Source organism: Stegastes partitus, unplaced genomic scaffold, assembly GCF_000690725.1.
Source record: "Stegastes partitus isolate 25-593 unplaced genomic scaffold, Stegastes_partitus-1.0.2 Scaffold99, whole genome shotgun sequence".
Taxonomy (NCBI): domain Eukaryota; kingdom Metazoa; phylum Chordata; class Actinopteri; family Pomacentridae; genus Stegastes; species Stegastes partitus.
This window is the reverse complement of record NW_007577830.1, coordinates 32,014-103,059: the sequence shown is the minus strand read 5'-3', so window position 1 is coordinate 103,059 and position 71,046 is coordinate 32,014. Positions and strand designations below refer to the sequence as shown.

The 71,046-nt window shown below is 42.3% G+C and overlaps 3 protein-coding genes across 4 annotated transcripts in view; all 3 read left to right on the top strand.

Annotated features, from left to right (window-relative positions):
* Positions 1–4,650, top strand: part of map2k2a (mitogen-activated protein kinase kinase 2a) — a 9,026-nt gene extending 4,376 nt beyond the window's left edge. The window contains exons 6-11 of the mRNA XM_008277494.1: positions 1,713–1,837; positions 2,477–2,690; positions 2,841–2,905; positions 3,003–3,064; positions 3,964–4,009; positions 4,101–4,650. Of these exons, the coding sequence (XP_008275716.1) occupies positions 1,713–1,837; positions 2,477–2,690; positions 2,841–2,905; positions 3,003–3,064; positions 3,964–4,009; positions 4,101–4,211 (623 nt within the window). The 3' untranslated portion in view covers positions 4,212–4,650. The remainder of the gene's footprint in view (positions 1–1,712; positions 1,838–2,476; positions 2,691–2,840; positions 2,906–3,002; positions 3,065–3,963; positions 4,010–4,100) is intronic.
* Positions 4,651–10,937: 6,287 nt separating this feature from the next.
* Positions 10,938–30,862, top strand: zbtb7a (zinc finger and BTB domain containing 7a). The gene is made up of 4 exons (XM_008277493.1): positions 10,938–11,011; positions 20,726–21,289; positions 22,629–23,509; positions 25,610–30,862. Exons 2-4 carry the CDS (start codon positions 20,804–20,806, stop codon positions 26,043–26,045), a joined length of 1,803 nt encoding a protein of 600 aa, XP_008275715.1. The 5' UTR covers positions 10,938–11,011; positions 20,726–20,803; the 3' UTR covers positions 26,046–30,862.
* An 11,605-nt stretch (positions 30,863–42,467) lies between these two features.
* Positions 42,468–70,261, top strand: tcf3b (transcription factor 3b). 2 transcript variants are annotated; one of them, XM_008277492.1, is made up of 21 exons: positions 42,468–42,970; positions 45,940–46,036; positions 48,107–48,179; positions 53,270–53,343; positions 54,026–54,098; positions 54,630–54,670; positions 54,879–55,011; positions 55,570–55,616; positions 60,281–60,380; positions 60,508–60,608; positions 60,858–60,951; positions 61,086–61,144; positions 61,752–61,827; positions 62,351–62,412; positions 62,583–62,780; positions 63,505–63,613; positions 63,822–63,969; positions 64,265–64,318; positions 65,352–65,587; positions 66,392–66,543; positions 66,658–70,261. In XM_008277492.1, exons 2-20 carry the CDS (start codon positions 45,962–45,964, stop codon positions 66,535–66,537), a joined length of 1,899 nt encoding a protein of 632 aa, XP_008275714.1. In that variant the 5' UTR covers positions 42,468–42,970; positions 45,940–45,961; the 3' UTR covers positions 66,538–66,543; positions 66,658–70,261. The 2 variants fall into 2 exon arrangements, with proteins under 2 accessions (XP_008275714.1, XP_008275712.1); XM_008277490.1 differs by having other exon boundaries at positions 60,828–60,951; positions 61,083–61,144; positions 63,502–63,613.
* Positions 70,262–71,046: the final 785 nt, after the last annotated feature.

The window sequence follows — 71,046 nt, the reverse complement described above, 5'->3', positions numbered from 1 at the left end:
ACCTAATGATTCCCATCTATTCAGTATTAAATTCCATTTTTACTCATGTTTGTGTGACGACCAGCACAGATTCAGACCTTGTATTTTTTTTTTTTTAAATTCCCACACTGACATTGTCCTTGCTGGTCTGAAACAGGCTCAGACACAATAACTAAAACCATAAAGGTATGACTGCTATTTCCAAATGTCTGGACTTTTTTTTGTTTGGTCAGCGTAACCACTTGAAATCCGCCACATTAACTAAACCGGCTCCAGTCGTCTCTGCACTTTTTCATTCAGATTTGTATTAATTGTCTTCATGCCTTTTTCTCCCCCCCCCCTCCATATGCACTGCATCAACATCCTGAGAGCTTTGGCACGCTCACCACAAAGCAAGCTATTATTTGGGAGTGTCACAAGTTCCTGATCATAGAAATTTGTAGAAAAAGAAGGGCTCAGTGAATCCCATTATCTTTGCATTCAAACAACATCACAAGTCGCGAAGTCGGAAGTTTGTCACAGCGCGCCGGTGAAGGGACCATGGGTGTGCTGTGCTGTTGTGAAAAGTACTGGCGAAGGGAGCGGTCAGACGTGCAGAGCGCAGGGCAGCGAAGTTTCACAGTACTACAGGGTCGGTGGTACTCGAGGATGGAGTTGTCTGTGAGCTCAGGCGGTAATTACAGCCTCTCAGATGTGATTATACAGCAGCCGCGCCCTGTTAACCCCTCCCTCCGTGTCTTTCTCCATCGTTCTCCCGCTCTTTCATGCCATCTCTTTTTCAGTCACTCCCCACATGTCCTTGGTCGGTGGGAGGGGGTCACACACCGCAGAGGACAGATTGCAGGGCTCAGACGCACACCATTATTTTGCAGGATGTTTTTCGGTGATGAATTGGATCTGTGGAGGACTGGGCTTGTTTATAACAGGGGCTTAGCAAGAGCTGGGGGGTTGCTGCTCGTCCCACCCGCAGCCCTCATGGCAGACTGTAGTCCTGCTCAGAATATTTTTATGTTGCGTGGAGGATTTTTATGTGTAGGAGAAGATTAAAGTGCACATGTTGCTATCATACAGCAGACACAGTCATATGTACACAATCGTGTTCATGTCCCCCTACATATATCCCCATGTTTATACACAAACCCACGTATGCAGCCATGTGTAGATGTTTAGGTTCTTACCCAGCGCCATAAGGGAGGCATCTGATTTGTCCCGAGCTCATTGTATAGCATGACAACAACAGCCTACGCTGCTACAGCTATAGCACTATCTTGAAGAACAAGAAGTCCTGCAACAAATGCGCTCCAGATAACCCTTATCGCAACAATCATGGAGTCAGTCTGGGATTACCTCAAGAGACAGAAGGCACTCAGACAGCCTAAATCCATCGAAGAACTGTGGCAACTTCCGCAAATTATTGGCAGCAACGTACCTGCCAAGTACCTTGAAAAAAGTATGTGTCAGAGAATTGGTGTGGTTTTAAAGGCAAAGGGTGGTCACAAAACTATTCCTCGATTTGAGTTTTTTATAGCATTATTTTTGAAAACATTCTCACTTTCGCTAAACATTCTGCACAGAACACAACAGCATAGCAGTCCATTTTCATGTCGACAAAACTTGCACAGCTCAGACCGTCCATTGTAAGGTGTTGAGTACGGATGACGGATGAGATGCAGTGTGAAGGGAGTCTGTAATGTTTAATTTGTCTGTTTGCCCACGTCCCCTCTGCCATATAGACGTCAAGCCCTCCAACATCCTGGTCAACTCTCGCGGGGAGATCAAGCTGTGCGACTTTGGTGTGAGCGGCCAGCTCATAGATTCCATGGCCAACTCCTTTGTTGGAACGCGCTCCTACATGTCGGTGAGTCAGCTCTGCACGCCTGCGCCCCCACCCCTTTTCCTCTGGCCCTATCCCCACTTTCCTTCTCCACTTTTCTCACATGGCTCTTGTTCACTGGTCCCGCCCTCCGCCTTCCTCTGGCCCTCCCTAACTCCCCTGCCAAGAACAGAGGGCTGTGCCCAGGAAAGGGCTCTTTGGCAATGAGGGAGGCAACTGTGCTCGCTCTGTCTCGTCCTTCTTTCCCCTCACTCTTAGACGCCCGGTGGGTGCAGAGCCAAAATCTGCTTGTCCGTCCCATCCTATTTCTATCTTTTACCTACAAAGCACCACTGGAATAGGGACATTTGCCCTTTGATTGTAATTCCAAACACACACACACCTGTCCTTGCTCACCCTTCTAACTAAAACAGTTCAAAGCCGCTCTTCGCTTCCTGCCAAGCCTTTTCGCATCCTCTGTCCTCTTGCCCTAACCACACCCCACCATTCCTTGCCATAACACCCCCCCCCTCCTCCCCTTCCCCCCCCCCCCTCCTCCCCTTCCCTCCCGCTCTTCTCCTCCACTTCCTGTGCCTTCCCTGCCCAGCCCTCTGCCCAACCCTCTCTCCTGCCTGGCGTCTTGGCTCTACCTGCTCCCCGTGACGTAGTTGTGTTTCTCAACAGCCGGAGAGACTGCAGGGCACTCACTACTCGGTTCAGTCTGACGTGTGGAGCATGGGTCTGTCCCTGGTGGAGCTGGCGATTGGCCGCTACCCCATCCCCCCACCAGACGCCAAAGAGCTGGAGGCCATCTTCGGACGGGCCGTCATGGACGGGGCCGAAGGAGAGCCTCACACCAACATGCAGAGGCCCAGACCACCGGGCCGGCCCGTGAGCGGTATGAAAAACAAAAACATTTACCAGAAATGCACATGTGGATTTGTGCAGAGTTACCAGTGACACAAAAAGCCTGCTTAAGATTTGATTTAAACTCATGTGTTGTGGATAATGATTTCAGTTGTGTCCATGATTTGCAACTTTTCCACAGGACATGGAATGGACAGTAGACCTGCCATGGCTATCTTTGAACTTTTGGACTACATTGTGAATGAGGTCTGAGAAATAACTGATTTGCACAATATGTACACACACACGCACACACACTCCTGATTGTTCTACTTTTGATCTTTGATTCTTGCTCTCTCCTCAGCCTCCTCCTAAACTTCCGCTCGGTGTCTTCACCAGTGACTTCCAGGACTTTGTGACAAAATGGTGAGTACAGAAAATGACATTTTGTGAAGTGTTGTCATCTGTTCTATGGAAAAAAAGGATTTTGAGAATAGACCAAAAGCTAACATTGCTGCACTTGGCTTCTTGGTGTTATTTCATCAATCTTACATTAATTTTGTTTCGTACTTAGAGGTTGAAGCCGACGCGGTGCTAAGGTAGTTTGAAAACAATACACTGCAACTTAAACCGTAAACATCCTCAAAAATACAAAAATCCTCTTGAATGTAACCGTTTGCCTGATCTGGTTTTTCCATAATTCTTAAAAATTGCTTTTACTCCAACCCCATTGATGAAAAGTTTGGAAACTATGAATTATGCAGATATTTTTCATTTCAGAAGTTCAACTGCTGGATTTTAAATGTTATAAATTTCCACATTGCACATGTGTAAGTAGGGCTGAACGATGTGCATAAAGAATCATATTGCAATTAACTATGAGTCACATTTGGTTTTAAATGATAATTTTTTCAATTTTCTTTTCCGTCCAAACAAATGATGGGATTTTCTCTGCTGTCTGTACCAGACAAACATGTTCCCTTACGTCTGGAGAAAATGACTTTGGTGTTTCTCTGTACCACCACAATACTTCATGTGGATATTGTACTTCGCCATATTGGTAATATTTCAATTATTTATTCAGCCCTAAGTTGCATATTTGACTTCCAAACTTGTTTGGATGCCACAAAATCATCCTCTACATACATGTGTTAACTTCAGGTTTAAGGTGAGCTCAGAAAACTTTGAATGAAAACATTCTTTGAGTGTCTGCGCTTGCGTCATACTTTCCAGTGAACTGCAAACATCCGATGAGCGAAACCCATTTCTGAGAGGAGGGGCTGCTTCATTAACCTTTTTTTTTTGGTCTCATTTGTGTTTTGCAGTTTGATCAAAAACCCAGCTGAGAGAGCAGATCTGAAGATGCTGATGGTGAGTACCTACACTTTGTTTGGTCGACGAGTTCTTCGTTTTCCTGTGTCCGTAGTGCTACCAGTACAAACGGAAATCTGCCTTTTTTCAGAGTCACACGTTCATCAAGCGATCAGAAGTTGAGGAAGTGGACTTTGCCGGCTGGTTGTGCAAAACCATGGGCCTGAACCAGCCCAGTACTCCCACCCGCGGCACTGAGTGATCCAGCAACACCCCCGCCCCTCCTCCACACACTGCCCTGACACACCTCTGGGTCTCTCTGCATACTCATATACTGTACATACACGTACACAAGCCATCACACATATTGGCACTTTTTTCATCTTGCTCTTGGGTAAAACCGTTTTGGCTCCCACACCCCCCCTCCCCGTCCCCTCCCCCCGTTTATTTCTTCACCAGCAGCAGGGCCCATTGAGTCATTGTACTGTAAGACCACAGCTTCACCATGACAGTGTCAAGAGCAGCCACAGCTCACTTCTCCACACTGCTACAGAGGATGTAAAGCACTGAAGGGCTGCCAGTGTGTCAGCTGAATTTGCATTGACAAACTTCTTTTGTATTGTTGAATATTCTGTATTAATCTTTTCTATGGCAACGGTTGATGGCTTGTGGGACTGTGTTTTAATAAATAACCTGCTGTAGAGATTTGTTGGGCTGAAAGTGACAGGGAAATCCAGAAATTATTATCTACTTGCAAACTCCGATTTGGTTTTATTGAAGGTGAATGCAGCCGTTTTGATTTTCAAATCATTCTGTCTGACTTGTACATGCTAAAATGCTCTTCGCAGAGACCTTGCAATTACCTTCAATATAATAATCAAATTTGCGAGTAGTAGCGCAGGACAAAAGGGCGAGTTAGGAGTCATTTTCACTTTTTTGGCAAATGAGCGATCACTTTGTGAACAATGTCACAAACCAAAGAGGGTACTCATGACTACTAAAGTTTTTCAATTGCTGATCTGTTTTTTTTTTTGTTTTTTTTTTCTTGTATGCACATTCATGACAGTATATCAGTGTACTTTGAATGTTCTCATTTTGCATTCAGTGATCTACACGCTGATTGTGTTGACATTGTTTCCTCAACTTACATTTCAATTCACATCCCACACTGTATGTCTCACATGGGAGGAGGCATATAATGTGGAGGCCTGATATATGCCAGAATGTCTCTATTGACATTGAGAAAACAATGATCAAAATGTATTCATGGGATGATATAGCATGGTTTATTATCTTTCTAATACTGTATGTGTATTTTATTTCCCAAGATCATGATGGGGATGATTAGCTGGTGTTTTTATCAAAAGCCTGAATCTCTGCAATGTCGATATGAAATCTCAATCACTGATTTGATTTTTCTTTTTCTCTTTGTTGTTGGTCTGTACTTTCCCCTGAAGTGTATTTGGTTATGTTTTCACCGTACTGCTAAGTGTGGCGCTCCAAGCTTTTTTTATTGGGACACAACCAACCTAGAGGCTCACTTTTGGGAAAAGACTGGGGTTGAAATGCAGTTAAAACGCTTTTCCAAGCCGACTTCAAGTGGAACAGGCCTCTCGAGTAGTACAGAGGGTCTGATTGAACATTTTAACCCGGGTCAGTGTTGGTCACATGGTGGTGGTGTTACTTGCTAGCCTGCCGTCTTGCTAGAGCTCTTGTATTCTCTCTGCTTATGGCTGCCCTTTCTTATTCCCCCCCTCTCCCCCCCCAAAATGTGCATTCGTTAAGAGCAAAATGGATGCATTGTCACTTGTATGTGTACAAAGCTATATACAAAAATTACAGGAGTACTATTTTGCAGTCTTAATATACAAATTTTTGATTTATGTAAATGACAAGGAGAAGAGTCATTTTATTATAATATAAAAATGTGTTGGATATGGTTATAATGTATAAAAAGATTAAAATAAAACTTATTTGTGAATGTACTACAAGTTTCGTTCTCATTTATACCCACGTCATTACTTTGCATCTATATCTCAACTGGACAAAAGTCCGATTTAGCAGATTAGCAATTAAAATGTTCAACTCATTCAAGAATATGATCCTTTGATATGGTTGTCAGCACTGTAGCAGTCATTTTTATGACTGAGGTCCTCTCTTTTTACTGGGAATTGTGGTTTTTCAGTCACCCTGGCATGGGTTTGCATCAAACCACACATGGTGAGTACTGTGCAGGGACTTTTCCAGTATTTGAAGACAAGTTTTTACCTTGTTAAAATGTCCATATGGCGTTTTTAATATGCTAGAGTACACATTATCTGCCAACTTTGCAGTCAGCGCCATTACGAAGCATTTCTGCTTTAAAACGGTAGTTTTGATGACCACCTTAAACACATGGATTCAGACATCCGGGGTTTTATACGTAACAAACCTAAAGAACCAGTTCTGTCAACTTACAGGGTGGGACGTCCCATCTTATTCTTTAGAACTGGTTTTTAGTTTGAATGTGTGTAGCTTAATTACTGCAAAATTTCAACATGCCGTGGTATTGATAGTATTGAGCAGCAAGCGGGGAGAGGTGGGGAGCGAGGGGTGAGGAGTGAGGACATTGGGGTGAGATAGAGCATCACCGGACGGTGGAATATTTTGGCACTTTGGCAAATTTTGTTACTGTATCCAGTGTTATTATTATTATTGTTGCTATTGTTGTTGTTACTATTGTTGCTGATGTTGTGTTGGTGTTGTGTTGATGTTTCTGGTACAGCAGTTTCCCTGAGGTTTGCACCAAAGGGATCAATAAAGTTCTATTCTATTCTATTCTATTCTATTCTATTGCACATAGTCGCTGTACTGCACATATATAGACCAGAGTACCCCAAGTGGACTAGAAAGGTGGGTATTAACAACAGCTGTGTGTCCTCAATAATAATAATAATAATAATAATAATAATAATAATAATAATAATAATAATAAAAGTGACACTAAATAAGACTTTAAATATTTAAGACTGATCAGTGGTTGACTACATTGAATAAAAACATACCACAGGTTTTGTTTGTTTGTTTGTTTTTACAATGTTAAAGGCCTTTCACAGCACTTCAACCATGTGAGAATTCAAATGTTAATAAATTAAAATCACACTACTAGCAGTATTAGTCAAATGTTAACAATGAGATAATCTTAGACATTTTGTTTTATTTTGTCTCGTCAACGTGTTCCTGGGTGAGCGGTGGCTGCTGGGAGGGCCTCATGTTCTGGACAATTCTAGTTGTAATGTGTATTTACTATCGGGTTTTTTTTTTTTTTTTAAAGTTTCAGACTGGATGGATAAGCTTTTTTTGTTTTGTTTTGTTTTTCAGCTAAACGTCACACCGTCGCTGAGGAAGGGATTCTCGTTTCTGATTGGCTAATTGACCAACCTCGTTCCGGCCATCAGTGCAGGTAACCATAGCAACAGCACAAGGCCTGATAACGCAGGTCTTTGGCTAACTGTGGCTAGCTAACTTTGGATAAATGATGATGGATGATTGACACGGCTTTAGATATAAACTGCGAGTTGAATGCAGACTATTTCTAACTTGAAAGTGGTAAGTAGACTCCTAAATATGTTCATACGTAGATAATAAGTCCATTGCGGTTTTAACAAATGGGGTTTTTACTTTAGAGTCAGGTTAGCATTGAGCAGTAAACTAGCTGAGATTATATGAACCCTCAGGTACAGCTGCAAGGCAACAAAAGTGAGGGCACCCATGACCACTGCTACAAAAATTCAGTTTACCTGCGACCACTGATTAAAATAAATAAATAAATAAAATTAAATAAAATCAGTTTACCTGTGACCACTGATAAAACAAATCAGTTTACCTGTGACTGCTGCAACAATTGTGAGATATAATTTCCAACTGAGTTAAATAAGAATTTTTTTTTGTTTTTTTCTTGCGATAAGACAATGATTTTAGGTGTTACAATTTTAAAATACAATGTTATGTTTAAATATGCAGATGAGGTATTGCATCCCTGAAAAGCTGCCCTAATTTGCAGTGATTTCCTTAACAGAAATCTGAACATTGGATAAAGCAAGTTTCAAAATTTTTGTTTGATTTTATTGACATATTAGAATCAAAGGGGATTTGGATATCTCTGATTTTATAAATCAAAACTACTGACAAATGCCCCTTTTTCCATGTTCTTAGGAATCAAATATTGTATAAACCAGGCTGTGAATGACATTTATGTACAAAACGCGCCGTAAAACCTTCAGAACATAGTTAGGAATAACACTTAAAAGTCTTGTGTTTGTGTGCTACTGAAGTAGAGATTACTTGCTCAGACTATGAGAAGAAACAAACCAGCCTTTAAAAATCTGTTTTTTAAATTTCATACATTTTGATTGGAAATCACTATTTACAGTTAAAAATATAAAATTATAGATATCACTAATAAACTTAAAACCCCAGATGATTTTTTTTTGTATTAACATTTTTATGAAAAATATATATTTAAATATGCAAATATATGAGGTATCGTCTCATTAAATATGCTCTAATGTGCTAATGCGGTTGCATAAATATCCAGCAGAAAATGTAAACCTAACACCTAAATGTGTATTTTGGATGCTTTCTGTTCACTAGTCTGAAGATGACATGTTATGAAAACAAAATATTGACTAATGCATGAAGAAAAATGTTTTTGCTTGGAGTGTCTCGCCTAAAGCCCAATTGCATGAACAAGCTTATAAAGAACCTGCGAGCAACGCAGCTTTCTTAGTTTTGGCCTGGTTTGTGTCTAATACAACACGGCCTTACATGGTAAGGAATTGCCTCTGAATAAGTAAGTAAACAGATTAAACTTTGCCAAAAGAACATGAAAAGCAACCTGATGAATATATGGCAGCACACTCTTAAGACAGACGTTATAATTTTGCAAACAGGCACACAACAGTTTAGATGAAAACTGTGACTTGGTCAAGTGTGTCCCCTGACTTGAATCTTAATGAAAAAACCTTTGGTAATTTTAAAGTAGACGGCAGATGAACAGAACCTCTCCAGCAAAGAGTGGCTGAAAGAAATTAGCTGTAAACAATGACTGAAGTGAGGACTGAATGTGTCATCAAAAATAAAAGCAAACATAAAAAATATTTTAAAATAAATATAAGAAGGGCCTCTTACGAAATCACTGTGTATGTACATTTTTTTTTTTTTTACATTGAGGTTGTACATATGGCCGGTATATACATCCATACATAGGCAGAGAAGGTATGTTTACATAGTCCTGTCATAGAGTACTTGTGAACCTTAAGCTCAACATTATAACCTGCTTATGAAAGGAGTTTTACGTACGTACTGATCACAGCCACTACTACTACTACTACTACTACACTGCTCACAATTTTTACACTTTGACTAAATATATCAGCTGTTTGTTAGGAGGTCATGTGGCAAACTGTACGCAGGGATTCTTGTTAACCGCCTTCTTTTTTTGGCTAGTTGGCTAATCAAAACCATCATTCAGACAGTAATGACAAACGCAGATCTAATGTGTGGTGTCTGGCGTTGGAGAGCACCAGTTTATATTGGACTGAAAGGCGACATTGCCATAAAAATGTCTGACATCATCTCAGACTGCCATGGACTGAGAGCAACTCGTTCTGACTGTGGGTAATTAGGGCAAAACTGAATAGAAGGCATCTTGTGTAAATGTTATATATTTCGCGTGAACGTGTATATCCTGCTGTTTTCGTTGCACTTAGGCCACGACTTATCCACCTGCATCCTCTTCATTTAGCTTTGCAAATTACAGCAGGTGAAGACTTGAAATGTCCACATACTGCAATTCCTGTGTTTTTCTAAAGTTTGAAAGCTCTAACTCCTGTGTGCTTATGCAGAGACGGTGCTGAACAGTGCCCTCTAGGCAGACGGTGTGCCACTGCCTCTCCCTGCCAAATAGACCTTAATTCCCCTGCATGGTTATCTGTGCGGTGCCAAGCCAGTGTCAGGCTCTACTGCACTGTAGGAGCACTCTTGTGTGACTGAAGTCAAAGGACACATTTTTACATTCGGCAACACTGTGTAAGGTACGCCGTCTCAGGTGTACGCTCCAAATATATTGCTTAAAAGTGCATTCAGAGGTGTGTTGGGATGGGTTATGGTGCAACAAAATGATCAAATACATCTTGTGCTCCATCCCACTCCATGGCACAATGGCTGGATTGCGTTCACTGAGGGGGCGTGCGGGTGGGTGGTTGAAAGTGGCGCAACATCAAGTGCATGCACTGTAAATTTACACATGGGAACTTGCTGTTCCCACAGCGGATAAGACACTTTTCGACTTAGTAATGTCTTCTCTGATGCCTCACCTGTTGGAGCTTGGCAGGTATTATGTACAGAGACGGTGCCGAGCCAGAGTGTGCATCAAGGGGGTTGCTGGCAGCCCCTACTGTATGTGCTGGAATGTGCCAAGACTTGCTTTTGGGGTGGGACACCATGACCTCAGGCAATAGGATGGGTGGGTGCGACTCGACTCACATAGAAAAAGGAAAGGAGTAGCGAGAGATGAGGCGGGTGAGAACAGACAAGAGTTGCAACTCAGTTTAACATTAAACCACACATATGACTGTCTATATGGGGGGGAAATACAGCATGGCATTCATTGCGGGAAACCGCAGCGGGGGGAAGGCATGGGTTAATGATTTGTGTCATCTCTGATTGAGTTTATGACTCTGACAACTGTCCACTTTTTAGCGCAAAGAAAATTTCCACTTTACTTTTGCCTCGCGGAGAGGAGAGGGAGAGGAGGCTGAGGGGGAATGCTGTTTCTTTAAGAGAGGGAGAGAGTGAGTGCGAGAGAGAGAGAGACAGAGAGAGAGAGAGAGAGAGAGAAAGGGAGGGACCTCTTTGCCCTCCAGAAACCAGGAAGGGAATTGAGTTGATCTGCTGCTGCTTGGTTAGCGCATACGGGGCTTTAAGCTGCACAACAGTGAGAGGGAGAGAGAGAGAGCTCCGGAGAGGAGGAGAGGAGAGGGCTGAGCTAACCCACAACAAGCACCACCACGGCCATCGCAGGTGAGCTAAAGGCACCCTGCCATCCCCCCTCTGCCTGCCCTGGGCCTGTCGAACAGCGGGGAGCAGGGCAGAGGAGGAGAGCAGAGTGAGGGAGGAATGAGGGAGGGGGCCAGAAAGGAGAGCAGGGTGGGGGGGTTGGCCGGAGAGAGGAGAGGTGGGTCGCAGCAGTAGTCCCTAGTCAAGGTTCCTCTTTTTTTTTTTTTTTTTTTTTTTTTTAATCCTCCTAAAGTACTTCCTCTGTACTGCTCTTTACCTCTGGGGAATCTTGAGATAAAGTTTATAGGATGTGTTCAAGGCATTAACTTTTCAGGCAGGTGGAAGCACTTAGAGGAGGAGGGAGGAGGAGGAGGAGGAGGAGGAGGAGGAGGGGGTTCTCGAGAGAGAGGGTGGGGGGTACCGAACGAGGAGGAACCAAAAATAATTCTATTGGACAAGGTACAGGCAATGGCAACAACTTTTCGGGACAGTAGCGATTGAAACGCTCAGTGTGGGGTAAGTTGTGCGTTGTGTGCGCAGGGCATGTTGTTGTGGCATTGGGCTGTTTAGAATAGGAATAAGTGACAATTTAGGTCAGGAGTTTTAAGTGTGTCTGAAATGTCACTCGAGTGCGGGATGATGAAAGAATCCACCTCTAATGTTTCATTGCTGCTCTGACAGTTGAGGTTGAAATGCTTTTTTGAAATTTATTTTTTTCCTGCGAAGCTCTGCCCTGTTTGATGGCTGGTCTGTACTTTAATACCTGGCAGCCTGCTAGCAACATACTGTAGTGTATAATTCAGCCCTGAGTGCTTACGTTAGAGCAGGCTTGGAGATAGTGGGGGTGGTGGGGGCAGAGAGAGCTGGGACTCGTAGTCCATGGCGGGGGCTGCGAAGCAGGTCAAACGGGGTTTCGGAACTCTATATCCCAGAGTGCCTTGCCCTTGGCCATCCAGGAAAGGGAACAGCCGCCAGCCTATCCTAACAAGGAGGTGTGGTGAGTGAGCTGTTGTCAAGCCAATGAGCAGAGGGGATGCGGAGCTGAGTTGTGGGCTGAAAATAGAGGGGGGTGGGGTGGTGGTGGTGGTGATGGTGGTGGTTGGAGGGGGGTGTGGAGGGGTGGGTAGGTGTCTGTTTGTGTGGGATCAGGCAAGGGCTTGCCTGTATGACTAGGGCCACTCACAAGTTTCCTGTCTGGTAATGCTCTAGCCCTGCCCAGAGACGGAGGCAGCAGAGCTGGCCGGCAGGCAGGGGAGGCAGATAGGGCCCGGGAAACATTTTCAGCCTCTTTGGTAAGCTCTACAAAGACCTCCACATACACACACACACTGTGTCTTTGGACTGTGACTGAGTGAAGAAGAGAGGCAAGCAGAGGAAATAAATACCATAGCGTGTTGTGGGTGAAGGAGAGCGAGAGAGAAAGGGCTTGATAGAGTTCAGAGTTCTTGACCCACTTGCAGATAAAGGAGGGAATGGCAAATAGGTCAGCGCTGAGTGTAAGGTGCTGCACAGAATACAGCTCGGAGAACTAGCCGCTGTAATTAAAGTTATCTTATTCACATCAGGCTAACTTTTTAAGTCTGGGCATTTGAGGTCATTGTGCATCGTGCTGTTTTGATCCTGTGAATGCGCACCATTCTTTTAATGTTTTCATCCACTGCTGTGATTAAATAGCACTGCTGCTATAATTAGTAGAGTGAAAAGATGAAGACAGTTGCACATCCTGTACTGCTGCTTCTTTTGGGGTGTTAAAGTAACTCCACAAAAACCCACCGCATCAGATGTTTGCTAGACTGTGGCAGAGCGACCATGCTGATAGCTGACAGGGTACAGGTGGAGTGTTGAGGAGTAGTTTATTTGAGAATCCTCCGTAAGTGACATGTCTTCTTGCTGAAGGGGAGAATATGTGACACATCTCGTGACAGCTGAATTTCACTGCTGGGGTAAGCTGCCTCGGCTAAGTCCATGCAATATTAAAATAAAACTTAAGCTCTTGTAACTTTGTGCACTATCCTGGAGAATTTATGGGCTTGCTGATTGATTTCAGTTTTTCCTCAGCTACTCATACCATGGTCAATCTCATGACATCTTTTTCTCCCAGTTCACTCTCCCCCTTCCTCACCAGCATCTCGTTAAAAGCAGATTCTAATCTCGCCTTCCATGTAATGCTTGCTTGTGGCTCGTGGTTTTAAGACTTCACAGTAACCCAGGCTGCCTTGCTTGATAACCAGATGCATATTTTTTTTGACTTTGCATACTTGTTGAACCCGTTTTTTAAACGTGTGGGCACGGAGAGGGTATAAGGAGAGTACAGTACATGAAGACGCCCAAGTGCTGGGAAAGTGACTGGAATGCTTCTCGGAAGGTGGCGGGAGACAAAGTTGATGGCATTATTGTTTTAAAAAAAATATTAGTAACAGTTCAGATTGTCATGATGTTACAGTCTGTGCTATTTTTTAGACACCACTGCGGTAGACAAGTATAGTTATTTCAAGAAAATTCCAGCAAGAGGTTAAACTAGGACGCCATATGTGTTTGCATGTGTGAGTGTGTGCTTGTGTGCACGCATGCGTGTGCGTCGGTGTTACCAACAATAGACTCCAGGGGAATTGCAGGGGACTTCAGTGGCTGTGGGCAGGTCCAAGACACCACCCATCAATTTGGCGGTGAGGCTGAATACAGTTTGATATTCCTGTATGTTTGTGCCTACACCACTATGGCTCGAAACTAGCAGGTTCAGACAGACAGAGAAGACAGGTTGCGTGATGTCGCCGTGGCAGTTTGAGGCTTTATTTTAGAGTGAAATCTTGGCTGCACACAATATATTACATGTAAGAGTCATTATGTTTGTTCAAAGTTTTATTTATGTGGTCGATCGATCTGTTGTAGAACATATGGTGATTAGTTTTTTTCTCACGTTTTATATCAGACAGCGTCATTTCTCTCCTGCTACTCTGCTGTGTCTCTATTACTTTGAACATTTTTCTACAGTTTAAATTGTTTCATCAGCCTCGTTCTTACTGAATACAGCTTCACTTCCCCTAATGTTTGATTCCCCTGGTCAGCTGCTTAGTATACCACAGCTTCCAGCCTGGCTAGACAGACAGACCCCTCTCTGTTGTTTTTCTGTTGTTGTGCTGAAGTCTAGGGGGAGTAAAGGGGCTTCTTCTGTTCTCTTCTGGGACGTTTATTATGGAGAGGCCAACACAACCTGATCAAATTAGAGTGGGAGAGGAAGATGCTGGGATGTTTTTTTTTCGAGGGGCCGTGAAGCTAGACTTGAATTTTCACACTTTGGGAGTTAGGTGATATGTTAATAGAAGTTGTTTTTGTTTTTTTGTTGTTGGTTTTTTTTTTAGCATGAATTAGCCGAAGGCGGTAGGCTTTTGTCAACAGTGTAATTTATTGTTATATTGATATCAAGCACTGTAGTACAGAGACCAGACACTCCTTTTAATTAAGCAGAAAGGCCAACTGATCAGGAAGGGGATATGTGACCAATCTGACACTGTCTGCATGTTGATTTAGTGAATTGGTTTGCAACGAAACAAGAGCGAAGGCGGGTGGGTTGCACTGAAGGATGGCGAGGCACAGGAGGGTGGGTGGGTCCCGCGCTGCTTTGCCTCCTCAGCAGTGGAAAGGGGAAGTGGGTGATGTGGTGGATACTATGCAGCACAGAGTCTGAGACAGAGATGGAGCAATGATGAGATGAGAGCGACAGATGAGAGGAAGGGGGGGGCGGGAGGGGGGGGGGGTCAGACAGTAGGGACAGAGAGATCGAGCGAGCAGAGAGCTGGTCATCTGATAACAGAGCGGGTTCTGTTACACGCCTGCCACAGACGCACAGGAAGTCCTCTTTCCCCGCTGGACTGCGCATGCACAGAGTGGTGCAGCCAGGGCACATCAGGCCTACCGACTGACCAACTGGCCAGCTTGAGTTTTTGCCCATCGACGCTATGTTGCGTTGTAGAGCTGCTTCTGAATCCATGTGCAAGATTCTGTTACACTTCCTGGTTGGCAGCATGGCAGCGTCAGAGCATGTTACTCAAACTAAAAGGAACTCAGACCGTGGATGTGGTTTTATTACACTGCAGCTTGAGAAAGACCAGTTTCCCAAAAACACGTGTTGTAACGAAACACTAAATTATAAGAGTGTTGTCGTTTATGCTTTTTGAACTTATTAAAAACTTGAAGAAATAAATATATATTCTTTTAATAATGTCACCTCAGACTAGATTTTGTCTACATGGAGTGACCACAAAGATAGGAACACCTGTACATTGCTATGCAATGCATAAAATACTTTCACTATCATATCACTTTTTGTTTGTCCTGCTGCTTAAGTTGTTTGAAGTGCTTCTGGATATTTCAGCAGATTTCTTTTGCCCAATTTATATATGGAGGAGAAAGTATGAAAGTATTTGGCGGTATGCAGTCTTGTACAACAAAACAACAGACTGTGTAATTTTTTTTAAAGTTTTGGAAAAGCAGTAATTTACATCAGTGCTACTGGAGTGAATTACAGTGTTGTTGTTTTTTTTAATATTTCTGGGAGCTCTTTATGTTTGCTGGCCTCGGACCGAATGATACAATTTAAAGCACTGAGAAAACTAAATAATACAAGAACACAGTTGGCAGAAGTCACAGATCTCTGTTCAGTTTGCTATCAGCACCACAAAACTTACTGTAAATGCATCATAAAATTCCTCACACTAAACTTTGCCCATCTTGTCAGTGGTTACCTTTCCTCTTGTTGTAGCAGGTTAAACCAGGTAACTGAATGAGATCGCTCAAGTTTATCATTGACATCTGAGCCGGATTCCTGGGCCACCATGTGCTCAGGAGTTATGAGCAAGCTTGTAAGTTTAACGCCCTGCCTCGCCCACTACCTTTTCACTGGCTTTGTGTCTGTGTTTTGGCAGCGCTTCCTGGTTAGTTTCTAGTGGAAGCTGCCAGACCAAGACCAGCCTTAGCAACTTCAATTTTATCAGTCACTTGCCCTCTTCCTGCTTCACTCCCAATATGACCAATCAGGTTTCCTTCCACCACTGGCAGCAATGAGTCACTTAGCTATGGCACTAACTCAAAATCCACTTTTCCTCGGAACTGCCGCCCCTTTCCCCATTCCAGTTACCTTACGATATCTTCTTGGTCCTATCTTGAACCTGCTTGACCCGACTGAAGTGATTCCCTTGTAGCATTCCCTTGATTGTTGCCATAGAAGCAAGAACACTTGAGAGTTAGTAACGTGAGGACGAGGAAGGAAAGAAAAATGATAAAGAAACTGTCATGGAAGAACAAATGAGATCAGTGGGCCAACTAAATTCTTTGACTTATTAAATATCCAGATTTTTCCGTTGTTTTCAGTCCTGGTCTTGCTGCTGTGTTTCTGCTGCACTCTAATCTTTATGCAAACACTCAAGGTTGTTGTAATATATGAATTATTCTCATATCAGTTGAGCTGCTGAATGCACAAAGTCTTCACTTCGGTAGAATTGGGAGTAACCAGATAGAATTGTTCTCTTGTAAAAGTAATAAGCCAATAGCACCTAAAAAAGCAAGGTGTTTGTTGTAAAATTAACAACTACTCTGTATTTCGGTTCTAAAATGTGGCTCCTCCGTGCTCCATTGACATTTATGGTTGTAGGGATCGATGATTCAGTTATGTTTGCTCTGATTGTTCCCCCCATAGCTTTGAATGTATTTTTACGAGGCAATTAGTAATTTTCGTGCTTTCAAGTCGGTGAAATCGCAGAAACAAAGAAGACAAAAGAGGGGATATTTGCTTTAAAATTCAGTCAGGCCAAAGTTCTATTTTTTTTTTTGTAGGCGTGTTCTTAAAAATTGTCAACAGACAATTTATTTCCTTTTTAAAGAATTGCCTGAGGTTGCACAGGGTTAACAGTTTGTTCCTTTGTATGTAGGAATGACTGGTATGTGTCAGCCAAAGACAGAGATACTTTGAGAGTGGAAATTCTGCAGACCTTCCATAGGAGATACATATCAGCCAAAAATAAAACCACTTTTACTAACTACCACCACACCCTGTTGTCCTGTGTTTGTCTGTGAATGACAAGCAAACTGGGTACAACTGTCTCGCCGTAGATATTAAAACACACGCTGCTCGGTCAACTGAAATAAAAGCAAAAAGGAAACTGGTTTACAGGAGACCGTTGCAGATATATCAGAAGGGGGGCAGTTACGGATGAGATGAAGGTGATGAGGGTGGGGATGGGATGGGTAGGTCCCATGTTAAAGCAGTTGTTTGACTTGCAAAGCAGGCCCGGGTGCTCATCGACTGAGCATTGAAAGAAGGCCCTTCCCTGGTAGTGGAACGCCAGGGACACGGACAGCTGCTGTGCTGCTTTGTGCTGGGCTGCGGGCCTTGTCACCCACAAGCATGAATTAGTGATAAGGAATGTTTCAAGCCATGAGGAGGTGTCAGGATCAGGTGTGTTGCACTGTGTTTCCTCTTACTTAGTGCTCTTTGCGGGTTTATTTGAGGACAGGTGGCTCCTGCATGCAGAGCAGTGCCTCCATGCTTCATTGGCACCGAATCAAGTTTGTGCAAGTGCATGTGTGTGTGTGTCTGTGTGTGTGTGTGTGTTTTATCTCCTCTCAGCTCAGCGTCTTTACCCCACAAAGCCGTGACCCAGGGTCAGCTGCGTATGTACGGGGGATAGCGTGCTACGCGAGCTTGCAGCAAAGCCTGGTCTAGTGCAGGTGCAGTGGATGTGTGTGTTAGAGAAAAGCAGGTTGGCTCGGGTCTGGATGGGCTCACTGAGATCTATTTCCACCTGTGAAGGACACGACCGGTAGCCATGTGGTTGCCCTTTCTCTTGCTCTTTCTTCCATCTCACTCTGCTCTCTCTCTTTCTCTCTCCCTCTCTCTCTCCCTCGTGTCAACTCTCTTTGTCTTTGCCCTCGTCTCCCCTCCCCTCTCTCAACATATTTAGATGAGGGGTTGGATAATAAAATTTGCTCTTGCCTTGTCTGACAGTCTGTTTTCATCTGAGCTTTGTGAAAGACATTGGCAGTGTTTGCAGAGGCTTTGTGGTCAGCTGCCTATCAAAACCGAATCGAGTTAAGTGAGATGTACAGTGGAAGCCATTAGACTTAGTTCTACCATCATTCAGATGAAAACAGAGCAGTGTAAATATGTGTTACCTGTGATATTTGAACGTGCAAGCTTTAATCTGAGCGTTATCTTTATAATGTTTGACTAATTTAAAACAATCATTGACTCATTTAAAGGACCACGACTAGCCTCCTGCCTCTCTCACTACAGAGGTCTTTTTTCTTTTTTTTAAAGGCTTTACCTAACTCTGACCTGTGGGCTGAGGTGACATGTTGCCAGGTTTCAAGGTGTGGAGACAGATAGGCGTTTCTTTTTTACAGGGGAAAGTAGAACATTGCAGAGGTGGGAAAAAAAAGGAGAGGCAGCCAGGTTAGGCAGGTTTGGTAGTGGGGTGTAGTGTACAAACATACCAGAAGGACTGATCTAAAGGAATGTCATTTGAATGCCTTGTAGGAAGCAACACATTCAACGCATCCCTACCACCCACCACCACTACTCCCCCCTCCAAGCCTTGCCCCCTGCTGGGTCCTCCTGGCAGATGGAGAAGGGAGGGGAGGAGGCTGTCCTATATGTGTGTTTATGTGCATGTGTGCTATTGATGTTGCAGTATTTGCTTGTGTGTGAGTGTGTTAATAGAGAAATCGAGGATGGCTCGTTCTGCCGAAACCCCCCTCCCACTGCGCAGGCTCCAGTCGATCATTTTAATCTCCCCCCCACACGTGAGCGAGGGGACAGGCCTTTTCTGAAACTTGGCACACAGTACAGGGTGGGGTAACCAGCTCAGACCGGATTGACAACCTCCCTTTTTAATACTGTTCCCTCGCAGCTTGTTGCGTGTCCTCTTCCTCCTCCTGTGGAGTTTTTCCACAGGGTCTGCTCTCTGGCAGCCCCCCTCCCCTCCCTTGCTAGCTCTCTCCTCTGTTCCTCCACCTCCCTCACTTCCCTCCCTGGCGCTCGACCGACACAGAGTGCATAGGCTGCGCAGCCCAGCTCCCAGCATGCACTCTGATCCCCACAGCCCTCTGCCTATCTGTCCTCCACGACCTCTTACTTGATTTCTTGCGCGAGTGCATACACACGCCCAAAGATGTAGGCGTGTATACAAGGAAGCGGGCACCGAGCCACCTGCACACACACACACACACACACACACACACACACATATAGTACATAAACATCTTCACTTAGTCATTCACCCACTCATGGTGTTTTTGCAGGCAAAAAGCCTGGCCAAATGCTTTCAAAATTGTCGTGAACTACTTTTTATTCAGTGCCATCAGAAACTAATTAATTACACATTGTCAAGTTTCTGTTTGCAGTAAATCTGTACACCTGTTGTACCAGTAGATTTGCTTTAAAAACAATCCTGAGCAGTTGTGATGTGAAGCACTGTGGTGTTATCGCATGGCGTCTTTCAGCTTGAGACACTGTCAAGGCTCTTGGGTCGAGCGAAATGTCTGAAATGTCTTTGCTATTATTTTTTTTAAGCTCCTTATGTGAAACTTACAACAAAATAGATGCCACACAGCGTTTGACAAATGTGACAAATGTAAATTATTCACAGTGAAGTTCAGTTTCAGGTCAGGCACACAGAGCATAAAATTATTTTCTTGAAAGTCGAGTTTGGGAATGTGGAGAAAGATGGTTGATATTTAGCTTGTTAGCATGTGCCAGATGTACCATCCCTCTCTCTTCCACTGCCTACTTTCCCCTTGTCCTGTGCGCAGGCATTGACTCGCACAAGCTCGAACATGCATGGGATACGATGAAAAGGCGTTACGTGGATCAGTCCGAGCTACATTTACAGAGCGAGGGCTGTGTGCGAATACCTGATTTCTTTTTTTTTTCCCCCTCAGAGTAGACACAGAACAGACAGCTCGCAGACAGTGAGGAGACATTTCCTAAATTTTACATCAATTGTGTTGGATTAGAATCACAGACTTTACCTTAAAGTTTAATTGGGTCTTTTCGGTATGAGGAACACGTGTTGAAGAAGGATTGTGATGTGGGTGGTTTCGGTATGAAAGTATACATGTTTAGGGATACTGTCGTTATGTTGTGTAAAAGAAAAGTGCGACGAGCGTTTTCTAATGTCAGGGAATGAATGAATCATAATGATTGGTGGCGTGATTCATTTCAGATTTTGTTTTTTGCTAAACTGCTAAAGTTAAGTTCATTTGGATAAAGGGCATGAGGATATTTTATATAGGTCACAAAAAAACTGTCATTAAATGGACACATTATGGTTGCTGGTCAGTTAACAGTGTTCATTAACTATATTATCAGTTTCAACTTGTCATAGCTGTTTCTCATGGTCATGAGAATTTGTTTGTGTGACTATTAAGGCAAATAGCACCAATCTGTGTAGAGATTTTTGGCAAAATGTCCCCAAGCTAATTTAAAATCTGTATATTTGTACTTATAGATTTTGACAACTTGTGCACTCACTCACTTATTTGCACTTTATATTTAATTTTTTTCCTCCGTGAACTTTTGGCGCATGTGTAGGTGCATATTTCTGACTCAGTCAATTAATCAATATGTGTATTTTTGTGTCCGTGTAAAAAAAAAAAAAAAAAAAATGTCAAGAACTAATCTGTAATTTTCCTCTTTGTCTGTCCCTTCTGTCCCATCTCTCTGTTCAACTCCTCTATCCTCAGATAGGCAGACGGACAGACGGCAGGACGGATACACGGGTGGGGGCTGTGCTAGGCGGCTCGGCGGCAGGCTGGTGGAAGATGTCGTCAGGAGCCGGTGGGAGGGGAGGAAGGCGGCTCAGGGGGACAGTGAGCAGCGGGGGTGGAGGAGGGAGAGGAGGGGCGGGAGAGGCGGAGGAAGGTCCTGTGGGGATCCCTTTCCCTGAACACAGCGCCGACATCCTGGGCAGCCTGAACAAGCAGCGGCTCAGCGGGCTGCTGTGTGACGTGCTCCTGGTTACCCAGGACCGGGAGTTCCCAGCTCACCGCTCCGTCCTGGCGTCCTGCAGCTCCTACTTCCACAAGCTCTTCACTTCGGGGGCCGCCGCCGACCAACAGAACATCTACAACATCGACTTTGTGGCAGCGGAGGCCCTGGGAGCGTTGCTGGACTTTGCCTACACAGCCACATTGACAGTCAGTCACAGCAGCGTGGCTGACATCCTTGCTGCTGCACGCCTCCTGGAAATCACACCTGTCCAGGAAGTCTGTACACACCTGCTGGACACCAAAGTGCTCTCCCCGCCGGTACAAGACCTTTATAGAACTACAAGTATTATATCAAATTTAAGCATACACCATACCCTGTAGAAGCATTGTGGTCCATGCTGAGTAGATATTTTGTGGAACTGGAATACCTGATCAAAAATGTTCTCCCGATCTATTCACATAGAGAATGGGCATCTGGTTATCATACCATCCACTTCATTAAATAGTCAGCATAGCCAAGCTTACATCATGGCCTTTATCAGTCTCTCTCACTATGCCAAACACACACCCACAGCCTTGGGGTTAGTTCAACACTTACTCATGCTGAGCCAACAGCATTTGTGGAAGGACAGCATGCTCTTTCACAGACCACAGACACAGCAGATTGTAGCTACACCTCAACATGATCAACTGTAGCTGTGTAACGCTGTTTGTAAATACATAATACTTTATATCATGCGATAATCACAGCTCAGTTTCACTGTGGTGATCACATCATGCAGGACTGGTCAGAGTCCTTTGTAAGCTCGGTCCCAGCGTTGAACATCGCAGTTTATAGCTGCAAGTAGTCAACATTTCTAACTATCTACTGATAAATTTTTATCAGAAGTGTACCTGTCTTATAACCCACTAAGACTTTAACAGTGGCGTGTCTTAGGAGTTAAGGAACATACGAGCAAAAACATGCATAGTTGGGCGAAATAAGTAATCAAATTGGAAACAAAATCACAATTTGAAACACTGTAATTCGGGATATACATTTTGCAGCATGTCTGACACAGAGCTGACCAAACTGTCATGTCAGTGGTTTTACAAATTCATGCCATCCTCCTTATGTGATAGTCTCTCTTTTGATGGTCTCTCATGTGATAATACTCCATTTAAATTGATTACATGTTGAACTGAAGCTTGACTATAAAAAATTACCTTGTAAATAGATGTTTACTCCAAATTGTTCAGAACTATTACAGGGTCTCTGTGCTGTTTTATTATGTGTTCATTTTTTAAAAAATTTATTTTAAATACACATACCAGTCAGTAATGCATTTAGCCAATTAATTTTTATTTTCTCATTGCACATGCCTGTACCCATGAGCATACTGAGCCCTTGGGTGTGCATCCAGGATACCCAGAGAGTGATGTGTACATGTTGAAAGGCCTTACAGTTATACATTTAGCTCTCTCTGAGTCAGCCTTTCTTAGCTGTTGTGCTTCATTGAATGTGTTTTTTTAAACATACTTTTTTTTCTTCTCTGCTTTTCACTGTACTGTATCTCTTTCTGTCTCCATCCCTTTTATTTATTTTTTGCACAAACCTATTCTGACTTTTATTTTCCCTTTTACTCACTCTCATTGTTTCTCTGTCATGTTTTACTAGGCGGGCAGTGAGCGAAGAGATGAAGACGAAGATGAGGAGGGGAAAGGCAGAGGAGGCAGGGAGCAGGGGAACCGGGTGCGGGCCCGGGAGTACCTGGAGTACTTCCAGAGAGGGGCGCACTGGAGCAGCAGCTGCAGCACGCCAGAGCTCAGGGACCTGCCCACACACCTGCACTTTAACCACGGTAATGGCGGCGCCCCCAGTAACGGGGCTCCTGCTGGCCCCGGTGAGTACTACTCCCCCCTGGCCCTTGCCTTGTCCCAGGCCCCGACACAGGAACCAGAGGAAGAGGATGAGGACGAAGAGGAAGACGAGGAAGGGGAGGCAGTACAGCGCAATGGAGCAAGCCAGGGGTCGTCATACTACCCTCCATCCCAAAATGGGCACTTCTACCTCCCCCCCGAGTCCAGGCTGGGGCCGGAGACCGAAGTGGAGGATGGTGGTAGGGAGGCGATGGTGAGGGAGAGGGGCTCAGCCAGCGCCCTCCTGCAGCAGATGATGGACTCCATCGAAAGGCAGAAGGAGCGTGCAACGACTGGGGAGGAACAGGGAGATGGGGATGACCCCGACATGGAATTTTACTTGAATTATTTTAGCAGCGCGCAGCATGAGGATACAGCTTCTGCTGCTGTAACACAGGGAGTGCCATCGCTCTGGTTATCACGAGGCAGTACAGGCCAAGGCAGAGTAGGAGGGGAGAGGGGGGTTGGAGAGCGAGGCAGTGGGGGTGGAGGAGAGAGGAAGATGCGCTCTAAGGCTTTCCAGAAGTGCCCCATATGCTCCAAGGTCATTCAAGGAGCAGGCAAGCTACCCCGCCACATCAGAACGCACACGGGAGAGAAACCCTATGAATGCGCCATCTGCAAAGTGCGCTTTACCAGGTAAGCCCAATTAATGAAGGGACTACCTCATGTCACATGTACTAATAGTCTTGGACTTGGCACTGTTGACAAACTGCCCAGCAGTGGGAAACACTACAAAGCCAAAAGCAGGAGTATTAGCGCTAACCAACTTAGCTTTGCATTAAGAAGGCGGTGCAGATTGTGAATCTAAATGTTTACCTTGATCTTGGGCCGATTGAACACTAACCAGGGTTATTTTCCAGTGTCACATTGTTGCCAAATGCTAAATGGCATGTCGAATATTGCAGAGAGGGGGGCTGAATGGTTATAAAGGTCTGTTTTATTGTGACAGCCTTCATAGCAAAGTCCTGGAATTTTAGCATAGGGGTCCTATAAAAGAAGGCTGTGCCATGGTAGTGTTATCTAGTGGAAGGCTGCTATAAAGTGCTGTGTTCTGATACAAAGGGGGATTACTGGCCCTGGATGGTACTCTGTGTGCTCCAATGCAGTAATGTGAACTTTTGATCTCTGGTTATGTTGATTATTGCCCACGGCGGAGTAGTTACACCACCCCCTCCTCTCTCTCTCTGTCACTCCTTTACCTCTCTAATGAAATCTGCCATGTGCCGCTCAGAGAGATGTGGCCAGTCTACAGGAGGGGACTTGAGTGCACATGGTTTCCTTGTATTTAGAAGTCCTGCCTTTTCCTTGAAATCATTCCTTTAATTAATTAATCAGTGGACTTGTGCTGGAAATAGATGCAGTAGGCTAGAAATACCCAGAACCTCTGTTGGCATGGCAGGTAGGGAAGACCAATCTGAATTTACCTTCTGGCTAAATTCGACCGGCAGTGGGAAGGGGGCATTGTAATCTTAATCCTGTTTGATCAGGGTTAAGAGTGTGCCTTGCACAGTAATAAATCACTCCTGTCCTTTAAATAATTCACCTCTGTCAGTGTGCCACTTTGTTCCGAGGCTTCAGCCTGAGTATATTTGTGTGTGTGTGGAGGTGAGTGTATCTCCTCACCTGTGTACATGTTTCTCTGTTAATTTTTAGATTTAGAGAACAGTTTGTACAGACGTGTAAGAACTGCAGTGGGTCAGTTCGTTTGCAGATATGACAGCTAATCCACTTACTCGCATAGACACTCATGCATGTGTGTTCAAATGGAGTTGTCTTAACTATCCATGTTTGTTTAGAAGCCCTCTGCCCTGGGTGCAGAAGGGTTAGACGATTTAAGAGCTCGGGAGCTAGAGAGATAGTAAAGGGCTGAAGGGGGAGGGAAGGACAAGAGTCAGATGAAGGCCAAGGCAGCCTGATAAAGTTTAGTGGGCGGTGTATCACCGCAAGTTGAAAAATGTTCCAGGATGTAATGAGGTGACTCAAGACTTTGAGAAGTCAAGTCATATTTTGGTCTTGTTTTGACCAGAGTGTAATTGTTGGAGAACTTATAAATTATTGAATAGTAAGTCTTCCACGTCGGCTATTGGATTTATATAGACGTGACACTGACTCTTATACAAAATTCAATCACAATATGGCTTGTGGGGATAAACCTAAGCTGCCAAGTTGAGGATGTTTTACACACTCGTTTATATTTCAGTACTTCTCAACAATAAATGTCAGGTTTTCAAAATCAACTTTGAATTGTTCAGCTGTGGAGGACATTGACGTCTTCATTTTCTATGCACAGAAAAGAAAAAAAGGCACGAACATTTTTGGAATCTATCAATTATCATGCTGTCCTCAAAGAACACTTAACGGACACTGTAAAGGCCAACTGACACAGTGAACATTGAGCTTTCTTGTCACTGCACAATTGTGCTCTTGTGTGCAATTACACAGATAAAAATGTGAAGTTTATTGCCTCTCCTCAGTTAGACTGGCCAACCTCACAAAATTGGACGGGACCCAAAAAATTACTTTTAAATAGGAAATAAAACCATCCAAAGCATATTAAGCTGTCCACTGTACATGAGAGAATTGATAATGTGATTTGAGTTAATTATTTATTTGTACGTGACATTCCGTAGTCTGATCAGTATCAAGTACATTTATAGTAAATGGGGAGGAGCTGATCCTTCAGTGCATTTCATTTATTCCTTCATGTGATATTGTTTATTTTTTTCTCCTTTTCAGGCAGGACAAGCTCAAGGTTCATATGCGGAAGCATACAGGAGAGAAGCCTTACCTGTGTACACAATGTGGAGCTGCCTTTGCTCACAACTACGACCTGAAGAACCACATGCGTGTACACACTGGCCTGCGCCCCTATCAATGCTCAAGCTGCTTTAAGACTTTCGTGCGCTCGGATCACCTGCATCGCCACCTCAAGAAGGACGGCTGCAACGGCATCCCTTCTCGCCGAGGCCGAAAACCACGGGTGAGAGAGCAAGGGCTCCTCGAGGCCCCACTAGGCCTGCTGAGTCCCGGCTCCGACACGGGCCCCGGGCCTCGCACCATCAGGGGACGGCGGCGCTCTGAGGCAACCTCAGCAACGGAGGTGGAGGGTGCTGCTGGAGCACATGCACAGAGTCCTCAGCTGCAGGAGCTGGCAGGGGAGGCAGGGCCCTGAGACTGCAGGGGCGACAAGGACACTGCTGGACACCATAGTCACTCTGCACCGCCTGTGAGACAGGCCAGTGGACAGAGAGGAGAAAAAACATGCAAAGGCAATTAATAAAAAAAAAAAACAACAAAACAACTAACTATTCCTCTATAAACCAAATCAGGGTGTCACAAAAATCTAATCTTTATATTTCTTTCTCCTATTACTTTAGGAAACGGAGTAGACTTGCAAGCACTTGAGTTGGTTTATTTGTTAAAGAGCAAAGAACGCTTCAAATCATCCACCCATGATGTCCACTTTCTGGACCATTTCTTTCTTTGTAATATTAGGGGTTTTATACATTGGCATATGTGCTTAGGCAAATGTATGATAGATACAAAGAAACTCTGAGCAACTATGCAGTTGATTTAGATTTTTATTGGTTTTGTCCTCACAGCCTTCAAGCTCTAAGAAAGGTGTCTGTCAAGCACCTTCTGGCTGCTGTACGGGTGAAGCGAGGACAAATCCTCCCAGTGAAAACAACTCCTTTTCTATTCTTTTGCAGGTCTGAAATGTACAGTTACCATAGAAACAACATTGCCACAATATGGCATATGCAAGGAAAACTCACCACAGTTTTGATGCAACAGTTTTTTCCTCTCTAAATGTTCCAGAAAGAATCAGGCAAGGGTTTGATTGAAGTGTTACTTACTCTATAAAAATGCATTTTAAGAATCTATGGTTTGTCTTATTGAGAAACAAATTCACGTTGAGTCGAATCCACTTTAACGGGGGCTCGCCAATTGCAGGACTAGGGAGTACGAGGGGTGGAGGGTTTGTGTTTTTAAAGCACTACCATTGTCAATGTATCTGTTGGCTTTACTACGTTGCCTCTTATCCCTCACAACCCTGCAATGTCAGCATTTTTGTTTTCCCTTTTGATTTTGTCTTAATTTTTTTTTGTTTTTTCGTCGTCGTTCCTTTTTGTTGACTGCTTCGGGTACTTGACACTTTATAATTGTATACATGTATATACAGCAGGTGGTGATGTGACATTGGCCCCCCTCTTAATGCTGAGGTGTACTTACCAATCGCGTTTTTTTTTTTTCTCTTAGGCTTGATGTCATATTTCTCACAGAGTGAAGCTTGTGGGTGAACGAAACAAAACTGTATGAATGTTCGCTGAAAACAAACGAGGAAAAAAAAAAAAAAAAAAACATTGAGTCACCCATCTGTCCTAAACTTAACACTTGACATGTATAGTTCCTGCCCAAAGGATGAGGAGGTCGGATGAATGAATGTGCTTAACTTTTGTGCAGTTTTTTCGGAATCTGTCCTTGTGTGACAAGGCGCGGGTAGCATTTAACCAATCACAGGTTAAAGGACTGGCAGGGAGCCCGAGTGAGAGAGTGACAAAAAGAGTACGAAGAAGAGATAGATGAGCACCTTTTTTTCTATGTTTGCACAGCTTTACTAAAGATATCCAACAGAGTGAGAGAGAGGTATATTTAAAGGAAGTGGGTTGTTGTTGTTGGGGGAGGGAGTGAGAGGAGGTTTATGTATCACGCTTATTCCAATCTTTTTGCCCTGGGGACCACACAACCGTAAGGCAACCTGTATGATGAAGAGAGCAATAAATACCTGTCCAAGTTGGGAGGCCAAATAGGAGCGCAGCTGCAGCTGGTTGATGTGGGGCGGGGGGGTGGTGGAGGGGAACAAGAGGAAGGGGAGGGGGATCTCACAATGTCTGTTGCATTCCAAAAAATAATCTCCCCCAGCTCAGCCACGTTTCCAGGCAGGAGGGGATCAAATCAGGCCTTTTTCTCTCCCTCTCGCTCTCCCTCTGTAGTCCTCTAATGCCCCCGAACCAGCCTGGAGGGGATATTATTATATTAGAGCCTGGTGTTACTGTGGGGAGGACGCCTGGTGCTGGCAGTCTAGTGTGCGAGTGTGTTTACATGTACGTGTGTTGGCGTGCATGTGTGTGTGTGTGTGTGTGTGTGCGTGGCAGCAGCCAGGGTCCCTCTGGCCACATCATCAGTGTGTGAGTCAGCCACAGCTTGTTCAAACATGCACCCTGAGCTGCCAGCCCCAATGCACTTTCTCTCACACTGGCTGGGTCCAGGTATCCTGTAGAGGAAGGGGGAAAACACCAGAGCTGACATATCGGTTCCAATATTGCCAGTGACTCCATACATCTGGATTTGCTAGTCTTAAAATATCCAAGTTGTGTTGTTGCGCTCGAAATCCGATGTTGTTATTTCCATACTGAGCTGAATGAGTCAAGAGAACATGCATGCAAGTTTGAGTCCCCCCTTCCCCGCCCTCCCTCGGCCCACCTTATGATTCCTGCAGTAGTGCTGTAGTCCAACTATCAGTCCTTTCGCACCTTAATTGGAAAGAGGCAGGTTATGAATGCACTTTGTTACTGAGGAGGGCACTTTTGTCAACGAAACGGGTACTTTGAAACAAACCAGTTGCAAATGAGATCAGTCCTTGTGTTTTTTTTTCCTCTGTCCACGGTGGTGAAGTTGAGCTCCTTCACTGGTTTTGTTCAGGTTTTGACGACAAGCTGCCAAAAAAAGAAAAAGATAAAAAGTAAAAGAACAAAAAAAAAAATAATCATGTTGGGTTTGGCGACCTAAAAAGAAAAAAAAAAAACGACTAAATTAATCCATGTAACTGAATGCACTTGAAGTTAGTTGTTGAAAAAGATCTACAGTGATTGTCTTTATGTCTTAATGTAAAGTAAGGGGGTTGAATGAGGCGCTAGGCGAAGAAGGGATGCTGTGTGTGTGTATGCATGCATTTTTGTTTTGCATGCATGTGCACAGGCATGCATTGCTGGCTGGCAGGCTGGAGGGTCTCAGGACAACCCTGGATAAACAAACACCGTGTCTACCCCATCTGTTCACCAGCTAGTCTCATAACTACGCGTGTTCTCCGAGGAACCGCGGTGATAATAGGTCCACGGTACCACAGAAGCAAAAATACCATATTGTAAAACAACACATTGGACAGTTGCTTGTTTACTTCACAGCTCTCTCGGTGCAGATTTGCATAACTCTTTGTTTACCCTTGTCGGTCATAGTCGGCTCGGCTATGTCTTGAGAGTCTTAGTTTCTATTTTTTTTTTCTTCTTTGTTATGACAAAGATGGGGTTTGTTATTGCACAGTTTGACTCCCACAGGCAGACCAGTGTAAGCTGGGTAATCTAATGTCTACCTGGTTTGTGATCTTAATGTTCAGTGGTACTTGGCGTGGACTGCTTAAACCCACTTTGTTCCGATGCGGCAGAGTTTGTAACCTGTCAAGACCTGTGAGCCATCTTAAACACAACATTTCTTTGGACCTTAATGCTTCCCTGAATGTCTTACGTTGTTTGTTGATTAACCAAAGCTTTTTCGCCCTCCATCTTAGTCTGCAGTAGACTAGAGATTTTGAAACATAATTTATCCAGACTGGGCCTCCCTGACTAAGCCGCACACGGATGCCCTCCTCTTGAATACATATGCAGACATGTGTGTGGAATCATACAGATATTTACTTGAGTTCACTTCCTCTCACTCTTTGTATCCTTGTGGACAATAGAATCAGAGGTTTAAGGATGTATAGCTTTTTCTGTCTGTCTACACTTCTTAAAATAACGTGTTGTGCTACAGCTGTTTTTTTTTTTCTAACAATTTTACATGGCTGTGCGCGTGTGTGGATGCTCGTATGCGTGTATGTATGTGTGAGAGGTGGGGGTTTTTTGGGGGGGGGGGTTCTTGGTTTTTGGGATGCTGTGCCAGGAGGGTGGGCTAAATGGGTGCTTGGGTGGGGTTATGGATAAAAGCCTGATAGCACTGGAAATGGTGCTTTAGCTGAGAGAGCAAAAGTTTGCACTAATGTTAAATGTCCTTGTCCTGCTTATGGGAGAAGGACAGGAGACCTCAGAAAGGCCTGCGAGTTTCCATGAGCACAGAGCAGTGTGGTTAATACTCAATGGTCTCATCAAGAGTCCATCCAACCCCTCCATAGAAATAATCATGTACAGTGTATTAAGAACATACAGACGTCCAGCAAATACAAATACCAAAGGAGAAAAAAATAAAATAAAAGAAAGACTTTCATTCAAGTCACTGGGCATTTTAAGCTACCGATCTAATGTTGGATTATTAGAGTTTTATTGTTTAATCTGAAGGCTCTTGAAAAGAGATTCTGGATGTAAAAAATTTTTGTTTTGATGGAAGCAAATCATATTTAAAAAATATTCCAAATGTATAACATTTAAGCAAGCAGCAAAACTTCTCCGAGAACATTTGAAATCATGGTCCTGATCTGACGGCTGAGATGTGCTGTGTGAAGGTGCCAGAGATACTGATTCCAATTCTCTTTTATTTTTGTTTGTTTTCTTTCCTTTTTTCTTTTCTTTTTTTTTTTAAATTCAGAGATGGGATTTGTGTCTCCTGCATGGATAATCAATGATGATATGTAATGTTATTTTCAAACACTGTTTTCTTGATCACTGCTGAATTGGATGATTTCAGTCGACTTTCTGCAAAGGTGGAACTGAATTTAAATGTTCTCTAATTGAAACCGACTGTGACTCTGTGGCCTCGTCTGGACAGCACTAAGCTTGTTGTGTTTTTTTTTTACGTTTCCAGACAGTCGTATTGTGCAGTGTGGGGCTGAGGCTCGCTCCCGCCAGATGGAAAAATGCAGCATCAAGGGCCACTGTGTGCCTTATGTGGACAGGGATTGACAAAACTCATACCTTTTGTTGTTTTTATTTTTATTTAATTTTTATTTTTTTAACCATAAACCATTTTCTTGCCACATTTTAGACCAAATTGTAAAAAAAACGTATTGGCTTGGTACTGAAAGGATCTGTTTGAGCTTTACTTGAATGAATTTGTATAATAATGTTCAGAGCTGTGTCTCTATCAGCCTCCATGGCTCCACGACTGGTGTGTCTCCAGCCTCAGCCCCAGACCAAGGTTACTCTGACACAGGCTACACTGAGACAGTCTCAGAACTTCATCGCAAGTGTTTTTTTTTTCCCAAATTGACCTTGATATGTTATTTTTCCTGTGCTATTATCAAAGATTTTTGGTGAATCTATCTGAGAAGGCCATAAAACAAAGACGATAACAACTATGACAACACTGATAACTGTAAAAAAAAAAAAAAAATCAAACGGAGCAGGACGGGGTGACTGTTATTCCGGTGAGCTATCATGGCAGCAGAAAGGGGACTGTTTGCTTTGCTTTGTCATTTTGCTGCACACCTGATTTTTTATTTTATTTTTTTTTATTTTTTGTGTTTTCCATCAGGCTGTTGATGCACAGCAAGCTGAGCGCAGCATATGCAGTACGGCACTATGCGCAGCGTGGCTCTGGCACTTGCACAGACAGCCCTGGGTCCTTCAGAGAGGCAGGCTGCTGTCTGTTGGCTGCTCTCAGCCAAGTGGGGACAGTTTGCACTTGGAGTCTCTCTCAGTCTCTGGGGATACAAAGGCTGGCATACAGGGAGGAGGATTAAATACGGGTGGTCGGGGAAGGCTGAATGTTGTTTTCAGGGATGAGTTTTAGTAAGCCCAGGTGATGGACTGTTTGCTGAGCAATGGTTCAGTGCTTGTAGGAACTGCATGGCCACAATAAAGACATGTAACACAAAGGAGGTCACCACAGATTCCACATTGCTGCAACAATGAGAATGTTGCTGATCTCTTTTGTCTCTTTGTAAGTACTACTCAGGTGGAAAATACACTGCTATGCATTGGGTTACGGTGTCGGTTTATGGTATGTCTAATCACCCTCCGTGTTACTTCTCTGTTTTTTTTTTTTTTCCTTTCTTGTTCATACCAATATTTAACATAATAGTTCCCAGAAAGATAGAAGCACGAACAGTTCCCTCACTGTAAAGTGGCTGTGACCAACCTATTTCTCTATCTCATATTGATCCGGTGAATTGTTTGTTGGAGGGAAAGAAGCCACTTGGGATTCAGTCTTATTAGTCAGACTGTAACGTTTTTTGAAAGGAGATGGGGTTGGAAAAGCACAGGGGATGGGGAGGGGAGGGGAGGGAGGTTGTATGTTCTCTTACTTTCTTCTCCCATCGCTCTCCCCCCCCCTCCTCTCTGGACTCAGAGTCTACATCTTTGCTGCTGACTGGCCTTTGATCAAAGATCACACACCCTCAGCAGGGGAGTCGACGAGAGAGAAAGGAGGGAGAGGGGATTGGATTGGAGGTGTGGAGGATGAGACAGTTTCAGTTTGCAGTCACCTAAACCAATTTTAGGATACATTCCATAACTTCATACTGTGATTCCCACTTTGGAGTTTTTGGCAGGTGTAAAGGATGTGAGCCCGAGACAGCAGGAGGAAAATGGTCAACATTTTTGCAGTTGGCCATTTCGGTCCGTCCGTCTGTCTGCAGCCTCACTATCTCACAGACCGACCGTTGGTAAAGGCCCCCCTGGTTTAGCGCTATCAAACTGCCTTTTTTCAGCTTCTGCGATTGTAACAAAAAAGCACTTTGCGAAAGGCCATCCTGATTTTTTGTGTGCTTTTATTTTATGGTTATCACTATTGTTATTATTTTTGTTGTCCCTGTCGATGTTTTTTTTTTGTTTTTGTTTTCTCAATGCAGATGATTATTTAAATGCAAAAAAATATATATGATGAAAATGGAAAAAAAAAAAAGAAGAGAAAACTTGAATATTTGGTATCTAGATTGAAGATGGCTTGAGCTGCCACTTCGTCCGGATGTAAAGAAAACGCATCTCTGTTATATTACCACCATACCTGTTATGCAGCTTATTGCATTGTCACACAACGGTGGTGGGGGGAGGTTACAGGACGGACCTCCCTCTCCTCCCTACCTGCTCTCTGCTCACTGTCTCAGAACTTGTTGGGAGAAAGGTCACTTGATCTAATTTCTGGAGACTCTTTTTCTTGGAAAAAGAAACCTGTATAACAGTTGCAAAGCTTTCTGAGAAGGCTAGCTGTGCTGAATGTTAAACATGCAGTGTTTAATCTACTGCAGAATCTCTTTGTCTGCAATAACACCCTGTCTGTGTAGGTAAAAAAAAGAAAGATAGAAAAAAAAAAAAAAAGGCTGGATCTGGTATCCATATAGAGCTTAAATGATTATGAAAGACATATGGCCAAATGACCATCATTCACATTTGCAAATCAGAACAGAAAACATGTTTTGGCCTTAACACCTACGTCAAATCCAGATTACTGCAGTAGAGTGCAAAGAATATTGATCATAATAAGCATTCGATAAATCTATAGTTCAGTCAATGGTTTAACTTGGGAGAGAAGAAATAGGCTACTATTTATAGATTGAGTTGTAACTGTGATTATTATAATTCTTTACAGAGATTTTTTTTTCTTTTTTTTTTTTTTTTGCTGATGTACATTTTAAAGCGGCAGAATAAGACCCAGTTCTCAAATCTGGACATTTTTTAAATTTAATTTAAGTCTACACTGAATCACATGAGGAGGAAAACTGTAGCTACACATCTTTCTTTCTGGTAAAACTTTGACTAATGTTGCTCAGCTCAACCACAATCCTCTCTGTGTATCCTGAAAGCAGAGTAACCTGCTCACTACTATCACTGACCGGATGGACTGTGGCCAGAGCATGCAACATTGTTGGACTTTTTTTTTACCAACAGAATGCAACAGAAATATTTCCTCTTTGTAATTCAGTGGAGTTTTACTTTTAAATAACCCCTTTCTTTTCACATTTTGTTTAAAAAAATTTGCGTAGAAGTCCATATCTGTTGGAAGCTGCAGGGGCGGGGGGTAAAATAGGTGATTTATTTTTTTTTTTTGTCAGAGAATTTGCACTTTTTGGCGACGAAAAGAAATTGTATTGTATATGAGACCACTAAATCCACACAGTCTAAACCATATAATTCCATTTTGTGTCTTTTTTTTGTTTTGTTTTGTTCTGTTCTTCTTTTTTTTTTTTTAATATATCCAAAAATGTCTGGCATCTGGTTGTCTGGTTTAAAGAATATAAAATCTTTCTATTAAAAACAATGGTTGCAAAGTTTTGTGTGTATAATTGTGTTTCTTAACAGAACGGCCTGAACAAAAAACAAAAAAGGAAAGCGTTATCTGTAGATAGAAATCTTTGGTAATTCTAGTCTTTATCCTGTCTAATAACTTTTTAAATTGCAGAGGGACGAAGTTGCTTTAAATGACAAAAACACTTGACAGGAGAGTTAAATCACCACCTCTCCGTCAAATCTGAACAAAACGACAATCATGAGCAACTTCACAAAGGTATGTAATCCTGCGTAAAAGCGTTGTTGTTGTATGGAATTACAGAATACTGGCATGTGTTTATGTTATACTGTGTTTCTCATGAACTGTGTACATAATGCTGCCACTTTAAAAAAAAAAAAAAATAAATAAAAATCAGAAAGCAGTTCTCCAAACTGACCAGAAGGTGGCAGTGTTATCACTGTTATTACCATTCGAGGATGCAGTGAGCCTCATTTTGCTGCCACACATCACTGCTGTCTTTCTCTCTCTCTCTCTCTTTTTTTTTTTCTTCTTTTTTTACCACACATGACAGCACAGTGTGTACATGTTTCGTCCGATGCGTAAACATCGCCGTTCAAATATGATAAACATTTTTTGTAACGTTTTGGCCTGACATACGTGGCTGGAGTTAACTAGTTTGGATAAAAAACGAAAAAAAGGAAGCTGTGGTCTTGTTTAAAGGATATTTATGTTAAAGCGAGGCCACCTATACTATTTTAAACGTGAAGTCCGGAGGCAAACTGCAACCACAGGCTAGTTGTCACCCTGTCTTCCTGTTTGTCTCAGCCCGTCTCCCTGAGGCGATCCTGTGGGGTGACAGAGGTCATAGAATAGCTCATTAACCCCACCCCAACAGCCCACACATTGCTGCAGTCCTCAGGCCCTGACTGTGCACACACAAACACACACACACACACACACACACACATTTTATAATGCTCCACTAATAGCAGTTAAGTCGACTTAAGCCCACTCTGAGCAGTATGCTTTCAGGGATGCACCATGAGAAATGCACGTGTCTGGCATGTTGCATGTTATCGCTACACCTAAACACGTCTTTGCTAGTGTTTCTAAACCGTAAATAAAAATGGCCACTTTGCATTGTCAACCCCCCCCTTTTCCACAAACTGAGCAAAAACGAGGGAGATGTCTTATTTCGTTGAACCTGTTGGCCAGATGTCTCGAGGCTCCAAGTCATTAATTGTTATGTTTGTAAGGTATCTAAAGACACAGTGGGGTATGGTGTTATTTTCCATGTTCAGACATCATCGTTGCAGTCAAAACATATTGGATAAGAGGAACAGCAGCACTTCAGGGGCCGAGAGATGCCTGGGAGCTGTTGTCTGGCGTCTCTAGTGGTATTATTCCCCCAGTCTGTGCATGTGAACGTGCACAGAGCGTGTGTGTGTGTGTATGCGCGCAACTGTCTCTGTTTACATGTTTGTCTATATGCTTATTGCGCAAAAAGGTGTGTGTGTGTTTTTTTTAAATATATAATCTCTGCTGCTTGTGCATGCACACCGTCGTCATTAAGGCTCGCAGTAAACGAGCCTCTCGCTGCCCTTCCGATGAGCGTTTTGGAGACGGGCTGCAATGTAAAGGAAAACAGCAACACACACACACACACTCTCTCTAGCCTCATTTTCACCAGTACACACCTTTCTCCAGGGATATAAAATGCCCCTGCCTCTGCACACTGTGGGACATGAGTTTCATCCAAACTAGCTGCCGTCCTCAATAAAACCCACGTGAGCAAATCTCTGCAGTATAGATTTCCAGTTTCTCTTAGGGTATATTTTGTTCAGATCAGGTGTTTAAACTGCTCAATATGACAATAATTAGGCGGTGCAGGAGACATGTGTTCTTTCTTATGTTGATAAGGGACATTGACCTTTAACCTGTGCACCCCTGTAGTCCCACCACCACCACCACACCCACCCGTCCCATATGCCCCCAGCCAACAACCACTGAACAACCTCCCCCCCCCCACATCTTCTTGCTCTGTCCAGCTCCCATCAGGAAGGATAGAGCAGAGGGGTGGGGGGGGGGGGGTAGGATGGGGAGGGGGGATTGGACAGGCTTGGAGCTTTGCCTCTGGCCATCTCTCCTCCTCCCCAGAGAACAGAGGACTGAGGTGCCTTTAAACCACTGCGGCAAAAACCCTACCAAAACCCTGCAGTCATTAATATGCAAAAATGCAAATGAGTAGGTAATTAAGAGCTGGAGCTCTCTGGAGGCTCTTTGATTGCTAATGAATTCTAATCTGCAAAGAAAGGGGGGAGGGGAGGAGAAAAAGAGATGAAAGAAATCGAGAAAACAACGAAAAAGAGAAGCCTCAACCTGAATTTTTTTTTTTTTTTGAAAAATAAGTTTTCATATCAGATTGTATTCTTAGTGTGAGCTGCGATCTGAACCGTCAGCTCAGTTATCTGAAACAATTACTCGATGATATGTACGCGGGAGTATAAATGGAACACGTTTACATCAAGTTAGGAGACGCATTTGTTATATTATTTTTTTTGTTTTCATCTGTAAACACCCGTGGAAATAAGATTATGCTAATAACGCCGGCATCAATGTGTTTGTAATGGACACAGTGCAGTCATGGTGTGGATGTGGCTAATTAGAGGAGGGAACATGACAGGCAGGCAGACACTTCTGACCAGCGGCTACCAAAGAAAATAGAAGGTCAGATATCTCAACTGTGTGTGTGTGTTTCTTTTTTGCCGCAATAGCAGCTGTGCGCTGAAGTAAAGGAGATGTCATTTCATCACTTTTGTGAGCCATAACACATCCCCACTTCCACTCTAACTCATTCACTCTGTCACACACACACACATAGATAGACGCATGCACACACTGCTGTTATTGTTGTTGCAGTGCTCCCACGACACCAACAATCTCTGCTTCCCTCCCCCACACGGGCTCACATCTATCTCCCTTTCACTCCCCCCCCCTCCTGTCCTGAGCAGCCCTGACATGCCTACTTCAATTGATTTAGAGTCAATTCAGCTTCTGATCTGATTGTTATCATGTGACTTTTCGCACACCTCCCTCTCCGTATATATATGACTACTGTATTATATTCAGAGCCGGGGTTGGAGATTTTTTTATTTCTTTTTTTCTTGTGTGACTCCTCTCCACTTTGACTACTTTCTCTCCCTGGCTTTTTTATTTCCTCACCTTTCTCCCCCCCCCCAAAAAAAATCCTCGAAAATCATCCACCACCACCACCACCACCACCCCCTTGTGTTCCTATCTGCTTTTTTTTTTTTCTTTTTTCCCCCCTCAGCTGCACAGTCTGCCGGTGGGTCTCTCAAATGCCCGGCTTTGTAAACAGGAAGCCGGTGTTCTGTTCACTGTACCTGAAGCGTGGGTGGCAGAACAGGGGTGCCCATACAACTGCACAATAATGGGAATCCAAGATGGCAGGGAGGGAGCCCATAAAACCACCAGAGAGAACAGAGGAGAAAAAAAAAGGCAGCATCCAGGAAAAGCCATTGTCAAATGAGAGCAGACAGAAAGCCAAAAAAGATTGTTGATTTTGTTTTTCCTTTAGCAAATAGATTGTTGATTTGCTTTTGTGTTTGCCTGTCTGTATTGGATCCTCTCTAGAACTGTAGTGTTTGGGAGGATTAATGTCATGGACAATCCCTCAAACTCATTTTCTTTCTAACTGTGGAGGTCTGTGGGAATTACAGTTTGAGGATAAGGGAGAAAGACATTGCATTTTCTGCTGACAATGGTCCTATTTGTGATGAAATGAAATCTGGGTTCATTGTGTTCCTTTACATTTTTTTTTTATTTTTTATTTTTAGTTGCTTGTTTTTGAATACTTTGAATCCCGAAAGATGTGCTGTTCTCCACTTGTTCCCGGAAACAAATTTCACTTATGTTGTCTGAAAAAAAGAAGAAGAGGAAGAAGAGGAGGAGGAGGAGGGGGGAATAGCATAACCTTGTGGATTAGTGCACTCTTTAAATCACTCTCCCTGCTCGCCACACATCTCATTGTTGTTTAACATGTTGGAAGTCAGTGTGAGTTTGGGTGTTTTTCTGCCAGGCGAGCTGTAATAGGGGGGAAGAAGCTTGACGGGAGTCAGTTTATCATGAGCACAGAGAGCACAACAGATAGATTCCCCCTGTCTCCTCCCCTTCAGCACAGATAGACTCGGAGCATGGGCACTCAGCCAACACTATCAATCTATCCGCTCCTACCCCCAGCCTCTAACTCTTATTGGAGGACAGCTTCCAAAGGGGCAAGAAAGCATGAATCATAGCCCGGCTATGAGAAGCTGTTATGCCTCTAAAATACACGTGTTGTGGCTCAAAAAAAATCACTCGCCATTAATGACAAGTGATTGTCACGGCCCCTGTAACAAAGTTGTAGCGTTTAAGGAGCGGCTGAGGCTGTTCGGGGAAGAGGGATTGTTGGTCTTGGCCTAGTTTTCTTGTCTGATCAGAAACCTGTGCACCTCTGCCCTTCCCCCACCCAAAACTAAGCCTCTACTATTACAGGCTGTGAGGGGCTCAGTATGGAGCGAGGTGAGCAGCTTGCCTCACCGCCGAGCTCTGTGTGCGTTGTGCGTGCTGCCTATACTGTATGTTTACGAGCTTATCCTCGTGTGTGTGTGATATAACCTGGCGATGTGGTTTGGCCTGCATGACTGGCTTCCTATGAGCTATACCAGCTATGTGAAAAAATACTGCCGTTTGATTGGAGGTTAAGGCTGCGAGACTCAAAAGGTGACATATGTCATGCATCTATACTACAGAATGCAGGGTTCCCCCCCTCCACCCCTCCTCTTCCCCTTTGTTTGTTGTCCGCAAAAAGCATTGTTGATTAAATAAAAAATAAATCCAAAGAGGATTAAATAATTAGTGCACATTATTACACATTATTACACGCGGTTATTTCTTGTGTGAATTCATGTAATATTCAAAAATACATAGAATATTTCATTAATATGCACAAATATATGACCGATTAGCACCAATGTGCCAAACATATGCTAATTTTCCATGTGCATCTGTCGTTAATTACAGATATGAAGCTGGGAATGGCTCGGAGGAATCAACGAGGGCATGTGTGACAGCATCCCTCCCCGTTTCTGCCTTTAACCGTCCATTGTACTGTGAATACATTTCGAGATTATGGATGACATGTTTGTGTTTTTGTTTTGGCCTTTACTGTATAATGACGCCATTAGCTTTTAGGTTACCAGGTGGTAGGTTACCCATAGTTATTTGTGGAAAACGTGACATACTTTTAGTTTCAAAATAAGGCTTTTAGAGGTCATTATCTGTTATTTTATGTCTGCATGAATGGTGAAACAAATCAAATTGTGCATAGTAAAGCTGTACGGTTCACATACTGACGGCTGGGCTAATTATTCAGTCGCAGTTTAATATGAAATTAGATTTTTTTTAGTATTAAGAATCACATATTTAACCAGCTATCACCCTTAGCTCTAAGGAGAAAGTAGTAACACCCTGATTCACATGTTAAAACAATTATAGGTATGATGTTAACAGAGTAGAAAAGAAGATAATTCATTGAAACACTCATTAGCTTCAGTCTTCAGCTGCCTGCTATACACCTAATTTCCTTTTCACTATGTGTTACCGTTACATGCACTCTGCGTTGATTAAGGTGAAGATCCTCGGTATATATGTTTTTTTTAAAATTCTTTTTCTGCCGCCCCCTCCCTCTCTTCAGCCTGGCTGCCCTTGTACATGCTCTCCATGTCAGACCCAGCTGTTACTACAAACTACTTGGAGGGCTTACAAGCCTCATTGCTAATACTGACAACAGCACTATTCTTACTCAAGGCCTAACGTCTACTGGAAAAAAGCGAGAATATGAGAGATTTTCTCTGACTCCACTAGAAATTCATTTCCCCAAACAGATGTTTCCATCTGTTCAATCTAATCTTTTGATTAATACATTCCTCAATGACGTGATACCAAATAGGTGTAAGACAAATAACTCAAGATGCCCTTTTGTTGATTGCTGTGATTATTTTCTGATGCTGTATTTACATTTTGTGTGTGTGTGTGTTTGTGTCTGTGTGCCTGTGAGTACCTGTATGTGTGACCAAATGTGAATGTGTGCATGGTATGTTTGTGAAGGTATTTATGGCCCATATGTGCGTTTGTTCCGAGCTGTAACCCCATTACATTCCTAAGACGGTCCATGAGACTAATTAATGTTCTGTGCCCAGGCTTTTCTTTTACCCAAGGGACTCCCAATGGATTATTTACCTATATGTCCTATTGACAGCAAATCCCCCTTCCCATTGGTAACCTCTGTGTAAATAGACAGTTTGAGGCTTTAGGGTGGATAATACCACTAAGAAGCTATATGTGGAATTTGCATTCGCCATGTCTTATTTTTGTTATAGCTCACACCCAAAGCATGGGCATCCTGCCCACACAGTGACTCAAATGATAGCCTACATGCGTCACTACTTTGTAGTAGTTGTGGTGATAACTATGTGCTAAGATGTTGCAGAAATTTCTCTGTAAATGAATGTCTTTGTTTTGTATTTCTTGAAATAATACACGTCCACTGTGTTTGCGTGTATAATATGGTAACTAGGCTGTAAACACGAAACAAAGAAGGGTCATTTTAACTTCCCTCCTCTTTGACGAGGTTTGCCCTCAGGTTAAAAACAACAGCTGTCTAACACCTACATACACTTTTTTTGAAACGAGAGGTTATTGTGTGTTTTCAGACGAACACAATCGCACAGGGATGTTGTGTGCATTTTGAATAAAGGCAGGAAGCACGTTAGAGTTACATGAGGAACAGGGTCATCTAAACTTATTCCATTTTCAGTGTTTCATTGTGAGCATGGTGACTGAGCTGCAGCTGATTTCTAATATCAATCCATTGGTTTTCTTATCTCATGAAAGCGGTGTTTTAATATAACTGGGAAATTTGCCTTAATCACTGAGTGTGCCCTCCCTGTTTGAACTGTTTTCTCTGAACTATTTCTCTCTCTCCCCCCTTCTCTGTGATCCTATACTCTGCTCTCCCTCCTCTCCACTCTGCTCCGGAGCAGGCAGTTACTAGGGCTGCGTTGGTCTCATGTTTGTCAGCTCGTTCACAAAAACACTGACCACACAAAAAGTAGTGCTGCTAATTAAGCCATAATTATTTTCTGACCATCGAGTTTTTGATGTTAGAATCAGTTTCCGAGCTGGTTTCAGCATCTATAGTGGAAATATTTGATGTTTTTGTTTGTTTTGTTTGAGTAGTGAAATGGATATTTTGGACTATCAGACAAAACAAGCGATGATAATATATTGTCCCTTGGTAAATTACAATAGGCATTGTTTTCTGCATTTTGTACCCACAAAGCAATTAATCAACTCACTGTAAAAACAAGCAGCACATTAATTAAAAAATAAAGTGGAAGTATTGTTTCATGATTACAGCAGTTTGTATTTTATTAGATTATTTATTTATTTTGTTCTGGATGAAATGTAATTTTAGATCTGGACAGTGTTTTGAAATGTCAAGCTCAAATATTGCATTAGAGCGCTCTGTTCAAAAATAAATGTTAAAGAGGGAAAATAATAGTTCCTTTTCATAACAACTCATTTAAAAACAACAACAAAAAGTCCTTTAATATTTAGCCATTTTAAATAATGTTTTATTTTTTTCATTAAAGATAGATATTTTGTATATTTTTTAAAAATATATATTTACATGTAAAAAGTATTTAGCTTGTGTCATATAGTTGAATGGATAGAAATAATAGCTTCAAATATTAAGACAAAACCTTACATTTGCAATCAGTTTTTTTTAATATAGCTCCTAATACACATACATAAAGGTTGTTGTGCTTTGCAAATTTATAAAAATAAAATAAAATAAAACAAAACATGCAATAAAAAATAATAGATTCAAATAAATGAATCAAAAACAGTACCTACAAGTTAAATAAAGTGCACATAAATAAGTTAATTAGTTAACACTGATTGACTAAAACAACGAAATTAGCACTTAGATTATAATTTATTTGCAATTGTTGTAATTTGGAATAAAATAATGTAAACCCGCAGGTTGGGAATGTTGTTTTTTGAAAACAGCGAAAGGGGAGACAGCAACCAAAGTAATAAAATGATGTCAGCGGGCATGTTGGAGCCCCCCTCAGCCAGCCTCCCTGAGCACACAGGGAAAGTGAGCGTCAAGAAGAAGGCAGGCACAAGCTGGATTTCTGGCCGCTCATTGGCTGCCGCCGCTGTCAATCAAGCGTACGGAGTTTCCCATTGGCCGAGCTCTTCCACATTTATCGTGCCATCTCGTCAAGCTGCTGCTGTGTAATCGCAGGTAACTTTCTTACGATAGCCTTCCGCCGGACGACCTAGTGCTCGTAGCGCTTGTGCATTTTTTGAGGCTCGCGGCTACATTACGGGGAACCGAGCGTCGGAATTAAAGATTCCCGTCGTTCGGGCCACCGGGAGACGTTAACGTCGCATTTTTTCCTTGAGAAAAACAGCCCGTCTCTCAAAGGCGTTTGAAATCGGACACCGCTGGCGTTGAGGCCCTCACTTTTTTGTGCGGAGGGATACGTTGTTGCGTCTGACAATGTGGACGGAGGTGGTGAAGATGTCTACGAGAAGAATGAAATCATCTCAGTTGTAACAACAAAAAAGGAAGACGTGAGATTAGTTACTATAATAGATTTGTTTGCACACAGACTTGTTACAGTGAAGCAAACACGTGGGCCGCGGTGTGAAAAAGCAAGGCTTTCCCGGGACAAAAGGAAGATATCTACTGTGCTCCAATGCGTTTCATGCACTGAGGTCGAAATTCTCTTGAAGTTTTATGTTTTTCCCCTTGCGAGTCTCCGCTTTTCTTTTTACTGTTGGATATCAGACACTTGGAGAGGAGAGGTAAAAAAACCACATTCTTTACACTTCACGTTTTCGGGGGAAGTTGCATGAATTCGACGGGTTTCATTGACACCTATTTTGACGCCTTGCATTTGTCGAAAAGTTTTCGGGAATGTGTGGTTAAAGCGGGGGATGTTAAGTTTTTGTCTGGGTTTGAGGTGGCGAGCCAAGTGTGTGATGGTCTCCGCATCGACCACGGAGAGGAGGAAATTACTCCTTTGTTCTGCAAAAAAAAAAGACTCCATTAAATGTTAGTGCTGCCTAACAAGCCTCATTTTGTTTTCCACCGTGTGTCTCCGCCGCTAGCTAGTATAGCCTAGAAGTGGACATATTAACACACAAAAAAAAGAGAGAGAAAAAAAAAACCCTTGTGTAACGTCGGCGAGCATTTTAGCTAAACTTTGTGTTGTGGTGCTGCATTTTCCACACACGAGCCAGGGAGAGAAACTTTCCATAAAAATCCCCCTTTAAACATTCCTTTATGGAAGTGTCTGGCCACCAGCTAGACTTATTTTATTGCACATTTGGCAGGAAATTCCTCATGCTCCCACCCCCACCGTCTCTTCCACTGAACTCCCTCATAATGCACGACTTGAACCCTAATAATATGTGAAAGGGGGAGAAAAAAAAAAAGACCAGTTATGTGTGTTGCATGAAGTTTTGGAGGCTTTTTTTTTTGCTTTCTTATTCTTCCAGGGCTCAGGGCCGTCTGCACTTGTTTTTACAAACGGAGAAGACACAACTGGAGGTTTTTGTTAGTCTTGTGGAGGATGTCAACATAGTTCAAAATAAATGGTGAATGGGGTAGTTGTCAGCAATAAGCTTGTGGCCCTGGATGTGGCCTAGCGGGGCTGATCATAGAATATACAGCCTGTGTACGGCTTGTGGTGCCCTACATGTTTACTATCATTGTTATAAACTGTTTTTCTTTTTTATTATTATGATTATTTATCATTATACGTTTCTTGCACCATCAGTTTCTTTTGGTCAGTATTTGAATCAACAGTTGAAAATGTGTTTTGTGCTCAGCACGGCGGCCCTTGTTGTTCTCGTAGTAGTGGTAGCATTGAGATAAACAGCTTCTAGTTTTTATTTACTAAACGTAACACGTTGTGCACAGGCCTGTGCTTTTAAATTGCATTATTACAACATCTGTTCTCAAATTTCCTCTAAATCACGCGTTGTTTTAGACGAGTAAAAGCAACTTAATTGGGGCCTATTATTATGTTTTAAAGCAAAAAAAACAAAAACAGAAAAAAACCCTGACACAGACGTTTTACAAAACTTGTTCACATAGGTTTATTTTGAACATTAAGTTTTTTGGTGTCTTTGTGTGTAGCTTCGGTGGTTTGTTTTACTGGAAGTCCTTTTGTGGGGAATGACCTGCCTTCTCTGCCTTGTGTGGGGTGACAAAGACCCCTAATCTGCTGCCTTCAAATATTGATCCAGCAGTAGCTGAAGATGCCATTTTGTTACATTAAGCCCCTCCATGTGCTCCACTCCATTTAACTTGGTGCTTAAATAGTATTTGGGAAGTTTTATTCTGTGGCATGTGTGGTCTGTGTTGTCCTTCATGGGCCATCTTACCCAAAAGTTTGGGGAAAGCAGTGACAGCCATGTTCCTCGCCTAGTTACTCTTGGGGCGATGTTTTGTGTATGCTCACTTCCTTCCCTTGTCCCAAGGTTAAATTAGTTCCACTTGCCCGAATTCACTAGACTGGGACTGCAATGTTTGTCTCCCGTAAAGCCCACTTTTGTTATTTTCATATACGTACGGAGGGGTTTATTGCTTGTTTGTTTTGCTTTTAAGTTGTTTCAAATTAGCATATTTATTCCTTGACAGAAATTCTAATAATATGAGTTCCTTTTGTTCATGGCTTAGAATCTGCATGTTTTTATAAGACATACATCTGTTTTTTTTTGCTTTTCCTTTTGCGTTGTTGTTTCTTGGTCAGTTTATGCTAGTACCGAATTACAAAGGAGGCTGTAAAAGCACACCACCTGTTGGTGTCCAAGTGCCTCTATTCTTCCACTTGCTCCCCTTACCACTGGTTCCCTGTGAGGCTTGCAGAACCACCGCTCAGCATCAGAGAGCGGCCTCGGGCTTGCGTTGGAATGCAAAACACAGGGTAAATCCAGTATTCATGCTCACTGTGTCATTTGACAAGGTTCTTTCTGAGTTGACATATGGTAATTTGGTAATGACGTGTTTGCATACAGTCATTAGCTCTGCCTTTCACCCCTATTTCCTTGGGCTAACAATAGTCCCAATTATGTCTGTAATTGTAAATGTATTACATTCTCTTTTATGTAGCAATGATCGACATATGGTTGTGTTATTTGCAAGGGTAGCGTAAAAAGAAAGAGATTTTTTTTTTAAGTCATTACTTGGTAGTGATTTGACTAAAGGCAGAGTATTCATCACTTCATAGCAGCGTCTCTTCCACTGCCTGGATGGGAAGGCACTGTCTAAGGGAAAACGCATAAGTAGGGAGCACATATAGTATGTAGTGTTTCCGAGCCTTATGTTGTCCTTTTTTTCCTCCTCATCGGTCCATATTTCAACATGGTAGTAATTTGAGCTGTGTGTTTTGGCCAGCTGAAGCTCATGCTTTTAAATTCTGAAATACACAACATTTTTTTTTATGACCTGCATTTTTTTTTTTTTATTTAGTAAAATTTTGATTTAAAAAAATAAAGAATCTAATGCATTCGCAAAGTTGCTGTTTTAGGGAAAATGCTGACATACTGCACCCCTGCCTTAGTATCTAATGGGAAACTAACAACTTGCCAATGTGAATCATCTCATGGGTTAAAATAAGGGTTGTGATATAGCAAAGGTAGAGTAGTTTGAATCATTCATTACCATCATCATCCCTGTTTTTTTATTATTATTAAGAGGAACATGTAACTTCTCTTTATGCTTGCTAGTGCCATTAAAATCCTCTATCTGCAAATTTCTCTCATAGGGTTTATTAGAGACTGAAGGGTATGAACGAACAGCAGCAAAGAATGGCTGCAGTGGGAACTGACAAGGAACTCAGCGACCTCCTGGATTTCAGTGCGGTAAGAGAGTGGGAGAGCAGTCTGGGTGGTTCTGGGTGGCAGTGGGAGGAAGAGCGTGAGATACAGGTCTGGGTATATATGGGCAGAGGAAAGCTGGAGGTCTTAATAAAGGGAAGTGGGGTAATGGTTGAGGAAAGAAACTTGGGTGGGAAGCTTAATTTCTCGAAATATGCAACAGAAAATCTTCTTTTTATAACAGTAGGTTTTGTCAGCTTAAAGATGTTTCCATTCTTCATTTTTGGCATGCAGAGGTAGCGCTGATAACATCAAAGTATGGCCAGTAAAATACTGCAATACCTCAGGGTGATGGGTGAAAATGAATTCAGGCTTTAAATGTAGGTTACTCAATTATGTAGATGACGCAGAGATGCAGGCAAGTAGATTCTACTACAAATAACCGGTATCCACTGCAAAATGTAAATAGTGGATCAGCAACAACTGCAGGAAATGGTGGAAATAATTTCACCCTTGTTTGTCTTGTTAACAGGTTCTTAGGGGGGAATATTGTGATCTATGAACTGGGCTGAGCAGACAGCTTCTGCATTTCTTTTTGTCATATTTTTAGTCTTTAGGAAGACTTTTTTTTTTTTTTTTTGTTCACGGAGATGCTTTCAGAGCTATCCTCTAGACATTATCTACAAAGTGGATAGAGGTATTCTGTTCAGCTTTTATTTACCTGTGTTTCATTTTGTTGTGAAGCCTTTTTTCGGCTTTACGCTGACATAAACATCTCATAGCCCCAGTGGAGCTGTGTTAGTTTCTTCTCCTAAATAAACCGAATAGCTGGTGAGGCTAAATTGCCGGCTCTGGGTAATTGTTATATGTGGGGTAATTCCAAACTATAACTCTGAATGAATATTTGTCAGCAGACTTAATGTCTCAGGAGATTTCTTCTGACAAAGTGGAATTAATTTATACTAAAGTGTTTATATCACTAAAGAGTCATTGACATTTAATGATGTGTCACACTGGAGAACAATAAGACTAGCTTGGATTTTTTTTTGTGCGCGATTTTCTTTCTTTCTTTTTTTTTTTTAAACAAATTGTTGTACATAAATATTGTTGGTAGAGCTTTATTATAATGGCTTGCATGATTCAGTTAGCTGCTTTAACCTAGTCATATTCCCTGTCATAACACTGGTATTTAAAGGAAACCCTACCCCATTCTAAAGAAAACACCCCTCGTTGCGAGGGGGGTTTGTGGGAGGTTCTCATTAGACAGTTGGGTTTGTGTTTTCGGAAAAAGCTCAGATTGATCAGCTGCCAATTCGTATCAGCAGATGTTCCGTTTAAATATGACATTGATAATTGGGTGAGAAACTGTTGAACGTCGTACAAATAAATTTCCTCCTCTTTGTTTATTTGCTGGCTAGTCGTAGGAAAAGCATGCGGGGTTGGATTTGGTTTAAAGGAAAAGTAAACATGTTCACGATATATGCAATCAAATGTAATCGAAGCAAACATGGCATCTAAATCGGTTGTTTGAGTGCTTTTATACATTAAGAAACAGGATCACAAGTGGTAGTGGCAAATGGTGTTACGGTGTCCTCGTTATACAAAACGTTTGGTTTGTATAGCAGACTTTGAAGCTGCCACAGCAGATATTTAGACTGTAGTCTCATGGTAAAGCCCGCAGTGGTTTGGTTACATCATAGTTTTGAAATAAAGTGCTGTGTACTACTGGTTTTCAGTATTTCAAATACATCTAAAAGATTTATTTTATAATGCTGTATATTTGTATTAGGAGCAGCTTAGCTCTGTACTGTTTGCATAAGAAAACACATTTTTTAAAACTGTAAGAATGTTTGATAGTTTTTTACTGACATGCTGGAAGTTATCAGTGGTGTTTATTTTTTTATTTTTGTTATTTTCCCCCCCTCCCCCCACTTTATTTATATATATCACTTTACCAAAACTGAAATGCCTGTAAGGTAAAAAAAAAAAAGCAAAACAAAACATACAACTGAACGAAATGTGTGTGTTTTGTTAGTTATTAGTGGAAATAGGATGTGTGAAGTGTGCCATCATTTCCCTTGTTAGTTATGGTATCTTTCTGCTTTTGTCTTGTAGATGTTCGCGCCTCCAGTAGCCAACGGGAAAAACAGGACAATGACACTCGCCAGCAGTCAGTTTGGGGGATCAGGTAAGCTTTTAAGCTTAATCTCAAAGCAGTGTGCCTGCTTTGTATGTGCTGTATGTCTCAGTTAATGTTGGCTATCATTCATTGTTTTCCCACAAGTGATTTTTAACTAACATTACTGTGGCTGTGTGTAAGTTTTGGCAAAGCAGCAGCATATGAAATTAATATTTAGTAATTTATGATCCTTAGCAATCTCGTCAATGCAAAACTGAACAACAAAAGTGCATGTCTTTAAAATTTACAGCTGATACAGGAGAGCAAGTACATCAAAGGTCAGCTCATTGAGACCACAAAAAATGTGTTCTCCTCCTAACCTTTGTGGTGTCTACCATGCAGACAGTTTCAGTTTTAGTTCCCTTATGTTTTACAGATCTCTGTCGCCACCGCAGTAGGTGCAGCAGAGGTGAATTTTATTTGTGCTGTTTCAGGCTTTACAAAATTTTATTAGAAAAATGGTTAATCCTTACTTCTGACAACAGTTTTCATTGCATCAGTTTCAACAAGACCAGAAATCAAGCAAATTGTTTTTGTTAATTTGTATCATTGGGCAATGCAAATATTTTCAGAATACATTTTACATTTGTTGACGTGCTACAGCTTGCTCTGTGCCTGTTTATTCATTTTTTAGGACTTTGCTTCTCTATTTTAAAGTGCAAACTAGCTGCAGTTAACTCGCTTGAGCACCTGAATGCTTTGAGTGAGCTTTTCTCTCTTCCTGAAGGTTATTAGTAAGTCGTGTTACTTTCGTTCCTCTGTCACCCTGCCAACCTGGCGTGTGAAATCGAGTCACACTCCCCAGTGTTCCCCAGAGTGAGAACTTGGCCACTGAGGAACAAAGGCAAAGAAGGGGGCTTATGGACTTGAAACGACTCCCCCACCCTGAAGTGTAAAACACTCCTCCCCCAACACGGCACAGGGCTCTTACCCCCACTGATCTGCAGGAAATGGCTCGAGTCTGAGACAATGTCCCTCACCCCCAGCTCGCAGCCTCTTAAACTGGCCCAGCATGCAGTGAGTGGCCAGAGTGGGAGAGAGAGAGCTTGTTGAATAGAGGGATCAGCCTGTGGAAGGCAGGATTCTGTTTGTTTCTATTACAGCAGGCAATTACTAAGCAGTGAGGAGTTAATTCCTCCCCCCTCCTCGTGTCCTAAAGTGTGGCCCTCGGTCATTGACACCCATTTTAATGTGATACTTAAAGCTGTCACCTTTAACTTTGGGAGATCTGCAGGTTACCCTCTTAATAGCACAAGAAAGTCAAAATGCTAACACGTGCAAATTCCATCCGGAGAGTTTCTCGTAGATCTGCGTCATGTTATAACACGCATAGTACATTCAAAGCAATCCAACTATATGAGGAAGGAGACTCTTTTAGGCAAAACCATATGTACGGGGGAGAAGACTGCGAGCTTTGACTGGGCACATGTGTCGACAGGATGTGCAGCTCCAAAGATTGCTCGCTAACAATGCTATGCGGTTGCAAGCCAGGAAGCCTATCTATCATAGAAATGATGACCATTAAAGAACAATGTCCATCTATGACGTCACTAGAGCGGCTTGTATATTCAGGGACCCAGCAGCGCGGGAACGGCAGCGAGCAGCCTAGTGGCCCACCAGACCACCTCTATTCATCAACACAAAAGTGCTCAGAGGGGTGCTAATTGCATTAGGCGTCCTTCTCCCTTCCTCAGTGGCCAGAGTGTGTGTGTGTGTGTGTGTGTGTGTTGTGTTGTATATGTGTGTGTGTGTGTGTGTGTGTGTGTGTGCCTGGGGAAGGGTGTGTCGGGTAGAAAGGAGGGGAGAGGATAGAGGAAAAGAGGAGAGGATTGGCAAGAAGTGTGGGATGTTTGAGAAGTAGGGGAGGCTGAGTGTGACGGTGTATGGTGGGAGCTGGCCAAGCCCACAAGCCTTCAGGCAGGCGTCCCCTCTGTCACCTCTGCAGCTGCTGGCAACGTCTCCAACCCCCGTCACACAAACACACGGGACGCGACATCCCCGCTTCCTTTAGATCACCACAAATAACAACATTGTGAATTCACACATGTGGTCACTCTACGGCGGCTATCTCGCTCGCTGTGTGTTTAACTTTTGCCCCTCTCAGTTGTCTACCTGCGCAGGGCTGCAGTATCGCCGTGCATTCTCTCTGTGCATTGGTGAGTTGTAGTTGGAAATGCTAAGCCCTCAGAAAAGAGGAAATCTCAAAGGCGAGTGGCTTCCTTCTTCAACTAAATTAGATGTTTTCAGAGCCTGCAGCCGTGAGAAGGCTTTGTGGCTCAGAAAATAAATATTTTTCTGGGCTCTGGTTGTGAGTCAGTATTTGTCTTGCCGTGTGAGTACATTCACACTAGCCATGCCAAAATCTAGATGGATGCGATATAAGTCCAGAGAACCTGTTGTTTTCACGTCAACTCAATGGCATTTGTGTCTGATCAGCCGATAATCCAGAGTATTCATGGTATTTTTAGTGTTAATACTATACGCTTATAATAATCACGACTAAAAGCAATACTGTCTATTAAGGGCTGGCAAGTAATAGATTAATAGTAGTAAGATAGTAGTAGTGTATTGTCTAAAAATGGCTTAACATGAGCTGTAGTGCTCCTGTAGTCTAGTGTAAACTGTTCACTGAGAGGACGTATTGACATTCTGTATTTAGTGATTTAAATTGTGTGCAGCATTGTTTTGTCCTAAATAGCACAAAAATATGTGGAAATTATTAATGTGATGCAATTGTCAAACCCTTGAAAACTGCTTTATGTGATGTAAATACAGCAGAAAATTGGCAGTTGTTGCACTACTACTGCTACATCGGTGACACATTGGCTATTGTGTGTCACAGTAATCAATTGCTGCTACAGTATGTAACGGCTAATAACTGCAGTATGACAGTGCTGTAGTATTTGTCTTTTGAGTATGTGTGGACGGGAGAAAAAATACGGTTAACATAAAGTCAACATTTGGCCAATTTGTTTGTTCTTTTATTGTGCAGTCTTTAGGTTTTCAGTGCAGATTTTTATAAGTCACATGCAAAGGGTTGGTTTGAAACAAAGTGCTAAAAGTATGATTGCTGGCCAAAATAATTGGTGTAGGAGTACATTACTGACCTACTTTTAAAGGTACATGTCTTGTTTTTACAGATAGACTTGAAAATGTTCTTATTTGGTTACTACAAGAGCAAAATGGCAGCATACTCAGCATCCACATAATATGATCAACAATGCAGTGGCCAGTGTAGAATATGTAGAATGTAATGGTATTTTTTTTTAACAGCACATAAATGTTTTTGGGTCATTTTAAATAATGCTGTTTTATTATTTTGTACACCTTGTGGTGACAGTAAATGTATTTATAATATTGCACGTGACAAGATATTAACAACAATAGAAAGATCTCTCTTCTGGCATAGGGGGCTCTCCTAGGCGTCAGTGTCACCTCAGCAGCTCTCCACCTTGTTTTAATTGCCTTCGAGTTAATTACTCCAGTAAGTGTGAAACAATGTTGTCAGACTTCTCCTGCACAGCCGTGCTTTCGCTCCTTCCTCTGCACCCCCGTTGGCCAAATGGAGGCTCCATAGGCGGATGAGTGGTGTATTGAAAATAGCTGTGAAGATGAAGTTACTCTCTTAACTCTGCTTGTTGGTCTCATAGGCCTACTCGGTGCAGGTTATTGTTGACAGTGATAAGATGTGATTTTTGTGGGTTAACTACTACATTTTTGTGTGTTTAGTACATGTGAAAATACTTGTGGTCTGCCAGCAATTTTGGATGAAGCTGGAGTGTCTTGAAGTGGAAAAGAGAAGGTGTTTGAATTAAAATACGCCAGGCTAGAAGCAGGCAGGCTCATTGTTGATGTCTCTCCTCTAAAGTGGATTTTTATCTCGCTAATTTGGTATTACTTCTCCTGGCACCGAGCTTTGGCTGAAGTGTCTCCATACAAAGTCTGTCATCTTTATTTAGCAGTGAGCTCGTCACCAGTGTCCTGTGCTATTGGACATGGTTGACGGTGGTGCAGCGCTTTATTAGTGCTGTGGCCTTTCAGTAGGGCTGATCTGACAGTGAGCAAGGCTGATCTTTTGAGGTCCCCTCTCCTCCCTGCTCGCCTGATTCTCCATGCCACTGGCATCAGCTCCATAGATCACGGCTGTCGCAGCGTGTGTAGGTGCTTGCACCGCTCTGTTAGTCTCATCACTCATTCTCACTCGTCAGCCAGGCTGCTGATCTCACCCAGACCCCTCTCACTCTTGTTCCTTCCTCCCTCTCTCTCCCCCCTCTCTCTCATCCCCCTTGCTTTCTCCTTCCACCCGCTCACTCTCTCTTTTGCTTTCTCACACACATTTTTTTAATTAGGCAAAAATCAAAGACGAAATATGAATATTCATAAGGAAACCGCATTAATATGCACAATTATGCAAATCAGCATGCAATTAAGCCTTGTGTCTCCAGAGAGCCTGGATAGCATTAGTGCATAAGACAGGGAGAAGGGGATGATGGGGGTATTTTGGAGTTTTCTGCTCCACCAGTCTTTTGGCTGTGTTTTCTTTGTGCCACACATCGGTTCTTTCTTTACCTAAAACATAGTGGTTCCATTTTTTGGCTTTACACATTTTGTTTTGTGTCACGTTATGTGTTTGTGGTGTGTCAAATTGACTGAGTGGAATTAAAATGTGGTTTAGATGGCTTTTTAACCTCTTGGATTACATTAGGGTGTGAATGGTTAATTTTCTGCTATTCAGTGACCATAATGAACACTAATGGGAACACTGAGCAGCGTTTCCTACATGTTTTCCCCAGAAATGGTTTAACATTGCAGTGCATCTTGAATGCAGCAGAGATGCTTTTGATCAATAGTGATGCTCTCTCCTGCCTTGTGCAAGCCCATTGTGGCCAGTTAAAGACATCGAATGTTGAGAGTAGGATGCAGTGACAGATTTCTTTGATATGACTCCAACATCGGGCCATATATATCTGTAGTATCTCATAGGATAATAATTGCATGTTCACCATTGGGGATTGCTAACGCTCTTTTAGCAGCTCGACTTCAGACTAACATGCAGATAGTCTGTATCTGTCAGTCCTAACAATATGTCTTTTTTACAGCAATAGATGAGCGCAGCGGCTCTGGGTCTTGGGGCTCCACAGAACAGAGCAGTCCCTCATTCAGCCAAGGACGGGTAAGATCTAAATACACTCACACTCTTTAGTCGCACATGATTTTAAGTGTGCAGATCTAAGCAGTAACACCAGATGCCATGATACTGTCATACACTTGCACGTATTCAGCTAATCACTCTGCCATAGATGAAAACACACACACACACACACTCTCCCCCAACCACCACAACAGCTTAGTACTTTTTGCTGCCGTGTGCCATATTTGATTTGAAGTCGTAGTTTTACTTTCTACCTAATAACCTTGGCCCAGGATCCTGCATTGGCAAGCTCTCTGGTAGCCCAGAATCTCTGTTGAAGCCCACCGGTAATTGCAGCTTCACATCCACCATAACTGTCTTGGCACAACTCTGTGTAAATACAAGAAACAGGGGGTGAAACGGATGCGGCAAGCTTTGATTACCACAAGTTGATAATTAAGAAAGTCGGTTTGAATCCCCCGAGCTGATGCAGATTTGTTTGGCATGGATCCTGTTAGACAGAAAAGCAGAGGGAGGGTAACCACTAAGCCATATAGGAGTGCAAACAAAATGGGGGTGGCCTTGAAGAGTTGTTATCGTTTAGGTATGTGGGTGTGTTAGAGCGTATTTGCCTAATGTTGGTGTCCGCATGTTCTTTGTTTACATTTTTCATGTCTTTTTGAGGTTAATCGCGCTGCTTTTGTGTGCACTATTGTTCCTATAGGGCTATGGAGAAGGATCCCACTACAATGAGCATGAAGGCTTGTCTTCTCCTTTCATCAGTTCAGGGATTGCTGGTATGTTTTCTTTCTTTATTGGTTTTCTTTACATAATCTTTAACATGTGACTTTTATCTGGTGTGGTTTTTAACATTTTAGCTAAGTGAGTGTATAAAATTAGTAAAATTAACATTTTGGTGACAGAAGAGTGTTGCTTTGTCACACTCGAGTTTTAAAATCGTCATGTTGATAATGGTCTGTTGTGCATACTTTGTTATGACCGCAGAATTGTTTTCTGGATTGCAAAATGTGTATGTGTGGCTACATGCATGTATACGCGTGTGTGTGTGTGTGTGTCTGTGTTCATTCGTTGAGTGTTGGGGATGTTAAGGCACTGAAGCAGAAACCTTCCCTAGGGTTTTGTCTGGCGGGCGGCTTTATGCAGCTGAGCGTACTGAAAAAGGGGAGGGCATCTCTGGACTTTTTGTACTTTTGAAAACCTACTTTTCGCTTGTATTTGCACACACCATTGCATCTTAATGCGTGTATACAGCTCAGGGTTTCACTGTACGCAATAACGTTCACACAACCATCACTGTCATCTCACAGGTAAAAACGAGAGGCCTCCATACCCCCCCTTCGGAAGCCAGGTATGTTGTCGCCATGCTGATGAGACGTAAATTCAAGTACGGCGCTAGTGTAAAGGAAACCCGGTTTTCTCACTTCCCTTTTCATGTTAGACACTTTGAATGAACAACAGTCTTGAGTTCTTGCAAGAGAAAATGATTGTTTCTGCTGTTCTTTCCCACACCCCTGTATGTATTATTAGTAAAACCGTGTCTCGCTCTCCTCTTCTAGCCGGGTTTTCTTCCTAGCGACATAGCGATGCCCAGCCCAGATGCCATGTCCCCTTCTGGTCTCAAGTCTGGCTCTCAGTTTTATCCGTCATACCCCAACAACCCCAGGAGAAGGCCGACTGATGGAGGCATAGGTAAAGTCAGGGGCATGTTGTTCGGGGACAATTTTTCTGTCTTTCTTTGAATTTTCCACTATTCCCCTTCATGTTTATTTTTTTTTTTTTTTTTAAATCCCCTTAACTAGGGCTGAAGCTAATAGTTGTTTTCATTTTGATTATTCTGTCGATTATTTTCTTAATTACCTGATTAATTGCTGGATCTATAGTATATGACAAAATGCAGAAAAATATTCATCGCAGCCAAGGGAATGTCTCTTAGCTTGTTTGACCAATGAGACAAAATTCAAAAGATATCAAGTTAAGCTAAGAAAACCAGCAAGTGTATGTCTTTGTCTGACAAATCCTTTCACTGCAGACGTATGTACAGATGAACACACAGCAGCAAATCATTCACACTGACATGCACATACACAGTAGCTCCCACTTGCTGCAGCATGTTTTGTGTTCTCTGTTCTGCAGGTGAAATTAGAGCAAGCGCACAATGAAACTGCACCTGAACCGACATAACGTTTGCAAATGCGTCTTTGCTGGAGTCCTTATTTGTGTTTTTGTCTCTTTGCTCCCTGTACATAGACACCCAGCCAAAGAAGATTCGGAAACCCCCTGGCCTGCCGTCCTCGGTGAGAGCGTATTTCTGCTCGTCTTCACAGCTCACAGCCAGTCCTCTCTTTTCTCTCTCTCTTGCTCTCTCTCACTCTCTGTTTCTCTCTCTCTCTTTTTCCTCTCCACACATACGCACTGCTTTTCCTACTCTGCTTGAGCAGTTCTGTGACAGACAGGGTAAAGACCCTCTGCTCAGTCAGACTCTCAGCGAGCTGACAGTTAGGTAACTCAGGCCCCAATAAACATCATTACTGTGGTTGTCTCTACAGTCAAGTGGTTTCAAGTGGTGTTCAAGGTTGATTGTCATGTAGACGAGCAATTTTGTAGGATTTTGAGGCACTTTGTCAAGGCTGTCCAATTTGTATTATACTTTTTTGGGAGCGGAGTTAGGTTTCACACATATTAACGCAGAAGTGGTCCAAGCAGGTTTGGTTCTGAGAGCTGGTTTCATTTTTTTGATCAAGTTTAAAGTTTGTCTTGTTAAAGCTGCCATATGTAAGCATTTTATTATGAACTTTCAGTCGCTGCTAACCAGCTTGGCCTGACCTTTCGTGCGTTTCCCTACCTGTGAGCTGGGCGGGTCGCCGTTGTGGCAGTCATCAGCATCATTTACTACGTCTCCCGTGAGTTGCTCGTTCTGCAGATGGACTCCCAACTCCACCGTCTTGGACTGCAGCTGGCAGCGGTCATCCTTGTTCTGCTCTCCAGGAGATTTGCTGGGAGCTGGAGGGCCACTCCAACCAGAACGTGCAGCAGGTGGAGAACTGGTGTATATGCTGCTATGCCAGGCTCACCCAGGCTGCAGAGCAGAACAAGGATGCCATAAAGTCCACCCGTGATGAGATAGTCAACTATTGTTGGCAGCTGCAGTCCAGAGCTGGAGTATGTCTGTGGGACGAGAAACTCATTGGTGAGGCAGCTGAATGACGCCAAGGACCGCCACAGTGGTATCCTGGTCAGCCTGCAGGTAGTGACTGGACTCCGGTGTAGGTACTTTTGGGCAGCCCTGAAAAAGTGCTGCGTGAGACTCAATGCCAGCGAGTTAAACAAAATTTTTTCCTGCTCTCTTTATGTTGATGTCAATCTGCTGTTGCTGCAAAGGAATAGTTCCTGCAGTTGAAAGTCACATGTGCTTGGATTTTTACCATAAATATGAGGTTATTTGTAGCTCTCATTCTTTGAAATTGTTTAAAGTTCTGTTGGATTCCAGTTTGTTTAGCTGATTTGATAGCGCATTCATCAGAGTGCTATCGATCCACAACCCGAAGTCCAAGCAGTATGAAGTATCTCATAGTGCTTTGATTTACTGTACCAAGTGTCACATTTTGTCAGCGGGCCCAGAGTTTCTAGCAGCTGATGCAGCTGATGTGTGAGGACTACGACATGCACGCATAACTGGAAATACTAGTCACTGATACATGTTGGAGTATACACCAAATGAGTACTGTTACTGTTAGTTTAAAGCAACTTGACAAAGACTCAGGCTGCAGTTGTCCGTGTCATGCCAATTTGTACATCATGTTCATAATCTAAGTCTGTGTCTTGTGTACTGATCACAATCTACTTCTGCTAAACCGTTTAAGCTACTGTAGATTATATATGACTCAGAATTTTGTTAATTTGAATACCACGTCACATTTTCAACCCAAGACAAGATTCTTGTAAAATGTTCTACTTCAGATACCTAAAAGTCCTTCATGGGTTTGAGACAGCTGATGTGTTGCCTAAAAAGATGGCAAACATGATATTTAAAAACAGAAGAACTTAATGTTTGTCTGTGCTAGTTGCTATTAAAACCCTGAACTTAATGCTTTAGCTGCCACTGGATCAGCAATATGAAATACGGCCATTGCACAAACATTTTCTGTAACCCTGTCCTCACGCGACTGTAGTTCTCAGATGACACGAGTGACCTAAAAGATAATCTGGAGATGGAACCTTTGCATCTTCACACTTGTGGCATCTGAGTTTCAGCACAGTGCCTTGAAGCAACACATCAACAAGTGTTTTAGGATTCTCAGCCCTCTGTTTGACCTGCGGTTTCATCATTTTGATGTATGTTTCACAAGTCTTGATAGCAAAAGTTGAACAAGTTTCTGTAACAGAATTGACTCACGTCTATGCTGTTGTTTTTTTCTTTTGCATGGATGAAGTAAATTCAAAGGATTTATATGGCTGACTTGGTCCAAGTCAGAGCCACGGATGCGTAATCTGGCAGGAAATTAAGTCAGGCGTTAATAGCTTTGCGTTTTCGCTCTTAGTTTGGGATCCAGTTGCAAATGATGCAACTGCTCTAGCCGGCTCTATTGATTAGATGGGTGTTTATCAGATTGACTTACTCGTCAGTGTGGAGACAGATCAGAGTTAGACCTCATGAACTCTCTGCTTGCCCAGTGTTTAGGTTTCTTGTTTGTTACATGAAATGAAGACGTCGTCGTTGAATGACAATGCTGCCGTCCTCCACCTGTGGGTGTTGTCGTGTTGAAGTGGCTGCTGAAACCTCGGCGTGCAGACACACTTGGCCGTAGCGACAACATCACAGAGATTGAGTGTATGCGCTCTGTCTCGTCCAGGCCCCCTTTTTTTTCACTGTCTGAACCTCAGTCATTCCCCGCAGTGTGAACGATGGCTGCGTGGTTTTAGTGCGAATGAGGAGATGTCTGTGTGTGTGTGAACCCCCCTCCCCCACCTCACCCGGCCCTCCGCCTACGCTTCACCACATGATGGCCTGGGTGGGCCTCCCCCTGTGAGTGACCCAGTTGTGAGGCGCAGTGCTTGCGAGGCCTCTTAGCCCCGTGTCTGAGCCCAGATTAATGACTGCCGATGATGATCCTGTGGTCTTTCCTCCCTCCCCACACTCCTCCCTTCCCGCTTCTCTTCAACACCCCATCAACATGCTCTTCTTCTTTTTCTTTATCTACTTTTGTTGCACGCTAAATCAGTAAATGGATAAAGAATAGCTGCACTGTAAATGCCATTTCCGCCGAACTACCTGACTTCTGTATCCCACCGATACCTGTATACAAGCTCCCTGCCCTAACCCCATGAACCTTCACCCCCTCTCATGTGTAACAAAAAAAAAAAAAACATGGTGGAGCTTCTCTTCTGCCCCCTAGTTGTCCAGTAGACTAACCACAAACCCTTGTGGTTGAATAAAGCGCTTTGAGGTTAGTTTGATGTTAATCTTCATCTACTCCCCACCCACTTGCCACAGCCCGTGTTTTTCTAATGTAGAGACCTTTACACGGTCATAACCTGAATTACATTAAACCCCTATTAGTTGAGGATTTTACCCTAGAAATCCCTTTCTTCCTGAGAATACAATTATCCAGCAGCACTAGTCATTGTGTAGTTCTGTGTTCCCATCTAGAGCAGCAGGATTCACTCGACATTGTTCCCCGTGAAAGAACAACTCAAAGCCTATTGTTAAATGAAGCCATCTCCATCATGTTTTCCCCTGAATTAACCGTGATCATTTTAAATCCCCTGTTTCCTTCACACTCCCCTGGCCATATCAAGCTTTGTTTAAGTCATTTAGATTACCTTCTCCTGTCCCCCTCAACACCCCTTATCTCTCTACCCATTTCATAAATCATCAGGGCCTTCATTTTTTCCCCCTCAATCCTCCCCCTTGCCCCTTTACCACCCCCTACCCACTGCAATCTCTCCCTCTTTCTCTCTCTCTTTCTCTCTCTCTCTCTCTCTCTCTCTCTCTTGCTGACTGGATCCCAGCCCCCATCTCTCTCCCTCTCTTCGCTCCCTCTCCTCAGCCCAGCTGCCTGTGGAGTTGGATGTGGTCCAGGAACAGGCAGATGGCTCTGTAATTAGAAGTGCATCTCTCCATTCCCTTTCCACTTCTCCCTGTTAAATCAAATTACAGAAAAAATCCCTTCTCTGGATTAGCATTCTTTGCAGCATAGCCTCCATTCTCTTTCTCTCTTCCTCTATCTGCCATGCACTACAGAGGAGGAGAGGAAAAGAAGGACCGAGTGGCGGCTGATGGTGTCTGGAAACTGAGGGCTTCTCATGTTCGCCTTCGGTCTGTGTATTTGGAGCATCCATTTTTTTTTTTTTTTTTTGTTACCAATATGTAGAAAGGATGCTCGATTGGACTCTTTAGGATGCCAATATTAAAAGTCCAATTTCATCAGGGCTGTTCGTTTCTGAATATTTCCAATCCTCTGTTGATGCCATACAGAATGTGATAGTGCTAGTTTGAAGACATTGCTGTTGGATTGGGCATGGATGGGTGTGTTGGCTCACTGAATGCATGGTATGTGTGCGAGCTGATACTGAGTGTGTTATAGGGAGGGGCTGCAGGCCAGGCAGTGCGATGTCACTGGGGTCCTAGGAGCTAGAGGAAGTGCTCACTGTGCACTGGGATTCAAGCCGTCGCTGTGCCCAGCATGCCATGGCCACTGTGTTCTCCTCTACAGGCGAGGAGCCGGCCTTCCTCCTCCACGAGCAGACTCCCTCTTGCCATCTTGTGGCCACTTGAAGCTAGTGTAATTAAATGGTTTTCCATAGCAAGGATAAGGCGGATCAATACTGCTTCATCTCTTATAATGCTTGGGGTTACATAGGGAAATTCCAGGGTCATAAATTATCAATGCTATTGAAGTATATAGTAGTTATTGCAGAAACTGCAGTCCAACCGCTCGGTGTCTTTGTGTTTGTTTAGGTGTATGCTTCCACATCTGGTGATGAGTATACCAGGGACAATGGAGGATATCCTGGTGGTAAGCCTGGAGCCGTGTACCCTGGCTCCTTCTACATGCAAGGTAACCTTTTCTCCAAACATCACCTCAATAGTTGTGTCCTGTTATCGTGTTTGTAAAGCAGTTTGTTATTTATTTCTTCTATTTTTTATTTTTTTTATAATACCATATGTGCTTCCTCTTTTCTCAGAAGACCCTTGGTCATCTTCCGGCTATTCTGCCATGCTGGGTAATTCCCCTCACATTGGACAGCCAGGATCCTTCTCTGCAATTAACCAACAGGACAGGATGGTGAGTAGAAACGGCCTTTATGGTCATTTCCCCTTCAATTTCAAGTGTATTACTTTAAGATTCACGATTATCTTGGCATTAAAATTTTGCTTCATGCATTATTTTAAAACTGCTGTTAAAATGTAATCTTAAACTATTCTGTTAGTAAATGTTTCAAAGTGGGTTATTTCCTGTGAGCAGATTTTGTGCCTTATGAAGCTACTTGTATCCTTTCTCCAGAAGCGTCAACCCCTGCCTCTGTCCCCACAGAACTATCCTCTGCATGGCAGCGAAGTCAACGGCTTCCACTCAGCCCCCACCACCTACAACCACACACCCACCATCAACGGAGAAGGCATCATGGGTAATGAACCTATCACAAAAGTATCATGATGGCATCTTTCACGGATTCAGCTGCCGTGGTCATTTCACTTTTATTTTTCTCTCAAGAACAAATGAACAGGTCACTGACTTGCTTTACTTATTTTGTCTCAGCAGCCAACCGAGGCACCAACGCTGGCAGTTCAGGAGATGAAATTGGGAAAGCTCTTGCCTCAGTGAGTCATTCTCAGTTTTTTTTTCTTTTTTTAAATTGCTGCTGGGCAATAAAACACTTAAAATCATTTTTCCAAGAATTGTATTTCCTCTGACAAAGATTCTACTAAGAACAAATAAGTACAAATTCAACTAAGGACTTGTGCGTTGACAAAAATCTTATTATGTTATTTTGGTTGTTTAGAGTTTCATATAAAATCATCTACTTGTAAAATATGCTAAGAATAAACATCAGCACAAGTATTTGAATTGTACAAACAATTATTATTTCTGTGTTTTTGGCAGATTTTCAGATATTTTGCACAAACATGGAACCTGAACATTTCAAGATGTTGGCAAAAACATAGAACACTTTATCATTTTTATGCAGAACAAATCTAACTAATAATTAAATATTTCCTATGACATGATTTCTTCTTCTCGCTTATTTAACTGTCCAAACTCTTTGCAAGAAATAGTTTTCATAACATGCACATGACTGGTTTGTGATATTGTATGACGTAGAAAAGTGTGGGTATTTTTATCCCTATTGTACTATTCTAGCAGTTAAAAACATTAGCCCTATGAAGTTTTGTGATTCATTGTACATGTTTTGACCAATTCTTTCAGATTTACCCATCGGACCACAACTGTAATAATTTCTCCTCGGCTCCATCTACTCCTGGATCTCCTCAGGCTATTGCAGGTATAGTTACATTCTCACATACAGATAATAATAGTGTCACATGGTTACTACTTGTATATGAAAAGCTTCAAATTAATGATAAGTTCTAGTCCATCTTTAGTGCATCCTGCAATCTGTATTTTCTGATCACCTTTTAACTCACATTAATTCTGTTCTACCTTGCTTTGATGTCAGTTTCATGTTAACCTCAGAGTTTATTACGTTTTACCAGTCAAATGATGGTAAACTTAGGTTATCTTCCTTTTCTTCTGGTTTTAACTTTGCTGTGCAGCCATGAATCTGGATAAAAGATTAATTCCATTTACAGAACACCATCTTTAGTCCCATTATTTTACATGTTTAGTTGTTTAGTTTGGTGGGAAACTTGTTTTTGGCACAGAAATAGAAGTCAGTTGAACTTATTGAGTGAAAATGATACTCTACATTTTTTCTATGTTCATAAGCACAAAAATGCGCATGCAGCTCCATCTGGTGTAAGACTATGAATTACTGCTGAACCCAGTCCCAATATTTCTATCTGCAGGAGCTCAGTCTCAGTGGCAAAGACCAACCACACCCAACTATGAAGGGCCGCCACACCCACTGGTATGTTGAGATATTTGTCTGCTACATCAAAGATAATTTGAAGCCTGAATTTGCCCATGTGAACATATTCTTCCAGCCTTTCTATGGCATCTTTATGTTTAGTTTAGTGCACAATAAACATACTGTTGAAGTCTTTGTTATCTTAGCTCATCATACATGTATTTCTATAGCAGAGTAAAATGGAGGACCGTTTGGAAGAGGCCATCCATGTGCTCCGTAGCCATGCTGTGGGCCAGGGCCCTGGCTTAGAGGGCGCCCACTCCGACATGCACAGCCTGCTGTCCTCAGTACACAACGGGGGCCTCGGAGGCCTCTCTCCAGCTTTCCCCAATGCTAGCCTCGCACTCAGCAACAGACATCCTGCTATGGTGAGTCACCTACTCTGCTCAACTTGTATTCTTTTATGGGTGTTTAAAAGAGACTTGGGATTTTTAATAACATGTGACAACAACACAAAGCAAACAAAAGTGTCCATTTATACAAAAATTTCTCTCAGCTATTTCTGAGGAAGCTGGAATAATTGATGGAGTTTCGTGGAAGGGCTAACACGAACCATCACGTGCAACAGTCCGTAATCAAATGATAGGAAACACTTTATTTTGTAATGTGATTTTTAAGCTGCACAACAAATTGTTCTTTTTATGGATTAGCTCTGTGCTTTATTTGGCAAGAAACAAATGAAAAATAGAAGGAAAGCAATTTAATTTCTAGGAACTTTATTTCCATGAGAAACAAAAACGTGTCACAGGATCATTTATGCCATCTGCTGGCCAAGAAGTATATTGCATGAAATTAATGGTAAACGTTTATTTTTTATTTTAATGCTCAACATTTACTGAATGAGGTAAAACCGAATTCTTGAAAATATTAGCAAACAACATGTTGATTATTGGTAATTTTTACAAAATATTAAGTTATTGTAGTTCAGTGGCAAACACGTTTTTTCTTTGCAGCCTCACTGACATCTTTATCTGCAAGTTGGACCAACACATTTTGATTGGGACATCTTTTGCAGACTGTTTTGTAGTTTTACAGTTGTACATTTTCTGTCCTTTTGGGATTAAAATTATTGTTGTGCACCTTCATCAGCAGGGAGGCAAACATGAGGAGCCCACAGGCCTTCCTCCCAGCAGCACTCTCCTGCACGGCCATCACGCATCCGGACCCACACCGTCAGTTGGCCAGCCGGAAGGCTTTACCAGTAAGTTTGACTAATAGTTAGCTTTTTAGCAGAAGATTGTAGTGAGCCTTTTATTTGTGGCCCAAAAGTACTGAAATGAGAAGTAGTTTGAAGCAGTTCTACTTTATTAGCTTTTCACATTATGACTCATGTTATATCGCTTCCTAAAATTTAAAGTCTTTAGTGTCATGAAAGAACTACATTTTCACATTTGTGTGTTCGTCCCTAGGTCTTCCTGGTGGCATGGCCCGCTCCACACACTCCTCCAGCAGCTCAGACATCAAAAGAGAAGACAAAGAGGATGATGAAAACTCATCCATTGCAGACAAGTCAGATGACGAAAAGAAGGACTCCAAGGCAGCACGCAGTCGAACAAGGTAATGTCCCTAATTTGTTCTTTGGTCTTTGTATTTTCACCTGAAACTTCATGAAATAATTCCACCCTGCTGTAAGATTCAATGTTACCCCACAAAGATGGAGATTTTCTTGTCACTGTGAGACCATAAGGAAATAATGCTGGAGATGTCCACTACAAGGATCCACTGTCCCTTTTAAAAGACAGTGTACATCATCGTAGTCGTCTGTTCTTTCCTATGTTTCCCGCTGATTGCCTAGGCTATGTTAGGTGATTAACAGTGTCAAAACCCCCCTCCCTTCATGTCACGTTTTCAGAAAGGAGGCGTTGACCCTCCAGATGCTCTCTGGTCTTTCAGACCCGAAAGATGAGTAAGTTTCTCCGATAGAGAATCAATTTCTTGTGCTTTGTTGGCTCTTGCCAGACATCACTCAAAGCACATGTTCAAGGAGCTGGTGTCTAAAATCTGACCTTTGATTTGGCAGAGTCTTTGTTCTATTATGACACTCTGAACTTTATTGCCCATCACTCACTATCACCATTTCTGTACATTTGCTGCCTATGAGTTTTGAAATGCATTTTGGTACATTGATAATTACACCCACAAAACTAAAGAAAAACAGTGACAACACTACAGTAGTGAACAAGAACCGTAAGGAACAAAAAGGTGAAGGCCAAAGCAACAACTTATCATGCTTCCCTTCTTACAAGACAGTTTGAAGCTAAACTTAAGGATAAAGCCCCAAACAATGCACACACAGAACAGGATAGTGTTAAACATAACCCTATCCAACTGATGTGAGATAATCGTTTTGATCAAATTATCATCTGAAGTGGAAGTTGCTGCTTCTTGAATTACGAGTATTTACTTTAACATAGTCTTAGGTATTAAGATAAGCCTTTATTAATCTCACTGTGCAGAAATGTGTAGTGTTACAGCAGAAAAGGAGATGAAGATAAGGAGCAAAACAAAAACAAAAAATAGACACAAGTACTGATTTTTCCATAGGTGGATGTTCAGATATTGCACAGATTCCTCAGGAAGTGGAAAATAACAATATTGCACATATCAACTGTATTGCACAGATTCTTCATTGAGTAGAACTGCTGATGTGGCTCAGATTTTATCTATATTGCACATTTTCTTCTGTAGTAGAAAGCTACTGATATTGCACATATTTGTGTATATGTAAAACATTGATATCGCACAGTAAGCTCTTATTTTTAAGTTCTCTCACATCTTATTTTTCTTGCATTCTTTCAATACAAAAGTGTGGGTTTCTAGTCTCTGCTATAAAAATTAAAGCTGCTAATTGGTAATTACAGGGTTGCATGAGTTTGGTGGGTTGTTTTGGAAAGTCTTCTCGCCCATGTCTTCATCTGTTCATCTCTGTTTGTAACTAGTCAGGACAATGAAGATGACGAGGACCTTCCCCCCGAGGTGAAGATGGAGCGTGAGAGGGAGCGGCGAGTGGCTAACAACGCCCGTGAGCGTCTCAGAGTACGGGACATCAACGAGGCATTTAAGGAGCTTGGGAGGATGTGCCAGCTGCACCTCAGCCACGACAAACCTCAGACCAAACTGCTCATTCTTCACCAAGCTGTCAATGTCATCCTCAATTTAGAACAACAAGTCAGAGGTCAGTCTGCAGACAGAATGTTATCGGTCAGACTCACAGTTTTCAAAATCTCTGTTAGCCCCTTGAACTCTAAGTAGTTTCTTGGTGTTTTTTGCTCCTGTCACATTTCTACTCACAGAGGGCTTGTTTTTTACTGTAATTAACTAAAAAGTCCTGCAGCTCTGTAGAAACAGCACAACTATGGCTGGAAACAGAGAGAACTTACACATGTGTTTTGTGCAGAATGACACTTATAATGCCATTGTTCATAAAACAATCAAAAAAGTTACATTTCTCTGATTAATTACTTTTTAAAATTGTCAACATTGTTCCAAGTCCCCTCAGGTGTTGCAAATAGTAAAAAAAAAAAGAAACAAATAAAACAGTGAATCTACATCCTGTAGATATTTTACTGACTTTATTTTTGATCAGATTTTTAGTGGACTCGCTTATATCATCACAGTTGTACAGATTTTTGATTTATTTTTTTTTTGTATTTCAGATTCTAGTCAGTACAAACACTTGTTTTATGCCAATTTTTAAAATGAGAAATGTAGTGATTTTGATTCAATATTAGGATTTTAAGCTCAGATTTGGCCACTTTTCCAGAGTTACTAATAATTTCAAGGACAGTTGAAAAGCTGAAAATCAAGCGACTATTTCTGTTTCTACAGTTTCTGGCTCTGACGAATAGTACAGTTTTTAAAATGTATTTATTTAACAGCCTTTCAAACCCGCTGGTAGGATTGAGGGGTTGAGAAGTTTAAACACGGTTTATTTCTTTTTACTGAGAAGTCCTGTTTCTGCTTTCTCTTTCTCTTTCAGAGCGCAACCTTAACCCCAAGGCAGCATGTTTAAAACGCCGCGAGGAAGAGAAGGTGTCTGGGGTGGTGGGTGAAGCACCCATGCAGCTCTCAGGAGGCCATCCTAGCATGGGAGGAGATGGCCACAATCCAGTTGGCCACATGTAACACCAGGTAGGTGGGAGACTGGCTGTTGCTAGTATTTGCTGCACAGTTTTATTGTTAAAGTTTGTGTTATGGACAAGTACCACTGCATAATGTTTGTGGTCCTTCCTTTTTTTTTTACAGATCTGGTGGTGTTTCCCTGGCTGTCAGAGGATGTGGCCTTAACAGATTTCTTCCACCCATTATTCTCAGTGTGTGTGTATATGTGGACATGTCTGTGTATTGTCCGTTCAAGTTTCAAGATGCACATTCACACACTCGTACACACATGCATACTGCCAAAACTGACACAGCCTGTTTGTCGCACTCCCAACCATGACTACAAGCTCAAATGTGAAGAACTTTTTTTTTTTTTTTTTTTTTTTTTTTTGCTGTTGTTTATACATGTAAGATTTTTATTTTCTTTTTTGGTTTCCACACAATGATGGAATGCCGGAGTACTTTTTTGTCCTGCCACACATTGGGACTTCACACACTGCCGAGAGGTGCTCTGGTGGAAAAAAACAAAAAAAGGAGACCTAAACAAACACAAATTGAATCAAGGATTTGTGCCTAATTGTTACATGTTTTCTATTTGACATTTAAGCAAATTGCTTTACATGTGAGGAACATTTATTGTGAGGGATTGCTTATGTGTATGAGCAATTATTTTTTAATGTATGTCATTCCCAGCGTGATGGTACAGTCTTACATATGTTATGTAACCAAGCCCATAGTTGAAGTTGAATTGTCAAAATTCAGTCACTTTTTCCTTGTGTGTGTGCGTGTGCGTGTGTGGAAGGTGGTGGAAAGGTCGCAAGGCAAACGTCGTAGTTTTGACAGTTCAAATGCAGCTTAACATGAAAAATGGGAACTCTGACCTAGAGGCTGTCTCTGACTGAAGCCTGGTCGCATCCCACAAGGCATCTGGAGACTTGGAATCGAAGACTTCTTCCTTGAAGGTTATGAATTATCCAAGCGGTAGAATCTGTCAACTACAAAAACTGTTCTTCCTCTTTGTTGACCACGAATTCTAGTGTTACTCCAGTAGTCCCTTGTTATAGATCCAGGTTTTTGTACTGCTTTATGTACTAAAGCATACATTGACAAGACAAAGCACAGTTGTATAGTTCTAGGCTGGAAGTTAAGTGTTGACCTGTATTGCATTTCAGTCCCTGAAAGTCTTGTACAAAAGCCATTTGAATCACTCGCTAAGTAAACGGCACCATTTAGTGCTGTTGCTTTCTTGAAATGGTTTACTGACAGTGCCAGCAGACTTAACAGCTCAAGTCTTTCCCCTTAATTGATTATCTGTAAAAGACAAAAAAACAAAAGAAAAAAATCTGGGTTTCTTTAAAGGAGGGATCTCATCTGTCCGCAGTTGTCAAAGCAGACAAGCCTTTTGTGTAAGTGAGGCTTTCTTTTCCTAAATGAGCATTCCCACTGAATTACAGCCCCTCACCTTCCTCCTGAGTAAGTGTGTTCTCACGTTTCTTACCTGAGAGAAGTGTGACGTGTAAATTCACTTCATACATTATTCTGTTTCATTTTTCAAAATTAAATATATATAAAAATATATATTTTTTGTTAGTCTATACATTGTAGATTTTTTACATAAATGGCAATATTAGTTTGAAGTTTAGAGTGTATTGTAGATGAGCTGTATAAGGGGATATTTGACATTTAAATGAAATTGTTAAAAAAAAAAAAGGAAAAAAAATTAATTCAAAATTGAACTGGGATGGCAGAGGAAAAAGGGTCAACAGATGATAAAATGAAAAAAATGTCGAAAGCGTTTGGTGTATCCTTTTTAATTCCAGTTTTAGTTGCAAGGCGCATCATCAGCTACCCAGATGAATTCTTTCTTTCCATTTGGGCGTATATGGACAGTTTGTGCCGCGGTCCCGTTGAGGCGTTCTTACTTGGGCGGCGAGGCACTGACGAAAAAAAAAACGTGGGAAGGGATTTTTGTCTCGAACAGTAATTATGCAACTGGTTTTTGAATGTAGCTACCATACAAATGTGGATCGCCTTCATTTTCAAAGTTGTGTTCCTGGGTTTTTTGTCAGTACAGTATAATAGTTTTCTTTTCACCTTTTTTCTAATGTCTGCCCTCAACCAAGTGGCTCTCAAGCGTGCAGATCACTGTTAAGGTTTCCTGCACACGTTTTTTTGTTTTGGAGGCAGGCGTCGGTATTTGGGTGTAAGGTAATGGATAATATGGAGAACAAAACAGTGTTATTGTGATGTTATTCCCATGTCATGTCATGTTGTGAATGGTTTCTTTTTACCAACATGTAATCACAAATGGGAGGTAGAGCATTTTGTGTGTTTAATTTCTACAAAAAAAAAAGAAAAAAAGAGATGAAGAAAAAAGACCTATACAAATCAATAGTGTGGCCTTTTCATTCTCAAGACTTAAGATGTCATGATGGGAGAGTGATACCTTATCAGTGCCTGAACTTGTATTTTCATTTAAGACAGTTTTATTTTGTGAACCATATCATTTCATTTATCATGGAGATTAAAGAGGTACTTGTTCATTCCCCCACCCTCCCTTCTCCTAATGCTTTTTTCAATTTTCAGGAAGAAGTTTAAATGGTATAAAAGAGATTTTCTTTCAGTGTATCTAGTTAAATAAATAAATGTTACGTAGATCTTGTTTAGTTTTTATTCCTTTTTTCTAATTATTCAACTGGATTATATTGTCCAAACTGCTGTTTTAGTTAAGGTCATGGTCACGGGTCCAGGTCGTGAGTTTTCTTTCTGTCTGCCCTATATTTGCTAAATCACTTGACATGACGGGGTTCAAGAGATGCTGCTTTTGGCTCTGATTGTCTGCCTTTGATGCACATAAACGTGTTTCAGTATGTATTGCTTCGGTTTCAATGTAGGGAGTGAGTTTTATTTTCCATAGTAGCTGGAACCTCTACTGATTTGGAGCATTTTAAATTTTCTGTATATCAGAGTGCAAGCCCTTTGCTGCAGTGACTTTCAGTATATTTAGTCATTAGTGACAATTTTCACCCCTGACCTTTACTCTTCCAGCTCTTTGGTGGCGTTGACAGTGGCTTTTTGTGAGACGTTCTAATCGCCTCTCTCAAAAAGTTGTATTTGAAGTTTTGTCTATCATTACAAGATCAGTAAGTGTACTGACTATTGCTGATTTGTTCTAAAAGGGGAAAATCTGACTAGATGTCATTGAGTATTTTGTCAGCATCCTGTTAACCTGCAAGCTACAAATTCTGTGGTTGGGGGAACTTTTATTTCTTGACATAGACACAGTTTGAAATCTGCATTAAAAACAAACAAACAAACAAACCCCCTTTGATCACTGCAGGAGCATGTAAAGTTTTCAGCTGATGGGCTTGGACTTGTTTTGGTAAAAGAAAGCAGTGATTCAAACTTGCTTTCAATAATTTTGTCATATCTTTGTTGAACTAAAAAGGGGTGAGACCATTGAGTGTTAAATACATTCGCAGGTACAGAGCTTGACATCTTGGAGTGAGGACGCTGTCGACTCCTCCAGGGTCCTCAGAGTGCCTCACTCAATCTCTCTCTCTTTTATATATATATTATATATATATACATATATAAATATATATAGTTGAGAACTGTCCTGTATATAACAGTAATGTAGCAATAAATGTGCCATTTTTAATAACAGATTATACCTTTTCCAATGTCTGGCTTTTGAATATTGTATACATAAAAAGGAAAATAAAGGAAACCATTGTAATAAAGGGTTTATTGTAGTTCGGAAAATGAATTTGTTCATATTTTCCTTTGCCGATAGCCGCCTAGCCAACTAATGCATTTAATACAGCTTCACGCAACAAAAGCACCATATTAAATCCAAGGTATGACACCAGCTAATGCTATTGATTTCATAAAGTCAACAACAGCTGGATGGTTGCCACAGACTGAGCACACGGTTTGTTTTAAACGGTTCCGTGCTGTAAATACAGACCTTTTAAAATGGTGGCCTGAAACGACCCTGAGCTGCTGCACGCAACCGCGGCCCGCTGGGTTTTTTTTTTTGAACAGGCATAAGGAGAGGCAGCTCGGGGTCCTTTCCTTAGCAGCTCTCAGCGCCTGAACAGTTGATGGTGTACACAGCTTCCAGAGGGAGGTCAGGATGATCGACAAAATAGTCAGTAAGTTCATCGGTACCAAGAGAGCTTCCGCCGTGAAGCTGTGGTAAGTTAAACCAGTGACAGATGGAGTACAGTTGTGGATTTATTGTTTGTCCTTTTTTGTGTAACGTTCAGAATCACGCGAACTACGTCGCCGTGTCCTTCTGTGTGACCCGTCTAGCTTGCTTGCTAGCATTAGCTTAGCCTGTTTGTGCACTGACTTTCTACGGCTGAGCCACTTAGCATAGCCTTACTACCTGAAGCTAGCTAGCAGCTAAGTACGTGAAGGAGGTAAGTGACTAATTTCAACGAAATTGAGGATTTGTGACAGTTGTTCTAGACTATATTTCTAGTTAACCATGTCTAAATTTCCAGATTTAAGCGTCTCCACAAAGTC

What these genes read in the sequence shown, in the direction of transcription:
- tcf3b (XM_008277490.1), top strand. Translation starts at nt 45,962, where the DNA reads ATGAACGAACAGCAGCAAAGAATGGCTGCAGTGGGAACTGACAAGGAA. An exon ending in TTAACCAACAGGACAGGATG is followed by an intron (nt 60,609 to 60,827) that starts GTGAGTAGAAAC and finishes TCCTTTCTCCAG; the next exon opens with AAGCGTCAACCCCTGCCTCT. An exon ending in GCAACAGACATCCTGCTATG is followed by an intron (nt 62,781 to 63,501) that starts GTGAGTCACCTA and finishes CACCTTCATCAG; the next exon opens with CAGGGAGGCAAACATGAGGA.
- zbtb7a (XM_008277493.1), top strand. Translation starts at nt 20,804, where the DNA reads ATGTCGTCAGGAGCCGGTGGGAGGGGAGGAAGGCGGCTCAGGGGGACA. An exon ending in CCAAAGTGCTCTCCCCGCCG is followed by an intron (nt 21,290 to 22,628) that starts GTACAAGACCTT and finishes ATGTTTTACTAG; the next exon opens with GCGGGCAGTGAGCGAAGAGA. An exon ending in TGCAAAGTGCGCTTTACCAG is followed by an intron (nt 23,510 to 25,609) that starts GTAAGCCCAATT and finishes TCTCCTTTTCAG; the next exon opens with GCAGGACAAGCTCAAGGTTC.